This window comes from Mytilus edulis, chromosome 5, assembly GCF_963676685.1.
Source record: "Mytilus edulis chromosome 5, xbMytEdul2.2, whole genome shotgun sequence".
In the NCBI taxonomy this organism is placed as follows: Eukaryota; Metazoa; Mollusca; class Bivalvia; order Mytilida; family Mytilidae; genus Mytilus; species Mytilus edulis.
In genome coordinates, this window is record NC_092348.1 from 3,040,144 (window position 1) to 3,112,232 (window position 72,089).

General features: G+C 32.9%; 3 protein-coding genes across 7 annotated transcripts in view; 1 reads left to right on the top strand and 2 right to left on the bottom strand.

The window, feature by feature from the left end:
• The window catches only part of LOC139522766 (probable small nuclear ribonucleoprotein Sm D1), a 3,182-nt gene extending 2,815 nt beyond the window's left edge, over nt 1-367 (top strand). Inside the window, exon 4 of the mRNA XM_071316268.1 lies at nt 1-367. This exon is cut by the window's left edge and continues 91 nt beyond it. Coding sequence (XP_071172369.1) covers nt 1-13 — 13 coding nt within the window. The 3' untranslated portion in view covers nt 14-367.
• Nucleotides 368-11,718: 11,351 nt separating this feature from the next.
• On the bottom strand, nt 11,719-55,106 carry LOC139522767 (uncharacterized). Of its 3 annotated transcripts, XM_071316269.1 has the most exons (4): nt 55,021-55,042; nt 39,620-39,722; nt 14,686-14,788; nt 11,719-13,081 (listed from the first exon to the last, which is right to left on the bottom strand). In XM_071316269.1, the coding sequence occupies exons 3-4, from the start codon at nt 14,746-14,748 to the stop codon at nt 11,831-11,833; spliced, it is 1,314 nt and encodes a 437-aa protein (XP_071172370.1). In that variant the 5' UTR covers nt 14,749-14,788; nt 39,620-39,722; nt 55,021-55,042; the 3' UTR covers nt 11,719-11,830. The 3 variants fall into 3 exon arrangements, with proteins under 3 accessions (XP_071172370.1, XP_071172371.1, XP_071172372.1); XM_071316270.1 differs by lacking the exon at nt 14,686-14,788 and having other exon boundaries at nt 55,021-55,106; XM_071316271.1 differs by lacking the exon at nt 55,021-55,042 and having other exon boundaries at nt 14,686-14,785.
• A 12,720-nt stretch (nt 55,107-67,826) lies between these two features.
• LOC139522769 (sodium- and chloride-dependent betaine transporter-like) overlaps nt 67,827-72,089 on the bottom strand; it is a 22,664-nt gene continuing 18,401 nt past the window's right edge. For all 3 annotated transcript variants that reach the window (XM_071316274.1, XM_071316273.1, XM_071316272.1), the window contains one exon: nt 67,827-71,646. In XM_071316274.1, coding sequence (XP_071172375.1) covers nt 71,488-71,646 — 159 coding nt within the window. In that variant the 3' untranslated portion in view covers nt 67,827-71,487. The remainder of the gene's footprint in view (nt 71,647-72,089) is intronic.

The window sequence follows — 72,089 nt, forward strand, 5'->3', positions numbered from 1 at the left end:
AGGAAGACGATAAACTCTTTTATGTGTAAAATCAAAGACAAAGTGAAAGTAGAAAGGAAATCTACAGCTATATATTGTTTTTTGACCAACAGCAAAAAATTATGTTGTAACTTTCTTTTATTCTTTTGTTATAATATTCCTGATAACATGCAGACATGAAGAAACACTATTCTTTTGTGAAATTTTTTCAAGTATTCTCAAAATCAGGAAATAAACAGATGAAGATAAGTACGAAAGACATGAAGCAATTCCACATGGACATATTTTAATCATGTACATTCTTTTCATTTTTAATGTCACATCATGTTTCATCTTCGTCGTCATTTTTGTACAGAAATAAAACAAAATAAAAAAAATTATTTCAAAATTATGTTTTGCCTCATTGCCTTTGAACTACAAATGTAAATGTAAATGTATATGATATTAATATACATCTTGCTTCTACTGATCATGTTAGTTTTGAATAATCCAGATAAATCACGGGCTGAGTGGTCTGAGTAGTTCTACTACATGTAGCCAGTCAACTCTGAGGTTGTGAGTTCGATCCCTGCTCGTGATGGTGCACTCGACTCCAATCTTAATTGACTAGGATTGTCAGTTTTCCTATCGAAGGTTGGTGGTTTTCTCTGGGCACTCCGGTTACCTCCACAAATAAAAACTGGCAGCCATGAAGTAGCCTAAATGCAGTGCTTAAAAGTGGCTTTAAAACAACAATAATCAAACATCCAGATAAATGTTAAAATTTAAAAAAAAAAAACTTTTAATTTCCCCCCAACACTGTATATCACTGACATATTTTACGCTAATCAAGCAACAATCCATCAATGCATTATTTGGGAAATAGCCAACAGGATCAGAAAAATTTAAAATTTGCAAATAGCACTTATAATAGTATGATAATTATAAATATAACTTGTATATTGATTTTATCTAGATGGCTATTGGGTGGGTTTTTATTTTCCCCCCATGAAAAATCAAGTTTGCGAGACATAAATATTTCTAAACAGTGGTGACAGTGTAAACTATTTGTACAAAGCTTTATATTTCAGAAGGTGGAAGACTTTGATGTATGCAAATTCCTTATATTACAACGTTTCTTGCTTTCATACACCATTGTCCTTGACCTTATTTTCATGGTTCATTGACTGCTTGAAAAATTAATTGTTTTTTGTAGTGTGAATTTCTCACTTATGAGTAATAAGATAACTATGTTTGGTATATGGGTTCCTTGTAGCATCTCCATGTCTGTTGGACAGCATTCACCTGACCTAAGCCCCATTTTATAGATCAGTGAACAAGGTTAAAGTTAAGATTATGTTCATTTCTCTATTTGCAGTAGGATAGCTGTGTGTGATATAAAAAAGATGTGGTATAATTGCCAATGAGACAACTCTCCACAATGGACGAAATGATACAGAAATTAACAACTATAGGTCACTGGTGTATGGATTGACTGAAACGGGTACATGTCAGTTTGACAACTTTCATTTACCTTGACCTCATTTTCATGATTTATTGGTCAATGTTAAGTTTTGTGTATTGGTCTGTTTATCAAGTAATAGGTCAAATATAATTAGTGTATGAAATGATTGTAAGATATAGTCATTGTTCTAGCCTGTACCATATGTCCTTGACCTCATTTTCATGGTTCAAAGTTCAATGATACATTTTTATACAACCGCATTTGCGGTCATATATTGGTATCATGTTGTCGTTGTCCGAAGACTGATGGTTTCCGGATAATAACTTTAATACAAGTCAATAGAAATCAATAAAAAAAAATCTAACACAATGTTTATAACCACGAAAGGATGTTTGGGATTGATTTTTGGGTTATGGTCCTTAAGGTTTAGGAAACAGGGGCCCAAAACAAGCATTTATCTAGTGTCAAGACAATAAGTTGTGTATAAGTATTTTAATTGTTCTGTAATTGTACCACAATGTTTAATACCATAACTAGAAGGTTAGGACATATTTTAAGGGTTATGGGACAAACAATCAAGGAATAATGGGCCAAAAACAAGCATTTTTGTAGTTTCAAGACAATAAATTGGAGTTATCTTTCTCTGTCCAGAATGGTTGTTGAATCACCTAAAACCAATGCTTTATGAAATCTTCTTTGAAAATTGGAGTTATCTTTCTATGTCCAGAATAATAGTTGAATCAACTTAAATCAATGCTGTATATAATATATAATGCAATATTCACTTTTACTACCAACTGATAAATTAAGCAATCTTTACCATTCAGTGATAACAAACACTATGATTACCATTCTAGGGTTATGCCCCTTTATAAGTGGAAAAATTGAAGAATTTCTTCGTTTCTGTTCTCTTAACTTAAGTTTGTCTCAACTAAATTATATGAAATGTGTATATAATGCTTATTACCTGTTTAAGTTCAATTTTTGGCAGCTTTTTTTTTTACAGTTATTGAGTTATGTCCCTGTATAACGTTACATGCTAGCGGGGCATCATCTGTGTCACATGTGTCACCTTTCGACACATTCCCCATTTATTTTTTTAGAAGTTACTAATAATTAATATTAATTTTAACCATGACTGTATGACATTTTATATTTTAATACTTTATGATGTATTTAAATGAGTAGTTATTGTTGCAAACTCGATTAGAAATTTAAATTGAGATCTTTTTTGGAATAAGGGAAAGGGGGAGGTGAGAAAAAAAATTGGAGGGGGGGGGGTAAATTTTTCTCATTTCAGATTTCAGAAATTAGAAAGAAATTTCTTTAAATATTTTTTTTTGAGAGGATTAATATTCAACAGCATAGTGAATTGCTCAAAAGCAAAAACACATTTTTAAGTTCATTAGACCACATTCATTCTGTATCAGAAACCTATGCTGTGTCAACTATTTAATCGCAATCCAAATTCAGAGCTGTATCCAGCTTGAATGTTGTGTCCATACTTGCCCCAACCATTCAGGGTTCGACCTCTCCGGTCGTATAAAGCTGCACCCTGCGGAGCATCTGGTTGTAATTTTGTCAGTCTATCAGATACTATAGCAGCAGGTCAACTATAATTGGTGTATGAAATGATAGTGTGGTGTTAATGTCTGACTACCAATTATTAACTGACCTTGACCTCAATTTCATGGTTCATTGGTCAATGCTAATTTTTTGTGTTTTGGTCAGTATTTCAATTTCTATAAGCAATAGATCAATTTTTTTGTGTGTATGGAATGATTGTATCATGCAAGGGGTACATGTCAGTCACTGGACAAAATGACCAGTGTAGATTTTTTAATAGTATAATACAAAAAACCAACGGGACTAGTAATGTTTGAACAATTACTGGACCAAAAATATATTGTCATGCTGGATTCTTTTTAAGCAGGACAAGTTTTAATAGGACAAGGATGTTCAATAACAAGAAACCACATGAAGAGAAGAAATACAAATATAGCATATTGTCTCCTTTTAATATTCAAGAAGGGACATAATAAAATATTCTGTGGTAAACATTCTGAGAATCAAATTCAACTTTTCAAACATTTCGGATGTACACTGAGTATTTGCCTTAAAGTATAGAAATACGAACATGCATTGTTGTATGATTGTCTACAAAAAAAATTAACAAATGAAAACCAAGGGCTCTGCCTCAAATGTAGATAGCATCCAAATTTTAGCTATTGTATGGACCATGTTTCTTTTGGTTAATACTCGTCCAAATAATTTATGTGATTGGCGGTATTTGGCAAATCATAGCATTTACATTGTTTATGTTTTTATCCTGAAGCTTTTATGACATTTACAGAAACTAGTAAGCATACAGACAAGAAACATCAAAAATAAATCAATAAATTTGTACAAAAGACCGAGACACGCTGCATAGCAATGCAAATTTATTTTCAGTAAAACAGTTATATTCGGGAACATGACAATATTGGTATTGAAAGGCAATGAATTTCACTAAATAAATGAAACAGTAGTATACCGATGTACAAAAGTCATGAATCGATTAAGAAAAAACAAACCGGGTTACAAACTAAAATCGATGGAAACAAATCAACTATAAGATAAAAACAAAAGAAAAACAAAAACAAACTCCAACATACATGAAAACTTATTAATATAAGCACATTAAATAATATTGTTATAGCGTTGAAACACAAGAATAAAAGCGTTCCCTTTAGAAATTAATATTTTTGCACCTAGTTAAATTAGACAGGAGTGATTTTGACATGCTATGTTTTTGAACGTAAGTTTGTTCTAGATACATTGTACAACCCAAAGAGTACCACAAGTGGTCATTGCTTGCTCGTTTGTTTCGACATGACATATCAAGTATATTAATTTACTTTTTTTTTTGTAAATTTGCTATCATCAAATATTGCATTACCAGTGTTCTACACCTTGGCATATATATTGATTTTAAGAAAACTGATCTCACTAAGTTCTTTAATTCACTTTCAGATATAGTGATGCTGTTCTTTCATTCAAAACCCACATTTCACTGAGTAATTGCATCTCATATATCCCAGTGAACTTGAGATTAAGAATACTACCAAAACAAGAAGTATGCTTCCTTTATTGATCCTATACTGATATTTTCTTCGATAAAGAAACAGATTGATGACTTCAAACTAGAATCATTAAAAATGCGATGATTTCAACTTTCATCCAATTGTCAACTTTAGAATAGTTGTCTGTTTCTTAAATTTACCGATTGCCTGAATTGATTTTTTTCTTCTTTGTGTAGGTTTGTACGGCTGGTGATGCATGCAGACGAAACGCACGTCTGGTGTACTAAAAGAGGGACAGTCAAACTCATAAATCGAAAATAAACTGACAACGCCATGGCTAAAAATAAAAAAGACAAACAGACAAATAATAGTACACATTACACAACATAGAAAACTAAAGAATAAACAACACGAACCCCACCAAAAACTAGGGGTGATCTCAGGTGCTCCAGAACGGTAAGCAGATCCTGCTCCACATGTGGCACCCGTCGTGTTGCTTATTTGATAACAAATCCGGTAAATAGACTAGTATAATTCGGTAGGTCACATTCATGAAAGGGGAGGGGATTGTAGTTGCGACGTAAGGATCATATCCAATATCATTTGTGAAACGGTTATTCCATAACGGTCAACCAACTCGTGATGGTGTCCGTAAAATTTACGAAGGGATGATTTCAACTGCACCATTTGGAACTCTTGGTCTAATAGCTTCCTTGTGAGCAGCAACCCTCTATCAAGAAAATCATGAAATGCAAGCAAATATCTTATCAATTGGGAGATATATACACCGTATGCAGGTGCTGCTGCAATGTTGCTACTTAGAAACGGAAAGTTCACAATTGGAAAGCTGAAATCATCTCTTTTGTCGTAAGGTTCTGTTTTCAACCGACTTTCATTGTCAATTTCTAGATGTAAGTCAAGATATAAGGCCGACTTAACTGTATCTGTTGTATCCATTATCTCTAGTTGGATGGGATAGATGAGTTCAACATAGTCACCAAATTTTGTATTATTTAGTGGAAGAACATCATCTTTATAGCGGAAAGTAGAGTTAAAGGATAACTATATCACAGGTATCTTTAACCTGTTTTGTTTCCTAAGTTTTGCTTTTCATCTTGATTTGTATGTTTCAAATATATTTACGAGATTTCTACATCTGTAAAAAGTTATCAAAGATATTATCAAGATGCTTGATTTCTTGATTGACAACATATTTGTTACGTTCGGAGGACGTGTTTTTCAACAGACTGTCGGCATTCCAATGGGAACAAACTGTGCCCCTCTACTCGCCGACTTGTTTCTTTATTATTATGAGGCTGACTTCATGCAGGAACTTCTTAGGAAGAAAGATAAGAAGTTAGCAATATCCTTTAACTCTACTTTCCGCTATATAGATGATGTTCTTTCACTAAACAATTCAAAATTTGGTGACTATGTGGAACGCATCTATCCAATCGAACTAGAGATAAAGGATACTACAGATACAGTTAAGTCGGCTTCATATCTTTACTTACATCTAGAAATTGACAATGAGGGTCGGTTGAAAACAAAACTTTACGACAAAAGAGATGATTTCAGCTTTCAAATTGTGAACTTTCCATTTCTAAGTAGCAACATTCCAGCAGCACCTGCATACGGGGTATATATCTCCCAATTGATACGATATTCCCGTGCTTGCATTTCTTATCATGATTTTCTTGATAGAGGTTTGCTGCTCACAAGGAAGCTATTAAACCAAGAGTTCCAAATGGTGAAGTTGAAATCATCCCTTCGTAAATTTTACGGACGCCATCACGAGTTGGTTGACCGTTATGGAATAACCGTTTCACAAATGATATCGGATATGTTCCTTACGTCGTAACTACAATCCCCTTCCCTTTCATGAATATGACCTACCGAATTAGACTATTTACCGGATTTGTAATCACTTAAGCAACACGACGGGTGCCACATGTGGAGCAGGATCTGCTTACCCTTCCGGAGCACCTGAGATCACCCCTAGTTTTTGGTGGGGTTCGTGTTGTTTATTCTTTAGTTTTCTATGTTGTGTCGTGTGTACTATTGTTTTTCTGTTTGTCTTTTTTATTTTTAGCCATGGCGTTGTCAGTTTGTTTTAGATTTATGAGTTTGACTGTCCCTTTGGTATCTTTCGTCCCTCTTTTATCAAAGGTACCAGGATTATAATTTAGTACGCCAGACTCGCGTTTCGTCTACATAAGACTCATCAGTGCCGCTCATATCAAAATATTTATAAAATCAAACAAGTACAAAGATGAAGAGCATTGAGGATCCAAAATTCCCAAAAGTTGTGCCAATTAAATACGACTTTTCTAATCTATGCCTGGGATAAGAAACATTAATCCTTATTTTTTCGAAAAATTCAAAGTTTTGTAAACAGGAAATTTATAAAAATGACCACATTATTGATATTCATGTCAACACCGAAGTGTTCACTACTGGGCTGGTGATACCCTCGGGAACGAAACGTCCACCAGCAGTGGCATCGACCCAGTGTTGTAAATAGTTATCAAAGGTACCAGGATTATAATTTAGCACGCGTTTCGTCTACATAAGGCTCATCAGTGCCGCTCATATCAAAATATTTATAAAATCAAACAAGTACAAAGTTGAAGTAACTATACTGTTGCCTTTAATTCATTACCACACAATGGCTATCATGATGTTTTACTTCCATTTAATAGATTTACCAGAACTCTGGTAAGTATCTAATTATAATTTCAATCTTATATAAAAATAATATGTACATCTTTAATCCTGGTCTTTTTTATGAGGTCATCTATTGACCCTTTGAATAGATAAAAGTTAAAGATATTGATATTATTTACCTTGCTACAGAACGTCTTTGCACAATCAAAATAAGAATATGTTCCATGTTGATGAAAAATGAAAATATCACGACACAAGCTGAAGAAATGCTTATTGGTACCTACAATGAAAGATAATTAAAAACCAATCGGCTTAATTTTTTTCATATGAAAAATATGTAATTGAAAAATAAATGAATATACCAATCATGAAACTTAACCAATATGCTTTCATTTCCAACAAATTATATAGTATGCATAAATCGCAAATATATATACTCCAGGTATTCAAAAAAATATCTCTTCAACTTTAAAGTAACTACGATTATTGTGGACATGTATGCAGATCTTTTCTATATCTGCAATTGTCTTTATAGAAATTATATGTTCAACATCCCCTTTTTTCAGTAAAACTCGATAATGCATAAATAAAAGCAACAGTAGTATACTGCTGTTCGAAGTCATAAATCGATTGAGAGAAAACAAATCCGGGTTACAAACTAAAACTGAGGTTAACACATCAGCTATAAGAGGAAATCACCGAAACAACAGAACACAGAAGTGCAACAAAAACCAAAAACGACAATGCAACACAAACAGAAACGAAGTATAAGACAACAACTGCCATTTCCCCGACTTGGTACAGGACATTAAAAAAAATTATGGTGGGTTGAACCTGGTTTTGCGGCTAGCCAAACCTCCCGCTTTTATGGCATTGTTAAATATAACACTAACATGATAACATTACATGACAGGACTACAGTACAAAATTAATAAATACAAGAACATTACGAGCAGAGAAATAAACAAATAAACATTACAATAGGACATTTCGACATGCTAATTTTTATCAAAGGTTCCAGTCCTACAATCTAATACACTATACGCGCGCTTCATCTATATAAGACCCACCAGCGACGTCCATACCATAATAGTAAAGAGAGCCAAACAAGGACAAAGTTGAAGAGCACCGATGACCCAAAATTCCAAAAAAGTTGTACCAAACACAGCTAATTTTATCTATAAATAAAGGCAACAGTGGCATACCGTTGTTCGAAATTCATAAATCGATTGAGAAAAAAAAACCAAATCCGGGGTTACAAACTAAAACTGATGGATATTCATGTCAACACCGAAATGGAGACTAACCACAGAAAAAAACGAACACGTAAAAACACCTAGGACAGCACATAAAACAGCACAAAAAAACATATCTGTTCAAGATTAGGAAAAATTTCATATTGGCCTTAGTAGATCAATTAAAACGTATAAACCTTACTACAATTCACTATTTACAAAAAAACACATATTTAACAACGTAAGAGTATATTTCTAAATAACAAATTTATCGGATTTTAGAGCTTTCTCATTTCAAAAAAACACCCTAGTCATCAAGCAAAAATGTATGTTTTACTACGAAATTTAAAGAAACATTATTATGGACATAGAAATAATGACCAAATTCTTTAACGGTGTTCTTTGCCTGATGGAGCTGGGACTTAAGATTTATAATAATTCCTTAATTTATCCACTGTCTAAGATGTTATTCTTAAATATAAATGCAGTTATATTATATTTACCTTGTTTCAATGTCTGTTCAAAACTAAAGTGGAGGTTATTTCACCACCCATGGAATTACTCAATTGTGAAAATTTTGTAGTTTGTCGAATAAAATTGCATTTACTAGAGATAACCTATGTTTATGATAAAAAAAAAAGTTAGTAGACGGAGACTGGCTATTCAAACGAACGAAAGACCATGAAGATTTATGTCATTGTTATAATGGGTCAAAATGAATATCTTTTGTTTTGTTACGCAACATAGCCGCTAATATATCATCAGCTCCATTTTATAATTCTGCATGTATTCTTAGTCAACTTTCTTTTAAGACTCTTCCATATTGCAATAGTATTAAAACATTTTACTTTTCTACACTTTACACGAGTATTACCCATTCCAAAATAAAAGACATATTAAAAGATTAAGTATTGCATTGTTCATAAACAAAAAGGGCCGACGAAGATCTTGTATCTTGTCTTAGGTAGGAATAAGTCCTACTTCGTGAAGAAAACACCCTGATTATAAAAATAATATTCTCTGAAACTGATATTATTATTTCATGGTATACAAAATATTTGTTACGTTCGGGGACGTTTTTTCAACAAACAATCGGCCATATTCTTGACTTACATCTAGAATTGACAATGAGGGTAGGTTGAAAACAGAACTTTATGACAAAATAGATAATTTCAGCTTCCCAATTGCAAACTTTCTATTTCTATGTAGGAAAATTCCAGCAGCGCCTGTCAACGAAGTATATATATCCCAATTGAAAGGATATTCTCGGGCTTGTATTTCCTACCATGATTTTCCCTGATAGAGGATTGCTGTTCACAAGAACGCTATGAAACCAAAAGGTCCAAATGGTGAAGTTGAAATCTTCCAATCGTAAATTTTAGACGCCATCACGAGTTGGTTGACCGTTTGGATTAAAGCTCTTCATTTTTTATATAAGCTTTGGATTTAAAATATTTCGGGCACGAGCATCACTGAAGAGACATGTATTGTCGAAATGCGCATATGGTGCAACAAAATTGGTACCGTTAATTTTATTATGGACTATCCGTTTCACAGATTATAACGGATATGTTCCTAATGTCGTAACTACAATCCCGCTCCCTTTCACGAGTGTGACCAAGCGAAATAAACAATAAACTGGGTTTGTAATAACATTAGCAACACGACGACTGCCACATATGGAGCAGGATCTGCCTACCCTTCCGAAGCACCTGAGATCAACGGTAGTTTTTGGTTGGGTTCGTGTTGCTTAAGTTAGTCTAGTTTTCTATGCTGTGTCTTGTGTACTATTATTTGTCTGTTAGTCTGGTTCTTTTTTAGTCATGGCGTTGTCAGTTTTTTTTTTCGATATAAGAGTTTGAATGTCACTCTCGTGAAAATTTTGTAGTTTGTCGAATAAAATTTTATTATCTAAAGATAATCTATGTATATGATAAAAAGTTAGTGGACGGAGACTGGCTATTCAAACGAATGAAAGACCATTCAAAGAGGGACGAAAGATACCAGAGCCACCAGAGGGACAGTCAAACTCATAAATCGAAAATAAACTGACAACACTATGGCTAAAAATGAAAAGGACAAACAGACAAACAATAGTACACACGACACAGCAAATAAACAACACGAACCCCACCAAAAACTAGGGGTGATCTCAGGTGCACCGGAAGGGTAAGCAGATCCTGCTCCACATGCGGCACCCGTGATTAAGATTTATGTCTGTCATTGTTATGCTGGATGAACAGTAATACCTTTTGTTGTGTTACGCAACAATATGCGGCCATATCATTAACTTCATTTTACAATTGTGCATGTATTTTTAGTCAACTTTCATCTTGCAATAGTATCAATTAAAACATTTGACTTTTCAACATCTTACATCTGGGAAAAGGGAAATAACTCGTACACAACTTCTTGATGTCGTTTGTGCGTTTTATTAAGGCACTCAATTTTAAGCATCGGTGTCGACATGTTCCATTATTTTTATGAGATAAGGAATTCGACTTTGAACATTCCTCGTTAATGTAAATCTAGAAAAGTACTTGTTTGGCTTTACAACTATTTTGATCTGAGCGTCACTGATGAGTCTTATGTAGACGAAACGCGCGTCTGGCGTATTAAATTATAATCCTGGTACCTTTGATAACTATTCCGACGTATTCAATCTATAACGTGTTTTAATTTCAATTATTAATCTTGTGTACAAACATTTTTAACATCTATCACCGAATGAGGGACGAATGAGCATCTAAGACTAAAAGTCATGCTTAGTGCAGCTAATGTAATATGTGGTAGAAAATCATAATTTAAAAAAGTTTACTTTATACAAATTCGTTCAATTAAAACGATATCATGATAGAAAGACAACGAACTACTCTTAAAAGCATTTTGTGTTCGTAAAAGAATATAAAGCAAACAGTTTGGTTTATTTTATATGACAGTACAACTAAAGTTCTACAAGAGAGGCAAACGATACGAAAGGTACATTCAAATCACAAGCCGAAATTAAACTAACAACACCATAAGCAAAAAAAACAACAAAAAGACAAACAACAGTACACAAACCAGTTGTCCGATTTATAGTCTTTCACAGTTGTCTCGTGTGGAGGTGAACATTTTATCTATTCAGAATAATGGAATTCATTCTTTTTGTTTTTGTTTCAATTGAAAATAACTTTTACTGATTTTGATTCAAAGAAAAGGTGATATTACATTTCGTCATTTTTCATTGGGTACTGACTTTAACTGTCGTCATTTTTCATTGGGTACTGAAATTAACTGTTCTTCTTTGCTTTCCCTTTAGTATCTGCTTACCTTTTAGATATGACTAGGATGTAAAATATTACAGTTATTTGTAAAGAAAACTTTATAATGAAAATAATTAATCTTCAATTGATAGTAAATTAAATCGTTCTGTTGTCCTGTTCCTCTATCATTCATCATGATCAGCTGATTGGAAACTTTTTTGGCAGTGTTTCTAAGGTAATGTGTTCAAAAAATGACTCGTTTGGTTTATCTTTTGCTTGATAAAGATATATTTTGTCTGGCTTGCCGCGGATATATGCCGCCATACGAGAAAACCCGCTTTGTGTCATGACTAGTACATCGGCTCTGGATAATACCAGTTGTTCAAAAACAGCTGTGTACATACCATCACAGCCAACACGTGTGTGGTCGATATGTACAACGTTTCTGTTCAATGAAGCAAAGTTCAGATATCTTTTTCTTGCTTGATTTTTTATATCCTCGTTATCAGATGCAATGTAAAGGGTAAACTTTGACTTGTCTTGATAGTTATCAAGAAATGAGAATATATTTTTTACATGAACACCGAAGTTTTTCTGGAGAAATCTTGTACGAATGTGAACGGCAATAAGCTTTCGTTTGTTATTCAACGTACAGTTGTTAATGAAGTTGTCTACATGTGTAAATAATGCTGCTTCCGGTTTAAATAGCGCATACCACAATTGAGACATGACAAACCCCGGTGGCGACGTCAAAATCCATGGTATGGTTTCTCTTGCTATTGGATGGCTCATTATCCTATTATTCAAACGAATGTTAACGTGTATTAAAACCACGTGTTCTTTCCATATATCATATCCTCTTAAATTTTCAAAACTCTGCGGCAAATTTCCATGTGCATCAATGTAGTTGACCATTAAAAATCCCTTTGACTTAGCTTTTGATACAGATGCTGAACATTTTGCCCAATCATATATTCGTGGCACAAAAAACTTCTTTATTTCACATGGTGTTCGATGAAGTACAACAAAAGTACGTTGTGTTAATAAAGATAGCAAAAAGGCACTTAAAATTCCCTTTTCTCTGTCACCAAGCCCTCCGCAAGTTCCAGCGCATTCATACACCAATAACTTTTTATCACACTTAGACTCTGGAAAATAGTAGTTCTGAAAGATCGGTTCTATAATGGTAGGAGGGTTGATTTTTGTACAGTTTTGACATGGTGTCTCTATTTTATTTTTGTTGTAGTTGAGTTGTAAGATCGGTTCTATAATGGAAGGAGGGTTGATTTTTGTACAGTTTTGACGTGATGTCTCTGTTTTGTTGTAGTTGAGTTGTAAGACAGGTGAGATCAATCCTTGCACCACCTTGGTTACGGTTGTTGACATAAGTATCTGTCTATCGTACGGAACAATTACAATTATTATTGCTATCCCAAAACAAACAAGCACCTGCAAATATCAAAAATATTTAAAAATTATCAAAAGTAATATCTGAAATTTTTGTGTATCAATATTTATATATATAAACACATCTATGAAAATATCAGACCACCTTTCCCATTACTAAATTAAAACACAAGGAGAAGAAATATCACCATGCATGTACTCCCGAAAAAAACCTTAAATTTTGTGAACTGTAACAAACATTGATTATAAGGATATTGTCACACAAGTGAGATGATGACTTAGCTTTAAACCCAGGTTTAATCCACAATTTTCAAGACTACATTACAAAATGCTTGTACCAAGTTAGGAATATGACAGTTATTATTCATTTGTTTGATGTGTTTGAGTTTTTGATTTTGCCATTTGATTAGGGATTTTCAGTTTTCAGTTTTTCTCGGAATTCAATATTTTTGTGATTTTACTTTTTATCATACGCACTATATGATTTAAAAAAATGAAATATTCACGAATTCAAAATTTAAAATGCAGACACAAAACCCCGATTAGGAAGGTAAAGAACATTGCATATTGATTTGGTGAAAAATATTCTTCGTTAAAACACCCAGATCAAATTAAAAGAAAGATCAACAAACTTACACTCAATCCATAAGATATATCGATATTTTAAATCGAGTACACAAAGAAGACAAAAACAGAAAAAAAACCCTGGTTTATTGTACAGACATGATCCACATACTGAAGGAACTGATCAGCTGGGAAAAAGAAAAATAAATTGACCAAAAACCATCAACGCAAATTTTGTGAACAGTTAAAACTTGAAGATGGGATTTTATCACTAAATTTAAAAATAAGTAAAGAAAGTATCACCATGCACGTACTCCCGTTAAAGACTAACAGATGCTCAAAATATTTTGTGTTCAGTAACAAATATTGATTTTATAGATATTGTCGTACAAGTGAGAGGTTTAGCCAGCTATAAAACCAGGTAATTTTCCACCATTCTTTACATAAGGAAAAGCTTGTTTAAGTCAGGAATATGACAGTTTTTTTTTTAATTTGGGTACTCAATTCTCTGCAACTTTACAATTGTTTAGCTTTCTAATTATTTTGATCTGAGCGTCACTGATGTGTCTAGTGTAGACGAAACGCGCGTCTGACGAATCAAATTATAAGTCTGGTATCTTTGATAACTAATTACACCACTGAGTCTATGACACTGCTGGTGGACGTTTCGTATCCAAGGGTATTACTAGCCCAGTTGTCATCACTACGGTATTGACATGAATATCAATTATGAGTTATTCGAAATACTAAGGATTTTCTTATCCCAGGCATAGATTACCTTAGCCGTATTTGGCACAATTTTTTGGAATTTTGGGTCCTCAATGCTCTACAACTTTATCATTATTTTGCTTTTTAACTTATTTGATCTGAGGTCAATGATGAGTCTAGTGTAGACGAAACTCGCGTCTGGCGTATCATATTATGAGTCTGGATCTTTGATAACTATTTGAGCTTTTGATTTTGCCAATTGATAAGGGACTTGAATTCTCCTTTAAATTTCGAAATACGGAGTATGTTGATTGAATCGACTTGTAAATATGATTTATAACATTTATTAAGCATGTGAAAATTAAAGTTCTTACCAGCGGAATGAGCTTGATTCCTCTATTTAAAAACGTAGCCGTCTTGGACGTAGCCGCAACCATAGTTCCAGTCAGTATTGATCAACAGCTATTGCAGAACCTTCTGTAATAAAGATATGTTCACAACTGAATATGTATAGCCAGTCTTGTGTGCTTTTGATTTATTTGTTTTCGGGTTTTCTCTTTCTTTTGAAATATTTTCTATACTTTTTAAACAGATTGGAGTTATAGTGATTCTTGTGTAATTCTTGGCCTTTATTATGAAAAAATAATAAAATAAAAGAAAAATGCTATTATGCAGGCACTGATTAATATATCGGAATTCAAAGCCTGCAAAGAGCATATTTGTAGAGAAATGGCTATTTTACCGACACCAGCAATATAGTGAACTTGTTAATTTGCCGGTTCTTTGTAAAGAGGGAAATCTTGAATAATTACTTTTGAAAATTCTCTGAAGATGTGTACTGTCAACTTAAATGAATCAAATAATCACTGATATACCAATATTTACATAACAGCTAGAAGTTAAAATATTTGAGAATAAATAAATTTAGTGTATTTACTGTCTTCTAATTGGTTAAAATTATTAGTTTTATTTTCAATGTTGTCAATTTTGATGGCGACACGCCCACTATGACGTTGTGTATTCATACGCCAACATGTGTGTACGTTGTTATTGTTAATATAAATAAAATTAATAAAATCAACGGTACCAATTTTGTTGCACCAGATGCGCATTTCGACAATACATGTCTCTTCAGTGATGCTCGTGGCCAAAATATTTGAAATCCAAAGCTTATATAAAAGATGAAGAGCTATAATCCAAAAGGTCCAAAAAGTATAGCCAAATTCGTGAAAGGAATCAGAGCTTTGCACGAGGGAGATACATTCCTTAATTTATAATAATTTTTAATATTTTGTAACAGCAAATTTTAATTACACAAAAAAATCCGTATTTTCATGCCAGTACCGAAGTACTGGCTACTGGGCTGGTGATACCCTCGGGGACTAATAGTCCACCAGCAGAGGCATCGACCCAGTGGTAGTAATAAAATCAACGGTACCAATTTTGTTGCACCAGATGCGCATTTCGACAATACATGTCTCTTCAGTGATGCTCGTGGCCAAAATATTTGAAATCCAAAGCTTATATAAAAGATGAAGAGCTATAATCCAAAAGGTCCAAAAAGTATAGCCAAATTCGTGAAAGGAATCAGAGCTTTGCACGAGGGAGATACATTCCTTAATTTATAATAATTTTTAATATTTTGTAACAGCAAATTTTAATTACACAAAAAAAAATCCGTATTTTCATGCCAGTACCGAAGTACTGGCTACTGGGCTGGTGATACCCTCGGGGACTAATAGTCCACCAGCAGAGGCATCGACCCAGTGGTAGTAATAAAATCAACGGTACCAATTTTGTTGCACCAGATGCGCATTTCGACAATACATGTCTCTTCAGTGATGCTCGTGGCCAAAATATTTGAAATCCAAAGCTTATATAAAAGATGAAGAGCTATAATCCAAAAGGTCCAAAAAGTATAGCCAAATTCGTGAAAGGAATCAGAGCTTTGCACGAGGGAGATACATTCCTTAATTTATAATAATTTTTAATATTTTGTAACAGCAAATTTTAATTACACAAAAAAATCCGTATTTTCATGCCAGTACCGAAGTACTGGCTACTGGGCTGGTGATACCCTCGGGGACTAATAGTCCACCAGCAATGTTCTTTGAACCTTATTTTTGATAGAAATTTATTTATAATAAATGGCAATAATTTATTTTGATTTTATTGAACCATAAAATTAATTTTTGACTCTTCACATTTTACATAATCCGCTTCGCGGATTATTCACTGTGAAGAGTCAAAAATTAGTTTTATGGTTCAATAAATTCAAAATAGATGATAGCCATTCATTAATACATATAATAGTTTAATAACATTTATCAGTCAAAGTGAAAACTACAATTCATAACAAGACAAAAATTATTATTGAGCATTCATTTGTTGCAATGAAATCATTATTTCTAAAATCAGTCAGTCTAATACCACATGTATGCAAGAGATTAAAATCTCAGATTATTTAACTGTCCGTTAAAAGAAAACAAGTTAGAATTATCATAGCATCAAAAATTTGATAAAACAGTATACAATATAATAAAGTCAATCGCATACATGTTTTTTAATAAATTAAAAATGTTTAAATCAAACTTAGAGTCACTTGCTTATGAAATAACAGTTCGGTTTCACAAAAAACTTAAGTCAAGATTAAGATTGATCGTAAGCCATGAAGAATTCAGTATACTTACGATAAATCGTAGTCGTAAGATTTTTGTGAAACCGACTCCAGTTCTTTGAATTGCAGATAATGGTAAAAATAAAGTTAACCATTTCTATAGAAAAATATACTATTTTGTCGGTTTGAATTCATATATTGTAATTAGAGCAAAATAGCCACTACCTTTTTTATAATCCCCTGAATATAAAGCAAATTAGCCACAATTGGAACACCGCAAATAAAGTTCCAATTTTCAGTAGATCTGGTATGTAACTGAACAGTGTACATTAGTTTGTGGGAGGGGGAGGGGAGGGGGTCATCAAATCACCCATATTAAGTTTGAAGAAAGATAAACAACCTTACACTCAGTCCGTAAAATATATCGAACTCTTATAGACAGTACACATAGCAGATAAAACAAAAAAAAACAAGGAGAAAATGGTTTATAGTACAGACATTATCCACATACTAAAGGAACTGAACTGTGGAGTGATTTCAAAGAAAAGAATAACGACAAAACATATAGTACAAACATCTTCTACATACTGATGGAACTGGACTGTGGAGTGATTTCAAAGAAAAGAATAACGACAAAACATATAGTACAAACATATTCTACATACTGATGGAACTGGACTGTGGAGTGATTTCAAAGAAAAGAATAACGACAAGACATATAGTACAAACATCTTCAACATACTGATGGAACTGGACTGTGGAGTGATTCCAAAGAAAAGAATAACGACAAAACATGTAGTACAAACATCTTCTACATACTGAAGGAACTGGACTGTGGAGTGATTCCAAAGAAAAGAATAACGACAAGACATATAGTACAAACATCTTCTACATACTGATGGAACTGGACTGTGGAGTGATTACAAAGAAAAGAATAACGACAAAACATATAGTACAAACATCTTCCACATACTGATGGAACTGGACTGTGGAGTGATTCCAAAGAAAAGAATAATGACAAAACATATAGTACAAACATCTTCTACATACTGATGGAACTGGACTATGGAGTGATTCCAAAGAAAAGAATAACGACAAGACATATAGTACAAACATCTTCCACATACTGATGGAACTGGACTTTGGAGTGATTCCAAAGAAAAGAATAACGACAAAACATATAGTTCAAACATCTTCTACATACTGAAGGAACTGGACTGTGGAGTGATTCCAAAGAAAAGAATAACGACAAGACATATAGTACAAACATCTTCTACATACTGATGGAACTGGACTGTGGAGTGATTACAAAGAAAAGAATAACGACAAAACATATAGTACAAACATCTTCCACATACTGATGGAACTGGACTGTGGAGTGATTCCAAAGAAAAGAATAATGACAAAACATGTAGTTCAAACATCTTCTACATACTGATGACACTGGACTTTGGAGTGATTCCAAAGAAAAGAATAACGACAAGACATATAGTACAAACATCTTCCACATACTGATGGAACTGGACTTTGGAGTGATTCCAAAGAAAAGAATAACGACAAAACATATAGTTCAAACATCTTCTACATACTGAAGGAACTGGACTGTGGAGTGATTCCAAAGAAAAGAATAACGACAAAACATATAGTTCAAACATCTTCTACATACTGAAGGAACTGGACTGTGGAGTGATTCCAAAGAAAAGAATAACGACAAGACATATAGTACAAACATCTTCTACATACTGATGGAACTGGACTTTGGAGTGATTCCAAAGAAAAGAATAACGACAAGACATATAGTACAAACATCTTCTACATACTGATGGAACTGGACTTTGGAGTGATTCCAAAGAAAAGAATAACGACAAAACATATAGTACAAACATATTCTTAGTACATACTGATGGAACTGGACTGTGGAGTGATTCAAAAGAAAAGAATAATGACAAAACATATAGTACAAACATCTTCTACATACTGATGGAACTGGACTGTGGAGTGATTCCAAAGAAAAGAATAATGACAAAACATATAGTACAAACATCTTCTACACACTGATGGAACTGGACTGTGGAGTGATTCCAAAGAAAAGAATAATGACAAAACATATAGTTCAAACATCTTCTACATACTGATGGAACTGGACTATGGAGTAATTCAAAAGAAAAGAATAACGACAAAACATATAGTACAAACATCTTCTACATACTGATGGAACTGGACTGTGGAGTGATTCCAAAGAAAAGAATAATGACAAAACATATAGTACAAACATCTTCAACATACTGAAGGAACTGGACTGTGGAGTGATTCAAAAGAAAAGAATAACGACAAAACATATAGTACAAACATCTTCAACATACTGAAGGCACTGGACTGTGGAGTGATTACAAAGAAAAGAATAACGACAAAACATATAGTACAAACATCTTCTTAGTACATACTGATGGAACTGGACTGTGGAGTGATTCAAAAGAAAAGAATTACGATCAACATATAGTACAAACATCTTCTACATACTGATGGAACTGGACTGTGGAGTGATTCCAAAGAAAAGAATAATGACAAAACATATAGTACAAACATCTTCAACATACTGAAGGAACTGGACTGAGGAGTGATTCAAAAGAAAAGAATAACGACAAAACATATAGTACAAACATCTTCTACATACTGATGGAACTGGACTATGGAGTGATTCAAAAGAAAAGAATAATGACAAAACATATAGTACAAACATCTTCAACATACTGAAGGAACTGGACTGTGGAGTGATTCAAAAGAAAAGAATAACGACAAAACATATAGTACAAACATCTTCTACATACTGATGGAACTGGACTATGGAGTGATTCCAAAGAAAAGAATAATGACAAAACATATAGTACAAACATCTTCTACATACTGATGGAACTGGACTGTGGAGTGATTCCAAAGAAAAGAATAACGACAAAACATATAGTACAAACATCTTCTACATACTGATGGAACTGGACTATGGAGTGATTCCAAAGAAAAGAATAATGACAAAACATATAGTACAAACATCTTCTACATACTGAAGGAACTGGACTATGGAGTGATTCCAAAGAAAAGAATAACGACAAAACATATAGTACAAACATCTTCTACATACTGATGGAACTGGACTGTGGAGTGATTCAAAAGAAAAGAATAACGACAAGACATATAGTACAAACATCTTCTACATACTGAAGGAACTGGACTTTGGAGTGATTCCAAAGAAAAGAATAATGACAAAACATATAGTACAAACATCTTCTACATACTGAAGGAACTGGACTGTGGAGTGATTCCAAAGAAAAGAATAACGACAAAACATATAGTACAAACATCTTCTACATACTGATGGAACTGGACTGTGGAGTGATTTCAAAGAAAAGAATAACGACAAAACATATAGTACAAACATCTTCTACATACTGATGGAACTGGACTTTGGAGTGATTCCAAAGAAAAGAATAATGACAAAACATATAGTACAAACATCTTCTACATACTGAAGGAACTGGACTGTGGAGTGATTCCAAAGAAAAGAATAACGACAAAACATATAGTACAAACATCTTCTACATACTGATGGAACTGGACTGTGGAGTGATTCCAAAGAAAAGAATAACGACAAAACATATAGTACAAACATCTTCTACATACTGATGGAACTGGACTGTTGAGTGATTCCAAAGAAAAGAATAACGACAAAACATATAGTACAAACATCTTCTACATACTGATGGAACTGGACTGTGGAGTGATTCCAAAGAAAAGAATAACGACAAAACATATAGTACAAACATCTTCTACATACTGATGAAACTGGACTGTTGAGTGATTCCAAAGAAAAGAATAATGACAAAACATATAGTACAAACATCTTCTACATACTGATGGAACTGGACTGTTGAGTGATTCCAAAGAAAAGAATAACGACAAAACATATAGTACAAACATCTTCTACATACTGATGGAACTGGACTGTTGAGTGATTCCAAAGAAAAGAATAATGACAAAACATATAGTACAAACATCTTCTACATACTGATGGAACTGGACTGTTGAGTGATTCCAAAGAAAAGAATAATGACAAAACATATAGTACAAACATCTTCTACATACTGAAGGAACTGGACTGTGGAGTGATTCCAAAGAAAAGAATAATGACAAAACATATAGTACAAACATCTTCTACATACTGATGGAACTGGACTGTGGAGTGATTCAAAAGAAAAGAATAACGACAAAACATATAGTATAAACATATTCTACATACTGAAGGAACTGGACTGTGGAGTGATTCCAAAGAAAAGAATAATGACAAAACATATAGTACAAACATCTTCTACATACTGATGGAACTGGACTGTGGAGTGATTACAAAGAAAAGAATAACGACAAAAAATATAGTACAAACATCTTCTACATACTGATGGAACTGGACTGTGGAGTGATTTCAAAGAAAAGAATAATGACAAAACATATAGTACAAACATCTTCTACATACTGATGGAACTGGACTGTTGAGTGATTCCAAAGAAAAGAATAACGACAAAACATATAGTACAAACATCTTCTACATACTGATGGAACTGGACTGTGGAGTGATTCCAAAGAAAAGAATAACGACAAAACATATAGTACAAACATCTTCTACATACTGATGGAACTGGACTGTTGAGTGATTCCAAAGAAAAGAATAACGACAAAACATATAGTACAAACATCTTCTACATACTGATGGAACTGGACTGTGGAGTGATTTCAAAGAAAAGAATAATGACAAAACATATAGTACAAACATCTTCTACATACTGATGGAACTGGACTTTGGAGTGATTCCAAAGAAAAGAATAACGACAAAACATATAGTACAAACATCTTCTACATACTGATGGAACTGGACTGTGGAGTGATTCCAAAGAAAAGAATAACGACAAAACATATAGTTCAAACATCTTCTACATACTGAAGGAACTGGACTGTGGAGTGATTCCAAAGAAAAGAATAACGACAAGACATATAGTACAAACATCTTCTACACACTGAAGGAACTGGACTTTGGAGTGATTCCAAAGAAAAGAATAACGACAAAACATATAGTACAAACATCTTCTACATACTGATGGAACTGAACTGTGGAGTGATTCAAAAGAAAAGAATAATGACAAAACATATAGTACAAACATCTTCTACATACTGATGGAACTGGACTGTGGAGTGATTCCAAAGAAAAGAATAACGACAAAACATATAGTACAAACATCTTCTACACACTGATGGAACTGGACTGTGGAGTGATTCCAAAGAAAAGAATAACGACAAAACATATAGTACAAACATCTTCTACACACTGATGGAACTGGACTGTGGAGTGATTTCAAAGAAAAGAATAACGACAAAACATATAGTACAAACATCTTCTACATACTGATGGAACTGGACTTTGGAGTGATTCCAAAGAAAAGAATAACGACAAAACATATAGTACAAACATCTTCTACATACTGATGGAACTGGACTGTGGAGTGATTCAAAAGAAAAGAATAACGACAAGACATATAGTACAAACATCTTCTACATACTGATGGAACTGGACTGTGGAGTGATTTCAAAGAAAAGAATAACGACAAAACATATAGTACAAACATCTTCTACATACTGATGGAACTGGACTGTGGAGTGATTCCAAAGAAAAGAATAACGACAAAACATATAGTTCAAACATCTTCTACATACTGAAGGAACTGGACTGTGGAGTGATTCCAAAGAAAAGAATAACGACAAGACATATAGTACAAACATCTTCTACACACTGAAGGAACTGGACTTTGGAGTGATTCCAAAGAAAAGAATAACGACAAAACATATAGTACAAACATCTTCTACATACTGATGGAACTGAACTGTGGAGTGATTCAAAAGAAAAGAATAATGACAAAACATATAGTACAAACATCTTCTACATACTGATGGAACTGGACTGTGGAGTGATTCCAAAGAAAAGAATAACGACAAAACATATAGTACAAACATCTTCTACACACTGATGGAACTGGACTGTGGAGTGATTCCAAAGAAAAGAATAACGACAAAACATATAGTACAAACATCTTCTACACACTGATGGAACTGGACTGTGGAGTGATTTCAAAGAAAAGAATAACGACAAAACATATAGTACAAACATCTTCTACATACTGATGGAACTGGACTTTGGAGTGATTCCAAAGAAAAGAATAACGACAAAACATATAGTACAAACATCTTCTACATACTGATGGAACTGGACTGTGGAGTGATTCAAAAGAAAAGAATAACGACAAGACATATAGTACAAACATCTTCTACATACTGATGGAACTGGACTGTGGAGTGATTTCAAAGAAAAGAATAACGACAAAACATATAGTACAAACATCTTCTACATACTGATGGAACTGGACTGTGGAGTGATTTCAAAGAAAAGAATAACGACAAAACATATAGTACAAACATCTTCTACATACTGATGGAACTGGACTGTGGAGTGATTCCAAAGAAAAGAATAACGACAAAACATATAGTACAAACATCTTCTACATACTGATGGAACTGGACTGTGGAGTGATTCCAAAGAAAAGAATAACGACAAAACATATAGTACAAACATCTTCTACATACTGATGGAACTGGACTATGGAGTGATTCCAAAGAAAAGAATAACGACAAAACATATAGTACAAACATCTTCTACATACTGATGGAACTGAACTATGGAGTGATTCCAAAGAAAAGAATAACGACAAAACATATAGTACAAACATCTTCTACATACTGATGGAACTGGACTGAGGAGTAATTCCAAAGAAAAGAATAACGACAAAACATATAGTACAAACATCTTCTACATACTGAAGGAACTGAACTGTGGAGTGATTCCAAAGAAAAGAATAACGACAAAACATATAGTACAAACATCTTCTACATACTGATGGAACTGGACTGTGGAGTGATTCCAAAGAAAAGAATAACGACAAAACATATAGTACAAACATCTTCTACATACTGATGGAACTGGACTATGGAGTGATTCCAAAGAAAAGAATAACGACAAAACATATAGTACAAACATCTTCTACATACTGATGGAACTGGACTGTGGAGTGATTCCAAAGAAAAGAATAACGACAAAACATATAGTACAAACATCTTCTACATACTGATGGAACTGGACTGTGGAGTGATTCCAAAGAAAAGAATAACGACAAAACATATAGTACAAACATCTTCTACATACTGATGGAACTGGACTGTGGAGTGATTCAAAAGAAAAGAATAACGACAAAACATATAGTACAAACATCTTCTACATACTGATGGAACTGGACTATGGAGTGATTCCAAAGAAAAGAATAACGACAAAACATATAGTACAAACATCTTCTACATACTGATGGAACTGGACTGTTGAGTGATTCCAAAGAAAAGAATAACGACAAAACATATAGTACAAACATCTTCCACATACTGATGGAACTGGACTGTTGAGTGATTCCAAAGAAAAGAATAACGACAAAACATATAGTACAAACATCTTCTACATACTGATGGAACTGGACTATGGAGTGATTCCAAAGAAAAGAATAACGACAAAACATATAGTACAAACATCTTCTACATACTGAAGGAACTGAACTGTGGAGTGATTCCAAAGAAAAGAATAACGACAAAACATATAGTACAAACATCTTCTACATACTGATGGAACTGGACTATGGAGTGATTCCAAAGAAAAGAATAACGACAAAACATATAGTACAAACATCTTCTACATACTGATGGAACTGGACTATGGAGTGATTCCAAAGAAAAGAATAACGACAAAACATATAGTACAAACATCTTCCACATACTGATGGAACTGAACTGTGGAGTGATTCCAAAGAAAAGAATAACGACAAAACATATAGTACAAACATCTTCTACATACTGATGGAACTGGACTATGGAGTGATTCCAAAGAAAAGAATAACGACAAAACATATAGTACAAACATCTTCTACATACTGATGGAACTGGACTGTGGAGTGATTCCAAAGAAAAGAATAACGACAAAACATATAGTACAAACATCTTCTACATACTGATGGAACTGGACTGTGGAGTGATTCCAAAGAAAAGAATAACGACAAAACATATAGTACAAACATCTTCCACATACTGATGGAACTGGACTGTGGAGTGATTCCAAAGAAAAGAATAATGACAAAACATATAGTACAAACATCTTCTACATACTGATGGAACTGGACTATGGAGTGATTCCAAAGAAAAGAATAACGACAAAACATATAGTACAAACATCTTCTACACACTGATGGAACTGGACTGTGGAGTGATTTCAAAGAAAAGAATAACGACAAGACATATAGTACAAACATCTTCCACATACTGATGGAACTGGACTTTGGAGTGATTCCAAAGAAAAGAATAACGACAAAACATGTAGTACAAACATCTTCTACACACTGATGGAACTGGACTGTGGAGTGATTCCAAAGAAAAGAATAACGACAAGACATATAGTACAAACATCTTCCACATACTGATGGAACTGGACTTTGGAGTGATTCCAAAGAAAAGAATAACGACAAAACATATAGTTCAAACATCTTCTACATACTGAAGGAACTGGACTGTGGAGTGATTCCAAAGAAAAGAATAACGACAAGACATATAGTACAAACATCTTCTACATACTGATGGAACTGGACTGTGGAGTGATTACAAAGAAAAGAATAACGACAAAACATATAGTACAAACATCTTCCACATACTGATGGAACTGGACTGTGGAGTGATTCCAAAGAAAAGAATAATGACAAAACATGTAGTTCAAACATCTTCTACATACTGATGACACTGGACTTTGGAGTGATTCAAAAGAAAAGAATAACGACAAAACATATAGTTCAAACATCTTCTACATACTGAAGGAACTGGACTGTGGAGTGATTCCAAAGAAAAGAATAACGACAAGACATATAGTACAAACATCTTCTACATACTGAAGGAACTGGACTGTGGAGTGATTCCAAAGAAAAGAATAACGACAAGACATATAGTACAAACATCTTCCACATACTGATGGAACTGGACTTTGGAGTGATTCCAAAGAAAAGAATAACGACAAAACATATAGTTCAAACATCTTCTACATACTGAAGGAACTGGACTGTGGAGTGATTCCAAAGAAAAGAATAACGACAAGACATATAGTACAAACATCTTCTACATACTGAAGGAACTGGACTGTGGAGTGATTCCAAAGAAAAGAATAACGACAAGACATATAGTACAAACATCTTCTACATACTGATGGAACTGGACTTTGGAGTGATTCCAAAGAAAAGAATAACGACAAAACATATAGTACAAACATATTCTTAGTACATACTGATGGAACTGGACTGTGGAGTGATTCAAAAGAAAAGAATAATGACAAAACATATAGTACAAACATCTTCTACATACTGATGGAACTGGACTGTGGAGTGATTCCAAAGAAAAGAATAATGACAAAACATATAGTACAAACATCTTCTACACACTGATGGAACTGGACTGTGGAGTGATTCCAAAGAAAAGAATAATGACAAAACATATAGTTCAAACATCTTCTACATACTGATGGAACTGGACTATGGAGTAATTCAAAAGAAAAGAATAACGACAAAACATATAGTACAAACATCTTCTACATACTGATGGAACTGGACTGTGGAGTGATTCCAAAGAAAAGAATAATGACAAAACATATAGTACAAACATCTTCAACATACTGAAGGAACTGGACTGTGGAGTGATTCAAAAGAAAAGAATAACGACAAAACATATAGTACAAACATCTTCAACATACTGAAGGAACTGGACTGTGGAGTGATTACAAAGAAAAGAATAACGACAAAACATATAGTACAAACATCTTCTTAGTACATACTGATGGAACTGGACTGTGGAGTGATTCAAAAGAAAAGAATTACGATCAACATATAGTACAAACATCTTCTACATACTGATGGAACTGGACTGTGGAGTGATTCCAAAGAAAAGAATAATGACAAAACATATAGTACAAACATCTTCAACATACTGAAGGAACTGGACTGTGGAGTGATTCAAAAGAAAAGAATAACGACAAAACATATAGTACAAACATCTTCTACATACTGATGGAACTGGACTATGGAGTGATTCAAAAGAAAAGAATAATGACAAAACATATAGTACAAACATCTTCAACATACTGAAGGAACTGGACTGTGGAGTGATTCAAAAGAAAAGAATAACGACAAAACATATAGTACAAACATCTTCTACATACTGATGGAACTGGACTTTGGAGTGATTCAAAAGAAAAGAATAACGACAAAACATATAGTACAAACATCTTCTACATACTGATGGAACTGGACTTTGGAGTAATTCCAAAGAAAAGAATAACGACAAAACATATAGTACAAACATCTTCTACATACTGATGGAACTGGACTGTTGAGTGATTCCAAAGAAAAGAATAACGACAAAACATATAGTACAAACATCTTCAACATACTGAAGGAACTGGACTGTGGAGTGATTCAAAAGAAAAGAATAACGACAAAACATATAGTGCAAACATCTTCTACATACTGATGGAACTGGACTGTGGAGTGATTCCAAAGAAAAGAATAACGACAAAACATATAGTACAAACATCTTCCACATACTGATGGAACTGGACTGTGGAGTGATTCCAAAGAAAAGAATAACGACAAAACATATAGTACAAACATCTTCTACATACTGATGGAACTGGACTATGGAGTGATTCCAAAGAAAAGAATAACGACAAAACATATAGTACAAACATCTTCTACATACTGATGGAACTGGACTGTTGAGTGATTCCAAAGAAAAGAATAATGACAAAACATATAGTACAAACATCTTCTACATACTGATGGAACTGGACTTTGGAGTGATTCCAAAGAAAAGAATAATGACAAAACATATAGTACAAACATCTTCCACATACTGATGGAACTGGACTGTGGAGTGATTCCAAAGAAAAGAATAACGACAAAACATATAGTACAAACATCTTCTACATACTGATGGAACTGGACTATGGAGTGATTCCAAAGAAAAGAATAACGACAAGACATATAGTACAAACATCTTCTACATACTGATGGAACTGGACTGTGGAGTGATTTCAAAGAAAAGAATAACGACAAAACATATAGTACAAACATCTTCTACATACTGATGGAACTGGACTGTGGAGTGATTCAAAAGAAAAGAATAACGACAAAACATATAGTACAAACATCTTCTACATACTGATGGAACTGGACTGTGGAGTGATTACAAGGAAAAGAATAATGACAAAACATATAGTACAAACATCTTCTACATACTGATGGAACTGGACTGTGGAGTGATTTCAAAGAAAAGAATAATGACAAAACATATAGTACAAACATCTTCTACATACTGAAGGAACTGGACTGTGGAGTGATTCCAAAGAAAAGAATAATGACAAAACATATAGTACAAACATCTTCTACATACTGATGGAACTGGACTGTGGAGTGATTCAAAAGAAAAGAATAACGACAAAACATATAGTATAAACATATTCTACATACTGAAGGAACTGGACTGTGGAGTGATTCCAAAGAAAAGAATAATGACAAAACATATAGTACAAACATCTTCTACATACTGATGGAACTGGACTGTGGAGTGATTTCAAAGAAAAGAATAATGACAAAACATATAGTACAAACATCTTCTACATACTGATGGAACTGGACTGTGGAGTGATTCAAAAGAAAAGAATAACGACAAAACATATAGTACAAACATCTTCTACATACTGATGGAACTGGACTGTGGAGTGATTACAAGGAAAAGAATAATGACAAAACATATAGTACAAACATCTTCTACATACTGATGGAACTGGACTGTGGAGTGATTTCAAAGAAAAGAATAATGACAAAACATATAGTACAAACATCTTCTACATACTGAAGGAACTGGACTGTGGAGTGATTCCAAAGAAAAGAATAATGACAAAACATATAGTACAAACATCTTCTACATACTGATGGAACTGGACTGTGGAGTGATTCCAAAGAAAAGAATAACGACAAAACATATAGTACAAACATCTTCTACATACTGAAGGAACTGGACTGTGGAGTGATTCCAAAGAAAAGAATAACGACAAAACATATAGTACAAACATCTTCTACATACTGATGGAACTGGACTGTGGAGTGATTCAAAAGAAAAGAATAACGACAAAACATATAGTATAAACATATTCTACATACTGAAGGAACTGGACTGTGGAGTGATTCCAAAGAAAAGAATAATGACAAAACATATAGTACAAACATCTTCTACATACTGATGGAACTGGACTGTGGAGTGATTACAAAGAAAAGAATAACGACAAAAAATATAGTACAAACATCTTCTACATACTGATGGAACTGGACTGTGGAGTGATTACAAAGAAAAGAATAACGACAAAACATATAGTACAAACATCTTCTACACACTGATGGAACTGGACTGTGGAGTGATTTCAAAGAAAAGAATAATGACAAAACATATAGTACAAACATCTTCTACATACTGATGGAACTGGACTGTGGAGTGATTCCAAAGAAAAGAATAACGACAAAACATATAGTTCAAACATCTTCTACATACTGAAGGAACTGGACTGTGGAGTGATTCCAAAGAAAAGAATAACGACAAGACATATAGTACAAACATCTTCTACACACTGAAGGAACTGGACTTTGGAGTGATTCCAAAGAAAAGAATAACGACAAAACATATAGTACAAACATCTTCTACATACTGATGGAACTGAACTGTGGAGTGATTCCAAAGAAAAGAATAACGACAAAACATATAGTACAAACATCTTCTACATACTGATGGAACTGGACTTTGGAGTGATTCCAAAGAAAAGAATAACGACAAAACATATAGTACAAACATCTTCTACATACTGATGAAACTGGACTGTTGAGTGATTTCAAAGAAAAGAATAATGACAAGACATATAGTACAAACATCTTCAACATACTGATGGAACTGGACTGTTGAGTGATTCCAAAGAAAAGAATAACGACAAAACATATCGTACAAACATCTTCTACATACTGATGAAACTGGACTGTTGAGTGATTCCAAAGAAAAGAATAACGACAAAACATATAGTACAAACATCTTCTACATACTGATGGAACTGGACTGTGGAGTGATTCAAAAGAAAAGAATAATGACAAAACATATAGTACAAACATCTTCTACATACTGATGGAACTGGACTGTGGAGTGATTCCAAAGAAAAGAATAACGACAAAACATATAGTACAAACATCTTCTACATACTGAAGGAACTGGACTGTGGAGTGATTCCAAAGAAAAGAATAATGACAAAACATATAGTACAAACATCTTCTACATACTGATGGAACTGGACTGTGGAGTGATTCCAAAGAAAAGAATAACGACAAAACATATAGTACAAACATATTCTACATACTGATGGAACTGGACTGTTGAGTGATTCAAAAGAAAAGAATAATGACAAAACATATAGTACAAACATCTTCTACATACTGATGGAACTGGACTGTGGAGTGATTCCAAAGAAAAGAATAACGACAAAACATATAGTACAAACATCTTCTACATACTGATGGAACTGGACTGTTGAGTGATTCAAAAGAAAAGAATAATGACAAAACATATAGTACAAACATCTTCTACATACTGATGGAACTGGACTTTGGAGTGATTCCAAAGAAAAGAATAACGACAAAACATATAGTACAAACATCTTCTACATACTGAAGGAACTGGACTATGGAGTGATTCCAAAGAAAAGAATAATGACAAAACATATAGTACAAACATCTTCTACATACTGATGGAACTGGACTGTGGAGTGATTCCAAAGAAAAGAATAATGACAAAACATATAGTACAAACATCTTCTACATACTGATGGAACTGGACTGTGGAGTGATTCCAAAGAAATGAATAACGACAAAACATATAGTACAAACATCTTCTACATACTGATGGAACTGGACTGTTGAGTGATTCCAAAGAAAAGAATAACGACAAAACATATAGTACAAACATCTTCTACACACTGATGGAACTGGACTGTGGAGTGATTCCAAAGAAATGAATAACGACAAAACATATAGTACAAACATCTTCTACATACTGATGGAACTGGACTGTGGAGTGATTCCAAAGAAAAGAATAATGACAAAACATATAGTACAAACATCTTCTACATACTGATGAAACTGGACTGTTGAGTGATTCCAAAGAAAAGAATAACGACAAAACATATAGTACAAACATCTTCTACATACTGATGGAACTGGACTATGGAGTGATTCCAAAGAAAAGAATAATGACAAAACATATAGTACAAACATCTTCTACATACTGATGGAACTGGACTATGGAGTGATTCCAAAGAAAAGAATAATGACAAAACATATAGTACAAACATCTTCTACATACTGATGAAACTGGACTGTGGAGTGATTCAAAAGAAAAGAATAACGACAAAACATATAGTACAAACATCTTCTACATACTGATGGAACTGGACTATGGAGTGATTCCAAAGAAAAGAATAACGACAAAACATATAGTACAAACATCTTCTACATACTGATGGAACTGGACTGTTGAGTGATTCCAAAGAAAAGAATAATGACAAAACATATAGTACAAACATCTTCTACATACTGATGAAACTGGACTGTTGAGTGATTCCAAAGAAAAGAATAACGACAAAACATATAGTACAAACATCTTCTACATACTGATGGAACTGGACTTTGGAGTGATTCCAAAGAAAAGAATAACGACAAAACATATAGTACAAACATCTTCTACATACTGATGGAACTGGACTGTGGAGTGATTCCAAAGAAAAGAATAACGACAAAACATATAGTACAAACATCTTCTACATACTGATGGAACTAGACTGTTGAGTGATTTCAAAGAAAAGAATAATGACAAAACATATAGTACAAACATCTTCTACATACTGATGGAACTGGACTGTGGAGTGATTCCAAAGAAAAGAATAATGACAAAACATATAGTACAAACATCTTCTACATACTGATGAAACTGGACTGTGGAGTGATTCCAAAGAAAAGAATAACGACAAAACATATAGTACAAACATCTTCTACATACTGATGGAACTGGACTGTTGAGTGATTCCAAAGAAAAGAATAACAACAAAACATATAGTACAAACATCTTCTACATACTGATGGAACTGGACTGTGGAGTGATTCCAAAGAAAAGAATAACGACAAAACATATAGTACAAACATCTTCTACATACTGATGAAACTGGACTGTTGAGTGATTCCAAAGAAAAGAATAACGACAAAACATATAGTACAAACATCTTCTACATACTGATGGAACTGGACTGTGGAGTGATTCCAAAGAAAAGAATAACGACAAAACATATAGTACAAACATCTTCTACATACTGATGGAACTGGACTGTTGAGTGATTTCAAAGAAAAGAATAACGACAAAACATATAGTACAAACATCTTCTACATACTGATGAAACTGGACTGTTGAGTGATTTCAAAGAAAAGAATAACGACAAAACATATCGTACAAACATCTTCTACATACTGATGAAACTGGACTGTTGAGTGATTTCAAAGAAAAGAATAACGACAAAACATATAGTACAAACATCTTCTACATACTGATGGAACTGGACTGTGGAGTGATTCCAAAGAAAAGAATAACGACAAAACATATAGTACAAACATCTTCTACATACTGATGGAACTGGACTGTTGAGTGATTTCAAAGAAAAGAATAACGACAAAACATATAGTACAAACATCTTCTACATACTGATGGAACTGGACTGTTGAGTGATTTCAAAGAAAAAAATAACGACAAAACATATAGTACAAACATCTTCTACATACTGATGGAACTGGACTGTTGAGTGATTCCAAAGAAAAGAATAATGACAAAACATATAGTACAAACATCTTCTACATACTGATGGAACTGGACTGTGGAGTGATTCCAAAGAAAAGAATAACGACAAGACATATAGTACAAACATCTTCTACATACTGAAGGAACTGGACTGTTGAGTGATTCCAAAGAAAAGAATAACGACAAAACATATAGTACAAACATCTTCTACATACTGATGGAACTGGACTATGGAGTGATTCCAAAGAAAAGAATAATGACAAAACATATAGTACAAACATCTTCTACATACTGAAGGAACTGGACTTTGGAGTGATTCCAAAGAAAAGAATAACAACAAAACATATAGTACAAACATCTTCTACATACTGATGGAACTGGACTGTGGAGTGATTCCAAAGAAAAGAATAACGACAAAACATATAGTACAAACATCTTCTACATACTGATGAAACTGGACTGTTGAGTGATTCCAAAGAAAAGAATAACGACAAAACATATAGTACAAACATCTTCTACATACTGATGGAACTGGACTGTGGAGTGATTCCAAAGAAAAGAATAACGACAAAACATATAGTACAAACATCTTCTACATACTGATGGAACTGGACTGTTGAGTGATTTCAAAGAAAAGAATAATGACAAGACATATAGTACAAACATCTTCAACATACTGAAGGAACTGGACTGTGGAGTGATTTCAAAGAAAAGAATAACGACAAAACATATAGTACAAACATCTTCTACATACTGATGAAACTGGACTGTTGAGTGATTTCAAAGAAAAGAATAACGACAAAACATATAGTACAAACATCTTCTACATACTGATGGAACTGGACTGTGGAGTGATTCCAAAGAAAAGAATAACGACAAAACATATAGTACAAACATCTTCTACATACTGATGGAACTGGACTGTTGAGTGATTTCAAAGAAAAGAATAACGACAAAACATATAGTACAAACATCTTCTACATACTGATGGAACTGGACTGTTGAGTGATTTCAAAGAAAAAAATAACGACAAAACATATAGTACAAACATCTTCTACATACTGATGGAACTGGACTGTGGAGTGATTCCAAAGAAAAGAATAACGACAAAACATATAGTACAAACATCTTCTACATACTGATGAAACTGGACTGTTGAGTGATTCCAAAGAAAAGAATAATGACAAAACATATAGTACAAACATCTTCTACATACTGAAGGAACTGGACTGTGGAGTGATTCCAAAGAAAAGAATAACGACAAAACATATAGTGCAAACATCTTCTACATACTGATGGAACTGGACTGTGGAGTGATTCCAAAGAAAAGAATAACGACAAAACATATAGTACAAACATATTCTACATACTGAAAGAACTGGACTGTGGAGTGATTCCAAAGAAAGAATAACGACCAAACATATAGTACAAACATCTTCTACATACTGATGGAACTGGACTGTGGAGTGATTCCAAAGAAAAGAATAACGACAAAACATATAGTACAAACATCTTCAACATACTGAAGGAACTGGACTATGGAGTGATTCCAAAGAAAAGAATAACGATAAAACATATAGTACAAACATCTTCAACATACTGAAGGAACTGAACTGTGGAGTGATTCCAAAGAAAAGAATAACGACAAAACATATAGTACAAACATCTTCTACATACTGATGGAACTGGACTATGGAGTGATTCCAAAGAAAAGAATAACGATAAAACATATAGTACAAACATCTTCTACATACTGAAGGAACTGGACTATGGAGTGATTCCAAAGAAAAGAATAATGACAAAACATATAGTACAAACATCTTCTACATACTGATGGAACTGGACTGTGGAGTGATTCCAAAGAAAAGAATAACCACAAAACATATAGTACAAACATCTTCTACATACTGATGGAACTGGACTGTGGAGTGATTCCAAAGAAAAGAATAATGACAAAACATATAGTACAAACATCTTCTACATACTGATGGAACTGGACTGTGGAGTGATTCCAAAGAAAAGAATAATGACAAAACATATAGTACAAACATCTTCTACATACTGATGGAACTGGACTGTGGAGTGATTCCAAAGAAAAGAATAACGACAAAACATATAGTACAAACATCTTCTACACACTGAAGGAACTGGACTGTGGAGTGATTCAAAAGAAAAGAATAACGACAAAACATATAGTACAAACATCTTCTACATACTGATGGAACTGGACTGTGGAGTGATTCCAAAGAAAAGAATAATGACAAAACATATAGTACAAACATCTTCCACATACTGATGGAACTGGACTGTGGAGTGATTCAAAAGAAAAGAATAACGACAAAACATATAGTACAAACATCTTCTACATACTGATGGAACTGGACTGTGGAGTGATTTCAAAGAAAAGAATAATGACAAAACATATAGTACAAACATCTTCTACATACTGATGGAACTGGACTGTGGAGTGATTCCAAAGAAAAGAATAATGACAAAACATATAGTACAAACATCTTCTACATACTGATGAAACTGGACTGTTGAGTGATTCCAAAGAAAAGAATAACGACAAAACATATAGTACAAACATCTTCTACATACTGATGGAACTGGACTGTGGAGTGATTCAAAAGAAAAGAATTACGACAAAACATATAGTACACACATCTTCTACATACTGATGAAACTGGACTGTTGAGTGATTCCAAAGAAAAGAATAACGACAAAACATATAGTACAAACATCTTCTACATACTGATGGAACTGGACTGTGGAGTGATTCCAAAGAAAAGAATAACGACAAAACATATAGTACAAACATCTTCTACATACTGATGGAACTGGACTGTTGAGTGATTCCAAAGAAAAGAATAATGACAAAACATATAGTACAAACATATTCTACATACTGATGGAACTGGACTGTTGAGTGATTCCAAAGAAAAGAATAACGACAAAACATATAGTACAAACATCTTCTACATACTGATGGAACTGGACTGTTGAGTGATTCCAAAGAAAAGAATAACGACAAAACATATAGTACAAACATCTTCTACATACTGATGGAACTGGACTGTTGAGTGATTCCAAAGAAAAGAATAATGACAAAACATATAGTACAAACATCTTCTACATACTGATGAAACTGGACTATGGAGTGATTCCAAAGAAAAGAATTACGACAAAACATATAGTACAAACATCTTCTACATACTGATGGAACTGGACTGTGGAGTGATTCCAAGAAAAGAATAACGACAAAACATATAGTACAAACATCTTCCACATACTGATGGAACTGGACTGTTGAGTGATTCAAAAGAAGAGAATAACGACAAAACATATAGTACAAACATCTTCTACATACTGATGGAACTGGACTGTTGAGTGATTCCAAAGAAAAGAATAACGACAAAACATATAGTACAAACATCTTCAACATACTGATGGAACTGGACTGTGGAGTGATTCCAAAGAAAAGAATAACGACAAAACATATAGTACAAACATCTTCTACATACTGATGGAACTGGACTATGGAGTGATTCCAAAGAAAAGAATAACGACAAAACATATAGTACAAACATCTTCTACATACTGATGGAACTGGACTGTGGAGTGATTCCAAAGAAAAGAATAACGACAAAACATAGTACAAACATCTTCTACATACTGATGGAACTGGACTGTGGAGTGATTCCAAAGAAAAGAATAACGACAAAACATATAGTACAAACATCTTCTACATACTGATGGAACTGGACTGTTGAGTGATTCCAAAGAAAAGAATAATGACAAAACATATAGTACAAACATCTTCTACATACTGATGGAACTGGACTGTGGAGTGATTCCAAAGAAAAGAATAATGACAAAACATATAGTACAAACATCTTCTACATACTGATGGAACTGGACTGTGGAGTGATTCCAAAGAAATGAATAACGACAAAACATATAGTACAAACATCTTCAACATACTGATGGAACTGGACTATGGAGTGATTCCAAAGAAAAGAATAACCACAAAACATATAGTACAAACATCTTCTACATACTGATGGAACTGGACTTTGGAGTGATTCCAAAGAAAAGAATTACGACAAAACATATAGTACAAACATCTTCTACATACTGAAGGAACTGGACTGTGGAGTGATTCCAAAGAAAAGAATAATGACAAAACATATAGTACAAACATCTTCTACATACTGAAGGAACTGGACTGTGGAGTGATTCCAAAGAAAAGAATAACCACAAAACATATAGTACAAACATCTTCTACATACTGATGGAACTGGACTTTGGAGTGATTTCAAAGAAAAGAATAACGACAAAACATATAGTACAAACATCTTCTACATACTGATGGAACTGGACTTTGGAGTGATTCCAAAGAAAAGAATAACGACAAAACATATAGTACAAACATCTTCTACATACTGATGGAACTGGACTGTTGAGTGATTCCAAAGAAAAGAATAACGACAAAACATATAGTACAAACATCTTCTACACACTGATGGAACTGGACTTTGGAGTGATTCCAAAGAAAAGAATTACGACAAAACATATAGTACAAACATCTTCTACATACTGAAGGAACTGGACTGTGGAGTGATTCCAAAGAAAAGAATAATGACAAAACATATAGTACAAACATCTTCTACATACTGAAGGAACTGGACTGTGGAGTGATTCCAAAGAAAAGAATAACCACAAAACATATAGTACAAACATCTTCTACATACTGATGGAACTGGACTGTGGAGTGATTTCAAAGAAAAGAATAACGACAAAACATATAGTACAAACATCTTCTACATACTGATGGAACTGGACTGTGGAGTGATTCCAAAGAAAAGAATAACCACAAAACATATAGTACAAACATCTTCTACATACTGATGGAACTGGACTTTGGAGTGATTCCAAAGAAAAGAATTACGACAAAACATATAGTACAAACATCTTCTACATACTGAAGGAACTGGACTGTGGAGTGATTCCAAAGAAAAGAATAATGACAAAACATATAGTACAAACATCTTCTACATACTGAAGGAACTGGACTGTGGAGTGATTCCAAAGAAAAGAATAACCACAAAACATATAGTACAAACATCTTCTACATACTGATGGAACTGGACTATGGAGTGATTCCAAAGAAAAGAATAACGACAAAACATATAGTACAAACATCTTCTACATACTGATGGAACTGGACTTTGGAGTGATTCCAAAGAAAAGAATTACGACAAAACATATAGTACAAACATCTTCTACATACTGAAGGAACTGGACTGTGGAGTGATTCCAAAGAAAAGAATAATGACAAAACATATAGTACAAACATCTTCTACATACTGAAGGAACTGGACTGTGGAGTGATTCCAAAGAAAAGAATAACCACAAAACATATAGTACAAACATCTTCTACATACTGATGGAACTGGACTTTGGAGTGATTTCAAAGAAAAGAATAACGACAAAACATATAGTACAAACATCTTCTACACACTGATGGAACTGGACTATGGAGTGATTCAAAAGAAAAGAATAACGACAAAACATATAGTACAAACATCTTCTACATACTGATGGAACTGGACTTTGGAGTGATTCCAAAGAAAAGAATAACGACAAAACATATAGTACAAACATCTTCTACATACTGATGGAACTGGACTGTGGAGTGATTACAAAGAAGAAAAAAGCAAATAAAACTATCTATTGATCAGTTAAAAAAAAAATTAACGCAAATGTGTTAAACAGTTTCAAATTAGAGATTGGATATCATCACTAAATTAAAACATAAGGAAAGGAAGTATGACCATGCATGAGCTCCCGAAGAAAAAACCCCACCTTAAAACTTAATCTTAACAAATATTGATTTTTATAGATATTGTCATTCAAGTGAGAGGTTTAGCTTGATATAAACCCAGGTATTATTTGACATTTTTTACATAAAGAAATTTCTGTATAAAGTCAGGAATATGACAGTTGTTTTCCATTCGTTTGATGTGTTCGGGCTTTTGTCTTGACAATTGGTAAGGGAGTTAATTTTCCTTTGGAATTCGGTATTTTTGTTATTTTGATTATAACAATCATTGAAACTAAGAGTTTTTAACGTTTTTATGACTCTATCTGATAAACATTTATATGTTTTCGGGTTAAAAATCACAGTTTTACTTTTAATGTACGTACACATGAATAATGAAATATGGAGTATATTTAAACGGACTTGTAAATATAAAAATGTATAAGGTATTTTTTTTTTCATTTTGGCTTTAACTCATTTTTTAATTGTATTTATATCAGAATTTTCTACCCTAAATGCTCTTCAAATTCGTACTTAATAAGGCCTTTTCACTTTATTTTTTTACTGAGCATCGAAGGGTCCAATATGATAATCGTTTTAATGAGCGTCGAGGGATACAATATGATAATCTTGGTATTAATGAGGTGGGTTTGTTTTGGAGAGAAAGGGAGTTCATTCATTGAACGTGTGTGAAAACAAGTGTATTCTGTGTAAACTTTTTCGCTAATACCTCATATTGAAAATAAAATGTGAAAATTAAGGCTCTTCTTACCAATGGAATGAACTTAACTCCTCTGTTAAAAAACACAGCCGTCTTGAGCGTATCCGAAACCATAGTTATAGTCAGAATTGATCAGCAGCCGTTGTGGAACCTTCTGTAATAAAGATATGTTCAAAATTGAATATAAATATATAGCCTTTTTTAGTCGTGTGGGCTTATTTTTAGTTTGGTTGATTTGTATGTTTTTGAGTTTTTTGTTTCTTTTAAGATCTTTTCTATAATTTTGAAGTGGAAAGTAAAATCACAAAAATACTGAACTCCGGGGAAAATACAAAACGGAAAGTCCTTAACCAAATGGCAAAATCAAAAGCTGAAACACATCAAACGAATGGATAACAACTGTCATATTCTTGACTCGTTACAAGCATTTTCTTATGTAGAAAATGGTGGATTCAACCTGGTTTTAAAGCAAGCTAAACCTCTCACTTGTGTGACAGTTGCATCAAATTTCATTTCATATTGACAACGATGTGTGAGTGTGAACAAAACAAACAGAAATAATAGGTAAAAATGTCACAAATAGGGGATACATCAGTCAACATTGTGTTATAATCTTAATCACTATAACAACAAACAAATTAGCAGCAAAGACGCACAAAAAGGCATATAGACACAGCACATTGGCATAAATGAAAGACAAGAATATTTTTGTTTCATAAAATAACACAATGAGGGGATGTAAAAGTACAGAGCCACGTCATATGTATCAAAGAAACAACACAACAAGGCATATAGACACAGCACATTAGCAAAAACTGAAAGAAAAGAATACAAAAATTATAGAATAATAACACACTGACGGGATGTATAAGTACAGAACCACGTCATATGTTTAACATAAGCACAAAAATGCACATGGACAAAGCACATTAGCTAAAATGATAGACAAGAATGTACAAATTATCAGAGATACACTATAGAGGGATGCATAAATAGACAACCACGCCAAATGGATATAAAGAAGAAAAAAAGACTTAACAGTAAAGTAATATTAAAAAAAGACAATAAAAGAACAACACGTTAATTAGATGATAAACAACGTCTGTCGTCAGTACCAAGAAAGAGGGGCGAGAGATAAACAACGTCTGTCGTCAGTACCAAGAAAGATGGGCGAGATAAACAACGTCTGTCGTCAGTACCAAGAAAGAGAGGCGAGAGATAAACAACGTATGACGTCAGTACCAAGAAAGAGAGGCGAGATAAACAACGTCTGTCGTTTGTACCAAGAAAGAGGGGCGAGAGATTCCAGAGGGACAGTCAAACTCATAGATCGAAAATAAACTGACAACGCCATGGCTAAAAATTTAAAAAAAAAAGACAAACAGACAAATAATAGTACACATGACACAACATAGAAATCTAAAGACTACGCAACACGAACCCCACAAAAAAACGGGGGGTGATCTCAGGTGCTCCGCAAGGGTAAGCAGATCCTGCTGCATGTGTGGCACAGATCAAGTTTGAATTTGGGTGGCGTCACTTTTAGTTCTCTAGTTATGTCCCTTAATGATGTCAAGTGCAAGAAGGGGAAGCATATATGCACCATGATGGACATATTCTCAATTTATTTTTTAGCAAAGAACCAATATTTCGTAGTGTTGAAGCAATATGCAGTTTACTATCCACATCACTGTTTAATGAAGAAAAAAAAACCTAAAGGGATCCAAGTCGCAATTTGGAATGAAAAATATTTAAAAATAGTTCTTTGTGGATTTACCTTATAAACTTTAATTTCCTTCCCAAATGATTCTTTGAATTTGTATTGATTTCCCCATGAACGAGTACCTTAGTTACTCAGCTATCGTTTCAATAAGGTCAAACATAGACGCAATGGGATATACATATGTCATTACATACAGTCGCAATATAACAAAGAACTAAATAAATCTGGTACTCGGGGTCGACCAGAATGAAGGATTGTAATATTCACTGTCTTTTTCCGTTTTTATTCAGCTGACCAATCGTAATGAAGTATTCATTTAATGAATGGCTGTTATTTATTTTAAATTTATTGAACCATAAAATTAAATTTTGACTCTTCACATTGAATAATCCGCGAAGCGGATTATGTTAAATGTGAAGAGTCAAACTTATTAATTTTATGGTTCAATAAATTCAAAATGAATTATTGCCATTCATTATAAATAAATTTCTATTAAAAGTAAGGCTCAAAGATATATATTAATACGAATAACAACGTACACAGATGTTTGCGTATGAATACACAATGTTACAGTGGGCGTGTCGCCATAAAAATTTATAACATTGAAAATAAAGCTAATTATGTTAACCAATCAGAAGACAGCAAATACACCAAATTTATTTATTATAGAACCAAATCATATAATAATTGTAGTAAATTAAAAGTGTTATAAGGTAAACTTGGTTTTCAGCATGTCTGGGAAAATCAAAATACTATGTCAAACAAAAAATGACTTTTTTCATTTCAAAAGAAGTTAGAAGAGGAATTCATAAAATACTGGAAACAAGCTCTTTTTTTGTGACTCTAATAATAGTAATAGTCATGGTAATAAACTAAGAACGTATCGCAAAGTTAAAAATAATTTTGAATTAGAAAAATATCTTCTACTTCACAAAAAATCGTACGACAATCTTAGATCGTACGTCGGTCGTAAGTCAAATCGTAAGTTTTTGACCGTTTCATAAACAATCGTAAGTAGAATTTTATCGCAAGTTTGATCGTAAACTTACGAGTATTAACAGGCAGTCGTAAGTCAAATCGTAGTGATTTAACCTGTCGACAATTTGTAAAAACCAACAACATTACATTATCTTAAAGAAAAATAAGTGTCATTGGATCATTAAAATACATGTATTTATGTTATATTGTCCCAATCATAAGTAACTGAAAATTTAAATTCCTGAAATAATCGTATTTTCCAGTACATTTGACCATTTTTCCTTTAACTTAACTTCCAATAGTCCAAATATTTGACCATAAAAACATAGAAGTGAGTACGCTAGCACAGCACTATATATATACGGAGCCTGGATAGGGAGAGGGATCGGTACGTCGTGTCACGGTGCTTGTACTAACTGTGTACTAAATACTCAGCAAAAATAGAAAATTATAAAAGCTTATTTGCTAGTTCTACAACATTTATCACTCATATTTTACACGTACTTTATGAAGATAACAATAAATACATAGATATGTCAAGTCACTTAGATATTAAATTACAATCCTAGTTATGACCCCTTCCCCCCCTTAGTCTGGCATCTATCAATGCATGTACTGCGGTTATACACTACAGCGGAGGACGATGTTCTTTTTTGATAGACATTTTTTAATATATATTACGATTATTTTAAAACAAATAACAGGCCAAAAATTGAGAAAACAATCATTTATAAGTACATGAATGTATTGGTATCAATCCATAGTTTCAATGTAATTTACTAATTACACAGTTGTCATGCGCTCTATCAGGTTCGCGTTTTTTAGGTATAAAATGTATGCTTCAACCCCGTACTCAATACCTGCTTGGATCTTTCTAATATATGTAGGTTTGAAAACTATCTTAATTCACTTTGCCATTATGGGATTGTTTATGTCTATAAATATACTTATCAAATTTCATTTTCAAATTAAGAATATTGTAAGAATCCTAAATTTTCCAATCCTAAATATGTTTAATTTATTCATTTTTAATTTTATTTTCTTTAGGTGACGAGATTCTTATTTTTAAGTATTCAAGTGGATGGAAGGAAACATTAGAATTTCTTTGATTTTTCAAGTTCCCACCTTGATGAAAGAAAATAAATTCAACTATCTTTCAAATACAAACAAGATGGGTCACACTGAGGTCACTTTGCATACGGAAAATATGTCGGGGAATTGCTTCCTGGAAGGAAGCAATGAAAATAAAGTAAACTTCTTTTAAGTATGAACAAATTAAAGAATTTTCTTAAGAAAAAAGTATATGCACAAATGAAAACTATCCATTCAGTTATAAAAAAAAAAGCATATGCATTATTTTTTTTAATTTGAGGTTTCTTTTAAGACTTTTTAAGAAATGAGCCCGAGCGAAATTATTTTCTCTGTGTCAAAATATTACAATTTTTTATTGTATAGGCAGCGCACGGTAGGTTGTCTCTTGAGTATGCATCTCCACGTAAAAAATAGTGTGTTCATTGTATACAGAATTGCTAAAATATTTTGAAAACATTTCATTGCCCCCCCCCCCCCCCTTCCCCTCCCGATTACAAGTGCAAACTTTTTGGCATTTGTTTTTATATTCTAATTTGAGCATTTTCGAATTAAACGGATGCTAGCAGATACATGTGGTAAATATACTAAACTAGAAGAAAAATGTCAAAGATAGAGAAACGTGGCGTTAAACATCAGCAATAAATCAAAATCAATACTATATCATAAAGAATACAAAAGAAAACACAAAAAAAAAAAATACAATTGCACACAGGCTGAGACATGACTCGTAAATGTTTGTTTTGTTATTTAGTTCATCCAGAATGAGGGAAAAGGGGGGGGGCGGGATCGGAACTCCGGGATCGGGTATTTTTAAATACGGGATTTCGGAATAAATCTTTTCGGGATTCGGGAATTCTTTTTTCGAATTTCGGGATGGCGGGATTTATTTTAAATTACTTTAAATTCGGGACCTCTGGATTTCATTTTTTAAAGTCCGGGATTTCGAAATCAGGACCCCTCCTATTTTTTTAGTATGTATATATAGTAGTAGTATGATATAGAGATGATCGATATAATCTCGTTCTCGACCTTCAAGTTTTATGGGTGAAATAGAATTGAGAACAGTTCTATTCTATATTTGAGATGCTACTTTCAGGGTACATTTTTATTTTTTATTCGGTTAATTTTTACCCATATATATATATAATTTTTATATAGAACAATTTCCTTTGAGGAGACAACCATACGAATCAATACTAGTAAGACAATTCTTTTAAGGATCCACTGAATGTTCTTTTATTAGGATAATATTCCATGTATAACTCTTTAAACCATAAACTATTTATACATGTATCTATAAAAAAGATTTGTGTTCTATTTTTAACATCGAAACTTTCAACAAAATTGCGGACGTGAAAGAAAACACCATTAGAAAAAAAAACACGTCAAAATACAAAATGTAGCGATGGATTAATGATCGTGAAACATCATTTTTGTTTATTTTTCATTTGTTATAGTCTAAAAACTGTTGTATGAATATTAAATTATTGTTCCGACCGTAAAGAAGGTTAAAAATTTAAATGTATTATAGTTTAGTGTCATCTATATGACTGACTGACAGCAGCGGATACTTTATGACCAGTACTAATTTATGTGGTTCATTTCCTTTTCGCTACTTTGAAAATATTTTTAATTGTTCCGAATGGTGTGATAATTTTCAAAATAGGGGATATCTAGTCTTACCGTACAAGACTAAGTTTAGTATTAATGTCCCAAACTTGCCCCCATTCTGCTTCTTATTTCCGGCTACACGATGTCTTTTCCCTGTGAATATAGGGTTTTTGTATGGACAGTTTTGACATACTACATATAGAATACAGGGGCGGATGCAGGATTTTGCAAAGTGGGGCAAAGTTTTTTTTTAATTTTGGGACCTTTTTTTGGCTAAAAAACATAAAATAAGTGTAAAATGCACTTTTTAAACGGTTCTTGACGTGGGGCATGTATATTTAATAGTTGCTGTTAAGTGTAAGAGTTGGACATTTTTGATGTTGTATTCTCCCCATACATTGTCTATCATAAAATTATAGTATGGGTCAAAAGCTATGAACTGATATATTTGATGTGGGATTTGTCAGTAAAAAATAGACATGGAAAATTCTCGCTTGTTGTATGTTAAGTTAGCATAAACTCACAGATTTCTTGTTGTAAACAAGATACACGCCGCGCTATTCGATGAATTTTACAATACGAGCGACACAGTTAAAAAAGACAAACAAGCAATTGTATACAAATGTTTGGTTGATATGTTTTACCCAACACAATTGAAAATTAACCAAAGGCTATGAATGAGTCTTAAACGACAACGAATTTGTGAATGACAGTCGACAAATGGAGACATAAAGGCCACACCAGCAGGCAGGTTGGAGTCTGATCTTGATAAAAGTATTCGATATATTAGTTCATGCAAACCCCCGTCCCGAAAAAAATACGCCCGTTTTTTATTTATTATGTTCATTTAATGCTATATTATTCTGTTGGAAATTTTCGTTTCTATTAGCCAAAAAGAGGACAAGATTATTGTTTTCAATCTAAATACGGCCAGACTCTCAGATCTCAGACTGCCTCCTCAAACAATGGCTCGAACCTTGCACTTTAAATCTATCCAGAGCTTATACTGACTGGGGATAATTATTCAGCTATGTTATTTTAAGGTAGCCGCGGGCGTTTGGGGTTAAACATAATTTCGTAGGTAAATAATATTAATGTGGAACTTTTTTCATGAGATTATGATAGAGTATAACTTTTTTTGGTTGAATTGTGAAATAGAAGTCAATACGTTCTTGCTCACTACTTTGTCGCTTTGAAGGTGTCATGATTTTTCATGCTCAGAATTGCAAATGTGTTCCTGTAATTTGAATTTCAAAATGACTGAGTGACGTTTTTTCGACGAACTGGTCAACTCAACCATACCGAATCACTCTACTGTGATGCGACTGCCATATAAGTTAGAGGTTTAGCGCTATAAAACCAGGTTCAATCCATCATTTTCTACATTTAAAAATGCCTGTACCAAGTCAGGAATATGATAGTTGTTGTCCATTCGTTTGATGTGTTTTATCATTTGAATTTGCCATTTGATTAGGGACTTTCCGTTTTGAACTTTCCTCGGAGTTCAGTATTTTGTAGTTTTACTTTTGAAATAATCAGTAAATACTGGCGAAAAAAAATCTGTATATGAAAAGAAATATCTCATAAAAATTAAATACACGGGAAATGGCAAAGTTTACGAAGTCTAGTCTAAGTCCAAGCAAAAAGGAGGGCGTACGCCCTCATGCCCCCCTCTGTATCCGCCACTACACGCAGTTACTGACAGCTTGTTCAAAGCCAATAACAACTAATGAAAAAATCAAGCATCTAAGACTAAATTCTTACCAAGATTTCTGTAAATCAGTGTTGATTGAGACCCACTGGAAAGAAATGCACCACTATTATTCTGTGTAACAGATTGTCATTGTTGCGTGAACCAGATTGATTTCTTGTTTTCCTTCATTTGAATTTTAAAAGTGTAAGAAAAATGGATTTCTTGTCCAAAAATACCGTGTGTTGCACTTATAAACATTTCTTCCTGTTTGTAAAACATGCTAAATGTTTATAATTACATAATTGTGTAAATTTACATTCAAACAATTCAAACATTAGATGAATTGCATTTATTTCAAACGTTCCAGAAAACATGCTCATATTCGAATAAGCTGACAATAATTCAAGTGAAACAGGGATGGGGATATACAAAGTACTGTAAAAGAAAAGTTAGAGTATCTATACTTATAAACGAGAAGACCTAATTTTCGGTGTCGCTTCTCTTCCTTCTACAATGAATTAATCATCATGCCTCTGTGTTCTATATTAAAGTTAATATTAAAATAATAATAATTATATATAGGTATATATATATATATATATATATAGGTATAGTCGCATTTGTCATCTTTTCTTATGATTATTCAGTTTGTGTTATTTTGGGAGGAAAACAAAAATAAAGGTGTCAAACCACCAATTAAAAATCTCTATCTGTTCAACCGAATCTTGCAATTTTCACAGCTATCTAAATATTTTACCTTAAGTTTAACTTCAAGGAAACCAGGTATATCCTGAATTGTACATGTATCACCTTTCTACATGCCAATTTTCAACCAATGTTTAAAGTCTCATATGAAATTTCTGATCTTGAAAACACAGGTACTACCAAAATAACTCCCTGTTTTCTGGAAATCTTAAATTAGTGTACTATGAAGCGCATTAATCCTGAGTTTTTAACTTAAACTCATAGACAAGTGAATTTTGACTCAAAATGGTCTAAATATATTTCCCTTTCACCAGAAGTTTCATTTCTGCATAAGTGTTGGTTAGTTTAAGTAAACAATGATATCAAAAGTACTATTTTGTGTCAGAGTTCAATATACTGTCGAGACCGCACTGTTTTATTTCCTCATCACAATTATGTAGAAATAGTGGTGAGCAACAGTGATCAACAGTTTTCACACTTGTTTTAACTGGTCGGCAGATATCCAAACTCAAACACCTGATTTTCGTTTTGAAGGTCGTCTTCATGACTGTTTTCATATTCATTTTCAAAATCCTGTAGCATTTCTTCAATTTTAGCAAACAAGTTCATTCTCCTAGAAGATACATACTTTCCGTCAGATTTACCGTTGTCCCATTGAAAAGTCGCCGGTTGAAATTTTAACATTGCAAAATCTGGTGAAAGGGACGTAATTCGTAAAAAACGTCGCAATATTTCGCTGAATCCGCTAGACGGCGTTCATTTACTGTTACTTGACCTTAATAAAGGAATCCAAAGAGCAAAAAAATATATAGGTCATCGTGCTTGTTTTCTTGATATGAGCCATTGAAATTTTAGCGGGAAAATATTTTCTCTTGACTTTTCATAGCTTTATCATTGACAAGTTAAAGTTCTCAAAAACTGTTAAAAAGTAAAATTTTATAAGACTTTAATTTACAGATTATCGCTTTATCATTATGTACATGTTAAAGAATTTCAACAAGAAAAATGGGGGTCACCGGGCAAATTTTTTCAAGGCATTCAAATGGATAAAACCAGAGGATTCTGAAAATCTGACAAAAAATCCATAACCTGACAAGCCAGCTTCCTTAACAGCTGTATCATAATACGTGATATATCTGTAATTTTCCGAATTTTTGATCGATAGTGAACCGTTTCAGTATTTTTCTTTAATTTTTTTTCGTGTAGCCGTCCGTCTCAGTGTTATTCAGTTTTTGTACGAGAACACATATTACAATATTCAAATTTATTTAGGGGCTCAAATAAGCAGAGGAAGTTCCCTTTTTTTTTGGAATCTTTTATGATATCGGAAATTCGTTACCGGCTGAATCGTCTGTTGGATCACTTTTGTTATTGTCTCCCGAACTGACGAGAGTATTATGTTCAATACTTTAGTAGATAAACACTCCCATTCGTTGTAGCAAGAACTTTCTATACTAAGTATATACTATTATAGAAAGTCCCTGGTTGTAGTTATATACAAAATGTACATGTCTGTTCAGCTTACAATAATATTGAAATTCAAGGTCCTCGATAAAAAAAAATCTTACGTTCTATGATCTTGCTTTACGATATGTATTTTTTAACTTACCAGTTTGATTTCTAACAAAAAATTTAAATACAGATAATAATTGTTTGCATAAAAATTGCTTCCAGGATCCAGCAATACTGATGTTTCTTTAAGTAAGGAAATCGAAGGAAAACGGGTAATTTTTAGCCATTGATTTTATTGAGAAAAAAATCAGCGGTCACTTTATTAAATGTATTTAATGTTAATAATTATAGGTCAAAGTACGGCCTTCAAGACGGAGCCTTGGCTCACCCCGAACAGCAATCGCAGCTTAAGTTGTTCTTGCTTAAAAATTGCTTCCAGGCTCAAATAATACTAATAAATATAATAATAGTACCCGTCCACGTCCACTTGTATTTTAGTCCATCTGATGAATTTTAGTCCATCTGATGAGTTAAGCCTTTTTCAACTGATTTGTATAGTTCGTTCATATGTTGTTATGTTTGACACTGTCCCATGTTAAAAAGGGGGGATCCCGCTATAATGCTTAAACCCGCCAAATGTATGTATATGCCTGTCCCATGTCGGCCTGTAATTCAGGGGTTGTCGTTGCATATTTGTTTTTTGTTCAATTTTTACATAAATCAGGTCGTTAGTTTTCTCGTTGGAAATGTTTTACATTGTCATTTTGGGGCCTTTTATAGATGACTATGCGGTATGGGCTTTGCTCATTGCTGAAGGACGTACGGTGACCTATAACTGTTAATTTCTTTGTTATTTTTGATCTCTTATGGAGAGTTGTCTTATTGGCAATCACACCACATCTTTTATCTATTTTATGCTTTCCTAATGTCCTGATGACTATTATATTTTTTGGATGATACAATAACAAATGCACCGCATAACGTTATAAAATATGAAATAAAAATATGCATATACTTTTTACATTTCCATAATTGATTGTTGTTTTGCCAGTGGGTTTCTCCTTGACAAATAAACAACCTAGACACGCACAAGAAACTTTCACAATGCTTAACACATTTTATACCTGTTCATAAATGACATTCAAAGATACTTATAATTTCTAGTAAAAAAGTTCCAATGAATATAACTGGTTTTTTTTTTTGTATGACTTCATCATTCTTCAACAATAGCAAAAACAGACCGTGCATGAAAAAAACAACCTCCGCCAGTCAATTTTCTAATAAAATCAAAGCAAAAAATTCCTTAAAATTAGATTGGACACTTATCATGCTTACCTCACTAAACCTCATTACTATACTAACAAAAAAACTGATAATTATTTCAAAATACGATGGTATGAATGTTCTTCCTGGTTTTGAAAGAACGATTCTTTTTATAGACATGAACGCGGCTGTCAAAGAGAGCACCCCTTTTCCATTATTATCGTAAGTCTACGTTACGTTTACGTCACGTTTGCGATCACCTTTGTGAAACACTCGCAGGTAAAATCTTACGCTTAACGTAAGTTTAATCGTAAACGCAAGTCGTACGAATCTTTGTGAAACGATAGCCTGGACCTTAACAAAAGTGTTATTTCTAAAATGGTAAAAATCAGAATTAGTAATAGTAAATTACTAATAGAAGTTGGTATATATACTAGAACACCTTTAGAACAGAGAATTTGTCCAATTTGTAAGGATGGAATTGAAGATGAGTTCCATTTCCTCATTCAATGTAAAGCATTAGAACTTAATAGAAATGTATTCTTTTGTAATTTAAGTGATATAGTTCCATCTTTTGTTAATATGTGTGAACAAGATAAGTTTAGTTTCATTTTCAAAAGTAATGATACAGACATTTAACTGTATTAAGTGTAGCTGGAATAAGTGATATGTATTATTTCAACATTCATTTAAAGCAAACATAATGCTGTTAACAGCTTTTATAGTATTAAACCTGATTGTAATAGCTTCAATTAATAATATTGTATGAATAACACCTCCACGCAATGTAAATATAAAATATGTATTTCTTATCATGATCATTGAGAAAATATGTTTGGTTGTTTTTTTGTTTTTTGTTTTTTGTTTTGTTTGTTTGTTTATTTTTTTTTTGTATTTGTATTTTGTAAATGTTGGCTGGTATCATTTCTGTATAGGAATTTACACCAATAAAATTATTTGAATTTGAATTTGAATTTATAATCAACTGTTTTTATCAATATTCAAGTGCACGTCCGAGTTTCGATTTTTAAATTCAATTACGGTATAGAAACCAGCTTGGATACTAGTAATAGAAGTTTTTGTATTTGATTTCACAACGATGTGACAGTCTCGTGTAAAGAGAGAGTGACGCTCAATGTGCTATATCCATAGGTGGTAACCAGAACTGTTTACTTATATTAATTTCTTCCTCTTAAAAGAAGTTTCTCTGATGAAAATAATATTCCATATTTAGAACATATATAGTAAAGAAACGTCTATTCCATGACAGTCTGTTGCCAGGCCAAACTTTTATGTCTATCAAATATATACACTGATTTTGCCGTTACGGTCCGAATTTTCCGCCCGTCGATTCCTTGAGTACAGCAATCAATCAAACTTCTTTTAAGCATAGTGTTTTTGTTGTTTTTTTGCGAAAGAGGAAAACTACTCTTTTAATTTGTAAAGCAACATACTTAGTGCAAGGTTGTCGATTGCCAAATATTTGTAGAATACTGGTATTTCTTATGTACATGTACCAGTTTAGAAGCCGGTTGTATTTTCCATTTGTTTGTATGAAGTAGATTTTCAATTACAGCTTGTGTCTTAAAGCACACCAGCGTTGTAATTCTTTCTTAAATTATGGCTTGTAATTGCGAATAAAGATATTTATTCAATGCCTTGTATTAAATTGCGAATAAAGACAAGTGGCGAAATTTGTTATTCAACAAAATGGTATCATATTTTATGTGTGTTCGTCATCTGTCAATGAGCGTAATTATTCCAGATCAAGAAACAATACCTAAAGAAAATGTAATGAGTGTGTAATGGACACATATAAAATGGATTCACTGTTTGTGGGGAGCAATCCCAGGTGAGAACAGGGTTACCACAGATCCCTTTCCGAATTTTGATATTTCGCCTGAAATTCTCGTGTTCAATAACGAAATTTTAGCATAAAAATGTGTTTTTGTCGATGGATTGCCCTACCCAACGCGGCTATTTAAGTATTTTAAAAGTTTAAACATATATACCTTTATACCTTTATATACCTTTATACCTTTATCTTCGGGTCGTTACATAAGCCAAAGGCTTCTACTGACCCCTCATCTTGGATTGTCGTATATGATTTCTCATCTCATTATAATATATTTATATATAATATATTAAACTTATCAAAAAATACTTATTTAGGTGTGCGCAGCTGAAACACTTAACACGAACATATGAATTTATATAGGTTCCAATTTTCGCCATTTAATGCAGACTTAAAATTATTCAGAGTCTTTGCCGTCACCGTTAAATCTGACAGGTTATTCCACTGATCCACTACTCTAATTGAAAAAGTATTTAGTCTATGTGTGGTCTTACACTGTTTTTTAAAAAGTTTTAATGAGTGACCTCTAGTATTATTAGATGGTGCTAAAGTAAATAGGCTCATCCAGTCGATGTCATCTATACCATGCAACCATGTAGACTTGTATCATATCATTCCTATCCCTACGATATTCCAAAGTTGGCAAACCCAATGAACGTAACCGGTCTTCATAATTAAGATGACAAATATTTTTTACCAGCTTTGTGGCCCTTCTTTGTACAGATTCCAATTTGCGAATGTCTTTTTTAAGATACGGTGACCAGACGCATGTCGCATATTCTAGCAGTGGACGCACTATTGATTTATAAATAGTAAGAAACATATCTTGATCCATGTAATCAAAAGAATGATTAATAAGAGACAGCACTCTTTGGGCTTTGTTATAAATATCACTTATATGTTTTTCAAATTTCAAATTAGACTCGAAAGTTACTCCCAGATCCTTTTCTTCGTTCACTGTAGATAATGCAATAAAATTTCCGGATTCATCCAACATGGTATAACGATATTGCAGGTCATTGTCAGGATTAATATGCAATACTTTACATTTAGCAGCATTAAATTTTAATTTCCACATATCTGACCATTCACATAAACTGTCCAAATTTTCCTGTAACTTACATCGCTCATAATCTGACGAGACTTTAGAATAAACTTTACAATCATCAGCAAAAACTTTCACTATACCCTCTACTACATCAGGAAGATCATTTATAAATATTAAGAAAAGAACTGGTCCTAAAACACTTCCCTGAGGTACACCGCTCACCACGTCTGACCAAGTTGATGTTGTATTATTTATACGAACACATTGCTTACGCCCAGATAGAAAACTTTTTATCCAATTCAAAACGCAGCCCTTTATTCCAAGTTTTTCAAGTTTCAAAAATAAACGCTGATGTGGCACAGTATCAAACGCCTTGGAAAAATCAAGGAAAATCGAGTCCAGTGGAAAACCACTATCAATTAATTCTGACCACTCATCCAGAACTTCTAGGAGTTGAGTAACACATGATCTACCGGGACGGAAGCCATATTGACTACTAGTGAAAAGATTGTTCGTGAGAATGAACTTCATAATATTGTCTCTAATAATGGATTCACATATCTTACATACCACTGATGTTAAGCTTACAGGTCTATAATTACCAGGTTTCAGTTTTTTCCCTTTCTTAAATATCGGTGATACTATTGCATTTTTCCAATCGTCTGGAACTTTACCCTCTATGATAGACTTGTTGAAAATTAAAAACAATGGATAACAAATTGCATTTCTAACTTCATATAAAACTTTCGGATGAAGACCATCAGGTCCTGCAGATTTATCTGTCTTTAATTTATTAAGTTTCTTTAACACATCTTCCTGGCAAATATTAATAACATTTAAAAAATTGTTCGACACTGAATTAGTATCATAATCTTTCAAGTCCTCTGTTTGAGTAAAAACACTAGTAAAAAACTTATTTAAAACTTCAACTTTGTCAGCAGTACTGGATGCTAAAGTACCATCCGGTTTCTCAAGCGTGCCTATTCCTGATCTAGTCTTGAGTTTACTGTTAACATAATTCCAAAACGACTTAACGTTAGTCTTTGATTCTAAGGCCACTTTTTGTTCAAAACTAAGTTTAGCATTTTTAACAGCATTTGTACATTCATTGCGATCCTTCACATATTTAACATATGACAAATTATTTCTTGAATATTTATATTTTTTCAATGATTTACGTTTCTTGACAATTGCAGACTTAGTAGCTCTATCCATCCACAAAGGTGGGCTTATAAATTTACGGTCAGTTTTTTTCTTCGGAATAAATCTATCAATGTTATCGGACATAACAGAAGAGAAACATTTCCACATTTCATTAATGCTTTTATCATTTAGCAGAACATCCCAGTCAATGTTGTTTAGAGTCTCATTAAAAAGCTCATAGTTACCTCTAAAATATGAAAAACGATCGCCAGAAGTATTCTCATTATTCAAATAGCAACAAAAATCGAAAGTTATCATGCAATGGTCACTCTTCCCAACTGGCGAATCCATTTGTATAGAGTCTTTGGCTATCATATTTTCTTCATTCGTAAAAACCAGGTCAAGTAAATTGGCATTTTGACCAGTACGAAAACGTGTCGGTGTACATATATGTTGAAAAAGGAAATTGTTTTGCATACACTCATAAAATTTATAAGGATCTGTGTTAATACCACTTGATACTTCATTATCAACCCACTTGATTTCAGGGTAGTTAAAGTCTCCCATAATTAAATAATGGCTGTACTTTAGATTACGAGCATGACATATTAAATCATTCAATTTCTTATTATTACATGATACAGACGATGGACATATATCTTAAAGAAACTGATATGTTTCGGAGTTAATTATGTCAACATATCACTCATCGGGGTTCGGGCGTACACGTTAACATGACTGACTAGCTACGCCACTGGGTGTCGGACTTTTGCCAGTATTGGGGTGTCGGACAAATGGGGTGCGTGGTAGTGAAAAATAACCTCTGGTAACAACAAATCAATTTTATTTAAAATGTTTTAAAAACTTAAGTGTTACACATATTACTCACAGGTACATTAGCTCTTTCGCCTTCAACGGCTCTTCTCCAATTTCTTATGAGAAAAAAAATGGTGTCCCTTCAAAGGGAGACAACTCAAAAAGGGATCTCTAATTTCAGGGTCAATTGTGGGAATTGGCAAATACCGAAATATCTATTAAGGAATCATAATTGGAAATGAAAGGATAGAGAATAAAGGACAAACAAATAAAGAGTAGATAGTAGAAAAGTAAAAATAATAATAAAATATAGAATAAAGAATAGTTAAAATAATGGGGTTCTAAACTATAAAGACTAAATAAACGGAATTATAGACAAAAATGGTCTGAAAATTGAGAAGTAAAGATATTTTATTTCGGACCCATCCACACCCTCTTATTAATTGCGAAAATATCTATTCAATTGATTGAACATATTTACAAACAGTTGAATTTTTATTATTTTATTACAAGAAAATCCGATGTAAAATATAAATAAAATTGAGAATAGAAATGGGGAATGTACCAAAGAGACAACAACTCGACCATAGAAAAAAAAAACAACAGCAGAAGGTCACCAACAGGTCTTCAATGTAGCGAGAAATTCCCGCACCCTGAGGCGTCCTTCAGCTGGCCCCTAAACAAATATATACTAGTTCAGTGATAATGAACGCCATACTAATTTCCAAATTGTACACACGAAACTAAAATTAAAATAATACAAGACTAACAAAGGCCAGACTGAGGCTCCTGACTTGGGACAGGCGCAAAAATGCGGCGGGGTTAAACATGTTTGTGAGATCTCAACCCCCCCCCTTATATCTCTAGCCAATGTAGAAAAGTAAACGCATAACAATACGCACATTAAAATTCAGTTCAAGAGAAGTCCGAGTCTGATGTCAGAAGCTGTAACCAAAGAAAATATGTTTTGTGCAATGAAGAATAGACATCCGTCTAATGCTGTAAATATGTTTTGTGCAATGAAGAATGGACATCCGTCTAATGCTGTAAATATGTTTTGTGCAATGAAGAATGGACATCCTTCTAATGCTGTAAATATGTTTTGTGCAATGAAGAATGGACATCCGTCTAATGCTGTAAATATGTTTTGTGCAATGAAGAATGGACATCCGTCTAATGCTGTAAATATGTTTTATGCAATGAAGAATGGACATCCGTCTAATGCTGTAAATATGTTTTGTGCAATGAAGAATGGACATCCGTCTAATGCTGTAAATATGTTTTGTGCAATGAAGAATGGACATCCGACTAATGCTGTAAATATGTTTTATGCAATGAAGAATGGACATCCGTCTAATGCTGTAAATATGTTTTGTGCAATGAAGAATGGACATCCGTCTAATGCTGTAAATATGTTTTGTGCAATGAAGAATGGACATCCGACTAATGCTGTAAATATGTTTTGTGCAATGAAGAATGGACATCCGACCAATGCTGTAAATGTGTTTAGATTGGCAAAACAATAAATAGCCATTTAATTTTACTTTAATTTCAAATATATTTGATATGGAAATAAGAATTGTTTATATGAAGCCAAATAAAGGCAACAGTAGTATACCGTTGTTCGAAACTCATAAATCGATTGAGAAAAAAACCCAAATCCGGGTTACAAACTAAAACTGAGGGAAACGCATCAAATATAAGAGGAGAACAACAACACAACATAAACACAACATTAAAATGTTTAACACACAGAAACTAACTATAATATAACAATGGCCATGTTCCTGACTGGGTAAAGGAAATTTTAAGAAAAACATGGTGGGTTGAACCTGGTTTTGTTGCATGCCAAACCTCCAGCTTTTATGGCATTGTTAAATATAACATCAACATGACAACACCACACGACAGGACTACAACACAAACAAACGAGAGAACACACAGGACAGAGAAACACACGAACAAGAGCCAACAAAAGGTACCAGGTTTAAAATTGTACACGCCAGACGTGCGTTTCGTCTTCAAAAGACTAACCAGTGACGCTCAGATGAAAAACGTTCGAAAGCCAAAACAAAGCCAAAGTTATGGTATGTATCAATTAAATCCATCATAAATTAAAAGGTGTCCCACACTCAAATGTTATCCCTCTAGATCCTGAGTCATTTGTAATTCATTTACATGTATGTATGTTTATACACAAAAGCATTGTGGTTTAAATGAGGGACGAAAGATACCAAAGGGACAGTCAAACTCATAAATCTAAAACAAACTGACAACGCCATGGCTAAATATTCCAAATACATATTTTCGGGTATCATCAGTGAGCAGTTCCTCACAGTTTCACTTTTTTTTTTTATTTCCAAACATTTACAACGTGGGGTTGTATAGATGCATAGAAACGTTATGCGCCATGTGCCAAATAGGGATATAAACCGAATAGTCAAATTCATGTTAGGTGAACCATGACCGAGGGTGTTAAAACTTAAGTTTCTTTAGGAGTTGTCTTTATTTCGTTTTATTGTCACGAAGCTCTCATATTTTCTTCATCTTATGATCTTTGAGGTCACCTTGGTGTCTTCTGCCTCTTATTTCTTATTTAAAAGGTAAAAATAATTTAAAAAGTCCATAAATTAAATTTATATTTTTCAGTGTTCTTATTTAATACTCTCAACATATCGTTATGCCCGCCCTATGCTAGGTGGTGCTTAATGTTTTCCGGTCTGTTCATCTGTTTAAAGTTTACAAGATTTGAAAATATTTACGCAGTGAAAGAGGATCTTCAGAAACACTGTGAAACTGTTTACTTGCGTAGTGGTATTAACCATAATTATGTGGATTCTAAATAACTTTAAAGAGCTTATAGATAATTTAAAATCGTGATCTTTTTCTAAAATAATTTCTATCAGAACTTTTGATTTTTCAACCCTGTGTTTATAAAATAAAATTACAAAAATACCTAACTTCGTAAATTCGAAGAGAAAAAGTAGTAATTGAATGGCAAAATAAAAAGCTTAAACACATCAAACGAATTGATACAAATATCATATTCCTGACTTGGTACGGGCATTTTCTTTTGTAGAAAATGGTGAATTAAATCTGGTTTTAAAACTAGCTTAACATCTCACTTGTATGGCAGTTGCATCAAATTACATTATATTGACAAAAATGTGTGAACATAACAAACAGACATAATAGGTAAAATTGTCAAATTATTTATTTTCATATATTTCATTTCACAAAATAATAAGAATCATTGAGTAGACAGGTGACCAATTAAGATGACAAAAAATCCCAATAGAAATCTTACTAGAAGGCGACATCAAATGGGGTTTTATTTGTAGTATGGAGTCACCAATGCACATAGAAGGGACATTGTAAATGTTTAAAAGAGACAAAAAGCTGAAATGTGGTGATGATATGATTGTCTTCACTTTGAGTCACCAATGAACATAGAAGGGACATTGCAAATGTTAAAAAGAGACAAAAAGCTGAAATGTGGTGATGATATGATTGTCTTCACTTTGAGTCACCAATGCACATAGAAGGGACATTATAAATGTTTAAAAGAGACAAAAAGCTGAAATGTGGTGATGATATGATTGTCTTCATTTTGAGTCACCAATACACATAGAAGGGACATTATAAATGTTTAAAAGAGACAAAAAGCTGAAATGTGGTAATGATATGATTATCTTCACTTTGAGTCACCAATGCACATAGAAGGGACATTGTAAATGTTTAAAAGAGACAAAAAGCTGAAATGTGGTGATGATATGATTGTCTTCACTTTGAGTCACCAATGCACATAGAAGGGACATTGTAAATGTTTAAAAGAGACAAAAAGCTGAAATGTGGTGATGATATGATTGTCTTCACTTTGAGTCACCAATGCACATAGAAGGGACATTGCAAATGTTTAAAAGAGACAAAAAGCTGAAATGTGGTGATGATATGATTGTCTTCACTTTGAGTCACCAATGCACATAGAAGGGACATTGCAAATGTTTAAAAGAGACAAAAAGCTGAAATGTGGTAATGATATGATTGTCTTCACTTTGAGTCACCAATGAACATAGAAGGGACATTATAAATGTTTATTACATTGGTTGCAATGAATTACATTGATTTCCCAGTTAAATAAAAACCGATAATTTCACATGTGAAATAAACGTAGTTATTTCACTCTCTGACGTCATACAACAATAGGCGTTGTCAAGACGTCGATAACGTCGGATCAAAACAAATTGTCAATGCGTAGGAAAAAGATATAGTTCCTTACATTTTCTACATTAATTTCATAAAAAAAGCCATTTGCCAATGTAATAAAAAGAATAACTAATCGCCGTATTTGAATATCAAAAATAAGACAACTTGTGACCGAACGCCGCTATGGATTAAACTCGTGCTGCGCACTCGTTTAATCCATGCGTCGTTCGGTCACGCGTTGTCTTATTTTTGATATTCAAATATGGCGATTAGTTATACTATAATTAAAATGAACATAGAAGGGACATTATAAATGTTTAAAAGAGACAAAAAGTTGAAATGTGGTGATGATATGATTGTCTTCACTTTGAGTCACAAATGAACATAGAAGGGACATTATAAATGTTTAAAAGAGACAAAAAGCTGAAATGTGGTGATGATATGATTGTCCTCACTTTGAGTCACCAATGAACATAGAAGGGACATTATAAATGTTTAAAAGAGACAAAAAGCTGAAATGTGGTGATGATATGATTGTCTTCACTTTGAGTCACCAATGCACATAGTTCTAAGGGACATTATAAATGTTTAAAAGAAACATAAAGCTGAAATGTGGTGATGATATGATTGTCTTCATATGGAGTCACCAATGCACATAGAAGGGACGTTGTAAATGTTAAAAAGAGACAAAAAGCTGAAATGTGGTAATGATATGATTGTCTTCATTTTGAGTCACCAATGCACATAGAAGGGACATGGAGAATGTTTCAAAGAGACATAAAGATGAAATGTGGTGATGATATGATTGTCTTCACATGGAGTCACCAATGCACATAGAAGGGACGTTGTAAATGTTAAAAAGAGACAAAAAGCTAAAATGTGGTAATGATATGATTGTCTTCACTTTGAGTCACCAATGAACATAAAAGGGACATTGCAAATGTTTAAAAGAGACATAAAGCTGAAATGTGGTGATGATATGATTGTCTTCACTTTGAGTCACCAATGCACATAGAAGGGACATTGTAAATGTTTAAAAGAGACAAAAAGCTGAAATGTGGTAATGATATGATTGTCCTCACTTTGAGTCACCAATGAACATAGAAGGGACATTATAAATGTTTAAAAGAGACAAAAAGCTGAAATGTGGTGATGATATGATTGTCTTCACTTTGAGTCACCAATGCAAATAGTTCTAAGGGACATTATAAATGTTTAAAAGAAACATAAAGCTGAAATGTGGTGATGATATGATTGTCTTCATATGGAGTCACCAATGCACATAGAAGGGACGTTGTAAATGTTAAAAAGAGACAAAAAGCTGAAATGTGTTAATGATATGATTGTCTTCATTTTGAGTCACCAATGCACATAGAAGGGACATGGAGAATGTTTCAAAGAGACATAAAGATGAAATGTGGTGATGATATGATTGTCTTCACATGGAGTCACCAATGCACATAGAAGGGACGTTGTAAATGTTAAAAAGAGACAAAAAGCTGAAATGTGGTGATGATATGATTGTCTTCACTTTGAGTCACCAATGCACATAGAAGGGACATTGCAAATGTTAAAAAGAGACAAAAAGCTGAAATGTGGTGATGATATGATTGTCTTCACTTTGAGTCACCAATGAACATAAAAGGGACATTGCAAATGTTTAAAAGAGACATAAAGCTGAAATGTGGTGATGATATGATTGTCTTCACTTTGAGTCACCAATGCACATAGAAGGGACATTGCAAATGTTTAAAAGAGACAAAAAGCTGAAATGTGGTAATGATATGATTGTCTTCATTTTGAGTCACCAATGCACATAGAAGGGACATTGTAAATGTTTAAAAGAGATAAAAAGCTGAAATGTGGTAATGATATGATTGTCTTCATTTTGAGTCACCAATGCACATAGAAGGGACATTGTAAATGTTTAAAAGAGACAAAAAGCTGAAATGTGGTGATGATATGATTGTCTTCACTTTGAGTCACCAATGCACATAGAAGGGACATGGAGAATGTTTCAAAGAGACATAAAGATGAAATGTGGTGATGATATGATTGTCTTCACATGGAGTCACCAATGCACATAGAAGGGACGTTGTAAATGTTAAAAAGAGACAAAAAGCTGAAATGTGGTAATGATATGATTGTCTTCACCTTGAGTCACCAATGCACATAGAAGGGACATTATAAATGTTTAAAAGAGACAAAAAGCTGAAATGTGGTGATGATATGATTGTCTTCACTTTGAGTCACCAATGAACATAGAAGGGACATTGCAAATGTTTAAAAGAGACAAAAAGCTGAAATGTGGTAATGATATGATTGTCTTCACTTTGAGTCACCAATGCACATAGAAGGGACATTGTAAATGTTTAAAAGAGACAAAAAGCTGAAATGTGGTGATGATATGATTGTCTTCACTTTGAGTCACCAATGCACATAGAAGGGACATTGCAAATGTTTAAAAGAGACAAAAAGCTGAAATGTGGTGATGATATGATTGTCTTCACTTTGAGTCACCAATGAACATAGAAGGGACGTTGTAAATGTTTAAAAGAGACAAAAAGCTGAAATGTGGTAATGATATGATTGTCTTCACTTTGAGTCACCAATGCACATAGAAGGGACATTGCAAATGTTTAAAAGAGACAAAAAGCTGAAATGTGGTGATGATATGATTGTCTTCATTTTGAGTCACCAATGAACATAGAAGGGACATTGTAAATGTTTAAAAGAGACATAAAGCTGAAATGTGGTGATGATATGATTGTCTTCACTTTGAGTCACCAATGAACATAGACGGGACATTGCAAATGTTTAAAAGAGACATAAAGCTGAAATGTGGTAATGATATGATTGTCTTCACTTTGAGTCACCAATGCACATAGAAGGGACATTATAAATGTTTAAAAGAGACAAAAAGCTGAAATGTGGTGATGATATGATTGTCTTCACTTTGAGTCACCAATGAACATAGAAGGGACGTTGTAAATGTTTAAAAGAGACATAAAGCTGAAATGTGGTAATGATATGATTGTCTTCACTTTGAGTCACAAATGAACATAGAAGGGACATTGTAAATGTTTAAAAGAGACAAAAAGCTGAAATGTGGTGATGATATGATTGTCTTCACTTTGAGTCACCAATGAACATAGAAGGGACATTGCAAATGTTTAAAAGAGACATAAAGCTGAAATGTGGTGATGATATGATTGTCTTCACTTTGAGTCACAAATGAACATAGAAGGGACATTGTAAATGTTTAAAAGAGACAAAAAGCTGAAATGTGGTGATGATATGATTGTCTTCACTTTGAGTCACCAATGAACATAGAAGGGACATTGCAAATGTTTAAAAGAGACAAAAAGCTGAAATGTGGTAATGATATGATTGTCTTCACTTTGAGTCACCAATGCACATAGAAGGGACATTGCAAATGTTTAAAAGAGACAAAAAGCTGAAATGTGGTGATGATATGATTGTCTTCATTTTGAGTCACCAATGAACATAGAAGGGACATTGTAAATGTTTAAAAGAGACATAAAGCTGAAATGTGGTGATGATATGATTGTCTTCACTTTGAGTCACAAATGAACATAGAAGGGACATTGTAAATGTTTAAAAGAGACAAAAAGCTGAAATGTGGTAATGATATGATTGTCTTCACTTTGAGTCACCAATGAACATAGAAGGGACATTGCAAATGTTTAAAAGAGACATAAAGCTGAAATGTGGTGATGATATGATTGTCTTCACTTTGAGTCACAAATGAACATAGAAGGGACATTGTAAATGTTTAAAAGAGACAAAAAGCTGAAATGTGGTGATGATATGATTGTCTTCACTTTGAGTCACCAATGAACATAGAAGGGACATTGCAAATGTTTAAAAGAGACAAAAAGCTGAAATGTGGTGATGATATGATTGTCTTCACTTTGAGTCACCAATGAACATAGAAGGGACATTGCAAATGTTTAAAAGAGACAAAAAGCTGAAATGTGGTGATGATATGATTGTCTTCACTTTGAGTCACCAATGAACATAGAAGGGACATTGCACATGTTTAAAAGAGACATAAAGCTGAAATGTGGTGATGATATGATTGTCTTCACTTTGTGGCTCTCTCAATCTAGGATGTGTATACTAGACTATCTTCTCCTGGTTGGGTTAAAGTTCGATGTTGCATTATTTGATCACGATTTCCATTAATCTTTGATTACTTTGTTCGTTATCATGTTTGAATAAACTTCACTCTTCAGACTATACAACAAGAACCCCACTACAAACCAGGGTTGATATCATGTGCTCCGGAAGACTTAAGAGATCCTATCCTAATGACGCCCCTGTCGTGTTGATTATATAAGTACTAGCCCGGCGAACATTCAATTCAGGTTTGAATGAACTCTTAAAAAAGATTTCAGAAGTCAACACTGATTGAATGCATGGACATTTCAGATACTTAAACATTACCTCTCGCTCTTATTTGCCCGATGGATAGGATAGATATTAACAAATTTCTGAAAAGAGCAAATCAAATATACACCAAGCTATCCACTAAGCCTGAAAAAGCAGACAATTACATCATAAATATAACCACATCTCAGTTTTAGGTCTAACATAATTATTTGAAAATTTCAATGTCCCTTCTATATGCATTGTTGACTTATACTACAAGTAAAACCCCATTTGATTTCGGGTTCTAGTATATTTTCTAATATGATATTTTTGTCATCTTTATCATAATTTGCCACAATACAAAATGCAGTAACTAAAACCTATTTCTTGTGAAAACATTTTTAGTACTAAAATGACACTATTATTTGTTTTTTCCCCACATACCCGTTCTCGTTATACCAGATCTCTCGTTATTATCAACCGATCTTTACATAAGAAAGTTCTTGATATAGCAGAGAGAAAAGATCATTAACCATTTTCTGATTATTTGAGAATGAAAAAAAAAATAATCGTAAGATGATATACATTCTTGTAGGTCATTGCGAACTGGACAAAAGGTAAACGTACATATATTAAAAATACACTTACCTGTAGCGATCTCAGGTAATATGACAATACGCAAACACAAAAATAAAATCAATGGTTTGATCTAAAATATAAAAAAAAATAACAATCCATACCATACAATGTATATCTATTTATGTATATATCAATCGTGATATATCTGATATATACGTAAGCCATTAATTAGTATAATTGTGACATTGGCGGTTTAAATTTATCGTGGCTTTCTTAACATTGGTAGGACATATGACGGTGTCTTCTACTATTCCAACATAACAATATTACATTTTCATTGCGTTCTTATAAACAGGATAAAATTGAGGATGGAAATAGGGAATGTGTCAAAGAGACAACTACCCGACCAAAGAGAAGAAAACAGCTAAAGGCCGACCAATGCATAGTATTTTTTAGTCTTTCGATTAATGGCTATAACTATGATAACTCTTATAAGGGATCGACAATTTTAGTTATGTTGGACTTAATTTTATGTCTATCCTTGTAGAATATACTTGGCAGTTGCTGTTTGAAAATTCAGTTTATCTATCATAGTGTATTTAGAAAAACCTTCAACTTTCGCTAAGAATAGTTTTTTAGGGCAATAACTCACACAAGGGTCTAATTCCGCTCTAACACATATTGGCAGACCTTATTTTGCTGTTTATTTTTTTCTCTCTTCCTATAATGGTTTTCAAGATAACAACCAGAAACTGAGAAATACCATAAAAATATAATTTCTGGGACAGTAACTCTAGATAAGGCCGTCCAATTCGTCTGAAAATGCCCTTACGTATATAGTAACCCTTTTTGATAAATGCCTGTTAACTAAGTATGAATATGACAGTTGTTTCCGTTCGTTTGATATGTTTGAGCTTTTGATGTTGCAATTTAATAAAGGACTTTCTATTTTGAATTTTCCATTCGGTATTTATGTTAATTTATTTTTTAGCAGATGACCTTATAAAAATCGATCGAAGACTCAAATGATGGGGTTGCACAGAATGTTTCATAATCAATTGGGAAAAGTCGTTAATAAACATTAATATATTGGAAACATTTAAAGGTAAAAAGAAGTTTTCAGACTTTGTGTGAAGTTCCAGAGATAGGCATAAAAACACAAATTGTTAGTATGTTTTTTTTTGTTTTATTTTTGAAGAAATGAAAAAAATCGACGCCTGAAAAAATCCCAAAACATTAGACGAACAATTCCACAATAGCAAGTGTAAAATGTAATACATGAGAAATCATAACGTGACGTTTCAAGTTATTCGTGGAAGTTGATAACATAAAATTGACATTGTCTTTTGTAACTTTGCTTAATAACTCTTTTGTTTGGGGTATATAGGAAAATCCGCAAAGCGAATGAAATTAGCAGATAGATTAACAACAAGAACTATTACTACTACTACTATTGTGAAGTCTTAGTGATCTAGGTTGAAAAGTGTGCAAGTTGATTACACTAATGATTCATTTACCTTTCTTACTAGAAATCACATTACAATATGCTGGTTTTCGACTTTGACCAAACACAAATCTGTCTTCTTTTTCTCGATTGTAAACATAGCAATGAAATTTTTTAAGTGAGGAAAATGACAATTATTTTCCATTGTACCGTTTGTAGATATATTATTATTTGTAGATATATATAAAATGACAATTATTTTCCATTGTACCGTTTGTAGATATATTATTATTTGTAGATATATATAAAATGACAATTATTTTCCATTGTACCGTTTGTAGATATATTATTATTTGTAGATATATATAAAATGACAATTATTTTCCATTGTACCGTTTGTAGATATATTATTATTTGTAGATATATATAAAATGACAATTATTTTCCATTGTACCGTTTGTAGATATAGTCGACTGTTCATCTTGTTAAGTTTCATAGATTTCATCTTTTGAATTTACCTTTAGCAATCAACAAGATGATGGGTGCCCCATATGTTATGATTACCCTCTTGGGGCACCTGATATCTCAGTTTTTGGTTGGATTTATATATATATATTGCTCAGTCTTCAGATTTTTTATGTTGATTGTTATTTTAGTCTCCTTTTCGGTTTTTGTAATTAGTGTCGGTCTTTCTCCTACATTTTGTTGTTTGATTCTTCTCTTTTCGGTTTTTGTAATTAGTGTCGGTCTTTCTCCTACATTTTGTTGTTTGATTCTTCTCTTTTCGGTTTTTGTAACTATAGTGTCGGTCTTTCTCCTACATTTTGTTGTTTGATTCTTCTCTTTTCGGTTTTTGTAATTAGTGTCGGTCTTTCTCCTACATTTTGTTGTTTGATTCTTCCATCTCTTTCTTGTACTAGTGGCAAAGGAACAGATAACCCTTCTTGGGTATCTAAGGTCACCTCTGGTCTTTGGTTTGAACTCGTTTGGTCCAGAATTTAGTTGGGTGCTTGTTTTACTTTAGTTTTGTGTCATCTTAGGCCTTTATTTTTTTTATTGCCTCTTGATATCTTCTAACCAGACTTTTTTCACCATTGAAGTAATTTTCAGGAATCCCTAAAGTTAAAATAAAATTCACACCGTCACAGATACATGGCTGTGTGTACTTTTGAGTTTAAAGTAATTTTTTTTATCTCCATCACCAAGTGAAGCCTTAGGTTCATAATAGCTGCTGTGTTTATTTGTATGTTGGTCATCTATTGATTTCTTCCTTCTTTCCATCATCCACATTTTGTAACTAAAACTCTTATTAACCAAGTGGCAGTATTTAATAAAACTTTCATTTAAAGGTTCTTCACTACCTTTTTCCAACTCTCATGTCAACTCTATAATATAATTGTGTTTTTATGTTTTCCAAACACACAACAAGGAATTGGCCATACATACAAAAATATTTGAAGAATGGACATAAATGCGAGATTCAGGAATCTGCTAACAGATATACGTATCAGATATTAGATTGCAAGTTTTTATTATTCATGCTTATGTAGGGCATTATTCGCATTGGTAATAATTTATGAACTTACAGTATACATGTTTCACAGACTCTTTCCTACAGAATGCTGTTGTGCACTTTTTTGTTATTAATTTATCTTTAGGAGCACAATAATGACTTTTGCTATATATGCATCTATGAAAATCTGGCAGGCAAGGGGGGGGGGGTTGGGGTCAGGTTGGTTGGGGTTTATTTGTGAGTTCTCTCTATCCTTTTTTAAAATTCTAATGCTTGCTTTTGAAAACTGAATAACAAACAGACAGTTGATGTGCCTATTGTATTTAATGTCAGTCTAGGTACAACCATCTTACATGTGACCAAAGAAAATGATGTTTCAGTTTTGGTACAACCATCTTACATGTGACCAAAGAAAATGATGTTTCAGTTTTGGTACAACCCTCTTACATGTGACCAAAGAAAATGATGTTTCAGTTTTGGTACAACCATCTTACATGTGACCAAAGAAAATGATGTTTCAGTTTTGGTACAATCATCTTACATGTAACCAAAGAAAATGCATGTTTCAGTTTTGGTACAACCATCTTATGCGTGACCAAAGAAAATGCATGTTTCAATTTTGGTACAACCATCTTACATGTGACCAAAGAAAATGCATGTTTCATTCCTGATGTATTTTGTTCTCAAACAACTTCATAATAAATTTTTGATTATTGGAAAAAAGTATAACACAATGTAAATAATTTTTCTTTAAAAATATTTATTTCAAATGGAATGCATTATCTTTAAAGAACATATTATTCACATTTGAATCAAACAGGGAGAAAACAAAAATATAAAGACTAGTTAAAACACAAAACAATAACCTAATTATACCGATCACATGTACAACATCAAATAGACGTCAATTAATACTTATAGCACAAAATCACAATGTTTATAAGGATCTTTATCAACACACAAATACATTGTGCTAGATATAAATTAAAAATTTCATTAAATTATCAGTATTGAATTTGTACTAAAAAGTTTGGAAATTAAATATTCTTTAAAAAAATAAAAATAAAAGACAGAAGAGTCATAATTTGGCCACTGAAATCATAAATGTAGAAATGATGTTTTGATTCTTTTTTACCTTCAAATACAAGAGGACGAAAAAGTGGCTTTTTTAAAATCTCATTTTAACAGTAGACAATTTGTGTGTACATAATTTTTAATAACAAAATAAATTCATAAAATTATTTTTAACTTAAAATCTATGAAAACCAAACTGTTTTAATGGTTCTTGAAATAACAAATATTTAGCTTTTTATTTTTATAGTTGATTTAATGGTTGCTTTCAAACTTTACATGAAAGATATAACAATAAACTTACAAATTTTAAATCTTAAGAAAAAAAATCACATTTGGTTATAAATTATCAGAATTTTACTAATTGTATTGATACTAATTTTCTCCGAGCACTCATTGTAGCACTTTTTAGATTGCATCACTGTATATACTAATAATAGAAACATGTCTGCACCATGATAATGACTATTACAATATAACACATATATTTAACACATATATTTAAAACATATATCTAACACATATATACTAATAAATACTGAATAATAAGATACAAAAATGTTTGATAAAATAAACATTTAGTTGAGATCAACGATATCGATTAATGTACATTTATAACTTTTTGCAGTATTTCATCTATTGTGATAATTGCAACAGGATAGGATACATAAAAATAAAACACACAATTAAAATTCTGTTAGCTAATTTATAACATCATTGCTAAATGCATATTCATGAAAAATATATGGTGGATTCATTAATATTCTTTGGAAACCAATTTTCATTGAATTTGTGGGTACTTTGGGACCAAGAATTTAAATATTTTACTAAATAGAAATTTTCTAAAGGAATGTACACAAATTTTGCCAAACCACGAAATAAAATATCATTGAAAATGCAAGTATTTCTCAATCCATGAAATATGGTACCCACAAAAAATAACTGAATCTACAGTAGTGTTAGTTATATTTTTATGACAACAATTTCTAAGGACTATCATGTTTACAATACACTTTGATGCATCTGTGGACTCACTAGTTTTGAAAATGATGAGTCCAGACAGATTTTGATGGGACCAGGACTCGTGGACTCGCCTTAGTGAGAACCCTGATCAATATGGACATTATTTATTGCCTTGTATGTATTATTACATTAGCCTGAAAGTTTTAGAAATGTGCAAAAATAACAAATCCACATTGAAATTACTCACACATCAAATTAGGATCAAGTTGACCTACTTTAACTTGACAACAACTTCACTAAAAATTCATACAGAATAACATGGTTTCACTCTATAAAAAAAATTATATCAATGTACACAAATGTCTTTATCAATAAATAAATGATTGCTCAGCAAATGATGTATGTTACAAACAACAGTTATATAGATTTTGACAAGTGATACATCACCATCATAATTTCTAAACAAACAATGTTTCACATTTAATCAACCCGTACATGTCAAACACTGATAATCAGTGATATAAAATGAAACACATTAGGTAGACAAATTAAACCTTTCAAAACAAGTCTTCATTGTTTATGATAATAAAGTACCAAGATATAAGTCAATATTTGTTTTCATTGTTTAGTACAGCATATTCTCAATCTTTAAACAAAAGAGGAAGAAAAAAAGTTTAGTAACAAAATTAAGATAAAAAGATGTATAACCAAATTTTCAAATCTTTGCGATTCACGTTTTTAGACAACTTGTCTTTCATTTTCTTCCTATTCATAGGGGATATGTACTTTATAGAATGCACTTTAAAATATAAACCAGATGCTCCGCAGGGCGCAGCTTTATACGACCGCAGAGGTTGAACCCTGAACAGTTGGGGCAAGTATGGACACAACTTTCAAGCTGGATTCAGCTCTAAATTTGGACTGTGATTAAATAGTTGACACAGCATAGGTTTCTGACACAGAATGAATGTGGTCTAATGAAATTAAAATGTTTGTTTTGCCTTTGAGCAATTCACTATGCTGTTGAATATTAATCCTCTCAAAAAAATTGAAGAAGTAGCAATAACTACTCATTTAAATACATCATCAAATATTAAAATGTAAAACAAGTGCTTGTTATCACTGAATGGTAAAGATTGTTTTAATTTATCAGTTGGTAGTAAAAGTGAATATACATTGTATATTGTATAAATCAATGATTTAAGTTGATTCAACTACTATTCTGGACAAAGAAAGATAACTCCAATCAATTGAAAATTTCTTGCTATTGCACAATATTGTGCAATTAGATATTTCTTGCTATTGCACAGTATCAAACAAAGTTTAATTTTGGACCCCGATTTGAAACCCAACTTGAAAACTGGGCCAATAATCAAAAATCTAAGTACATTTTTAGATTCAGCATATCAAAGAACCCCAAGGATTCAATTTTTGTCAAAATCAAACAAAGTTTAATTTTTGACCCTTTGGACCTTAATGTAGACCAATTTGAAAACGGGACCAAAAATTTTATGGTCATAAACCTTGTGTTTAAATTTCATAGATTTCTATTTACTAATACTAAAGTTATGGTGCAAAAACCAAGAAAAATGCTTATTTGGGCCCCTTTTTGGCCCATTATTCCTAAATTGTTCGGACCTCAACTCCCAAAATCAATCCCAACCTTCCTTTTGTGGTCATAAACCTTGTGTTTAAATTTCATTGATTTCTATTTACTTATACTAAAGTTATTGTGCAAAAACCAAGAATAATGCTTATTTGGGCCCTTTTTTGGCCCCTTATTCCTAAACTATTGGAACCAAAACTCCCAAAATCAATCCCAACCTTCCTTTTGTGGTCATAAACCTTGTGTCATAATTTCATAAATTTCTATTTACTTAAACTAAAGTTAGAGTGCGAAAACTAAAAGTATTCAGACGACAACGACGACGACGTGATAGCAATATACGACGAAAAATTAAAATTTTTGCGGTCGTATAAAAAGAGACTACACAATATATATGCAACAGATGCACTATGAAGTAATCATTGTAGGAAGTAATTTTAAATGTCATCACCTGATTAAATTTTCCTGAATATACATTACTGTGGATTCAGTATTATTCGTTGGATACCAATTTTTGAGGATTTTGCTTGAACAGGTGAACCACGAAATTAAATGTTCAACGAATACCAAATTTACCATAGGCTTGTATGCATACTTCGGCAAGACCACGAAATTAAATATCCACTAACATGTATGTTTCCGTCAATCCACAAAAATAACTGAATCCACAGTATACAGATTCTGATAGTCCATATAACATGAGATAATATGACTTCTTGGAGAGGCTATATATCATGATGACATATTACAACCGTGGTATGTGCTACAGTTCACATGTAGGTGGTCCAAATATGTTTGTGGTCATGTACGTCCAGACGTTATGACTTTTATGATGATGACGATATAAATTCTGATAGTCCTCTTTAAGGTGTTCTGGATGAGGTCCCCAGTCTTTTGAAGGTCTCAGTAATGTCTGTAGTCTCTGAAAAAATCAATGCAATAAAATATAAATGTAGGTTTCAATAACTGTTAGAATTTTCATGGAAAAGCTTTTAATACTTTCAAACAAATGTAGATTTAAATAATTTAAGTAAAAAATGTTTACCACAACTGAAAAATTCTTTTCTACTTTAATTAGACAATATATCATTGATAAAGTAATAAACAGCTGTGGCATGAGCGCATGATACGCCCTTCGTCTTGTGTCAGATGTTTTATGCAATAATCATAAATAGTTTCTGAAATATGGGGCGACATTTGAAAAAAACTTTTTTTTTTTTTTTTACAAAAAACTCACCAACTATAGAATGAAATTTTGAATCATCACCAAAAAGTATACAGATCTTTAGATTAATATAACTAAGAAGTGTATAAAGTTTTAAGCAATAGTCACTAATGGTTTTTAAGATACCATGCAACATGTGA

Excerpts from the sequence above, each read along its gene's own strand:
- LOC139522767 (XM_071316270.1), bottom strand. The coding sequence starts at position 39,682 with ATGGTTTCGGATACGCTCAAGACGGCTGTGTTTTTTAACAGAGGAGTT. Across the intron at positions 13,082-39,619 it reads GAGTTAAGTTCATTCCATTG|GTGCTTGTTTGTTTTGGGAT; the intron begins GTAAGAAGAGCC and ends TGATATTTGCAG.